At 50.8% G+C, this 61,734-nt stretch overlaps 1 protein-coding gene across 1 annotated transcript; it reads left to right on the top strand.

The window, feature by feature from the left end:
* Positions 1-22,239: 22,239 nt before the first annotated feature.
* Positions 22,240-61,723, top strand: ARHGAP33 (Rho GTPase activating protein 33; the record flags this gene model as incomplete). The annotated part of the gene is made up of 21 exons (XM_056552790.1): positions 22,240-22,358; positions 22,493-22,571; positions 23,651-23,731; positions 29,346-29,483; positions 29,569-29,661; positions 29,861-29,983; positions 31,484-31,561; positions 31,641-31,707; positions 42,115-42,171; positions 42,476-42,625; positions 43,638-43,740; positions 46,061-46,205; positions 48,347-48,429; positions 48,513-48,620; positions 49,393-49,523; positions 51,804-51,981; positions 56,160-56,293; positions 56,365-56,433; positions 58,023-58,568; positions 58,674-59,038; positions 60,568-61,723. Coding segments are annotated over 21 exons (3,858 nt in total), but the record flags the coding sequence as incomplete, so codon positions are not given.
* Positions 61,724-61,734: the final 11 nt, after the last annotated feature.

Below are 61,734 nucleotides of genomic sequence, written 5' to 3'. Positions count from 1 at the left end.
GTATGGTACTGTACTACTGCAGGGGGGACGCCATTCACCTGGTGACTGCACGGAGGGGGGGGGGGAGGGGAGACTACTTGCTCTGTTATCATGTAACTGTATATACTGCAGGGGGGCGCCATTCACCTGGTGACTGCACCGGATGGGGGGGGAGGGGAGACTACGGCTCTGTTTATCATGTACTGTATATACTGCAGGGGGCGCCATTCACCTGGTGACTGCCACCGGAGGGGGGGGGGAGGGGAGACTACTGCTCTGTTATCATGTACTGTATATACTGCAGGGGGCGGCCATTCACCTGGTGACTGCACCGGAGGGGGGGGAGGGGAGACTACTGCTCTGTTATCATGTACTGTATATACTGCAGGGGGCGCCATTCACCTGGTGACTGCACCGGAGGGGGGGGAGGGGAGACTACTGCTCTGTTATCATGTACTGTATATACCTGCAGGGGCGCCATTCACCTGGTGACTGCACCGGAGGGGGGGGAGGGGAGACTACTGCTCTGTATCATGTACTGTATATACTGCAGGGGGCGCCATTCACCTGGTGACTGCACCGGAGGGGGGGGAGGGGGAGGACTAATGCTCTGTTATCATGTACTGTATATACTGCAGGGGGCGCCATTCACCTGGTGACTGCACCGGAGGGGGGGAGGGGGGAGACTACTGCTCTGTTCATCATGTACTGTATATACTGGCAGGGGGCGCCATTCACCTGGTGACTGCACCGGAGGGGGGGGAGGGGAGACTACTGCTCTGTATCATGTACTGTATATACTGCAGGGGGCGCCATTCACCTGGTGACTGCACCGGAGGGGGGGGGAGGGGAGACTACTGCTCTGTTATCATGTACTGTATATACTGCAGGGGGGCGCCATTCACCTGGTGACTGCACCGGAGGGGGGGGGAGGGGAGACTACTGCTCTGTTATCATGTACTGTATATACTGCAGGGGGCGCCATTCACCTGGTGACTGCACGCGGAGGGGGGGGGAGGGGAGACTACTGCTCTGTTATCATGTACTGTATATACTGCAGGGGGCGCCATTCACCTGGTGACTGCACCGGAGGGGGGGGGGGAGGGGAGACTACTGCTCTGTTATCATGTACTGTATATACTGCAGGGGGCGCCATTCACCTGGTGACTGCACCGGAGGGGGGGGGAGGGGAGACTACTGCTCTGTTATCATGTACTGTATATACTGCAGGGGGCGCCATTCACCTGGTGACTGCACCGGAGGGGGGGAGGGGAGACTACTGCTCTGTTATCATGTACTGTATATACTGCAGGGGGCGCCATTCACCTGGTGACTGCACCGGAGGGGGGGAGGGGAGACTACTGCTCTGTTATCATGTACTGTATATACTGCAGGGGGCGCCATTCACCTGGTGACTGCACCGGAGGGGGGGAGGGGGAGACTACTGCTCTGTTATCATGTACTGTATATACTGCAGGGGGCGCCATTCACCTGGTGACTGCACCGGAGGGGGGGGGAGGGGAGACTACTGCTCTGTTATCATGTACTGTATATACTGCAGGGGGCGCCATTCACCTGGTGACTGCACCGGAGGGGGGGGAGGGGAGACTACTGCTCTGTTATCATGTACTGTATATACTGCAGGGGGGCGCCATTCACCTGGTGACTGCACCGGAGGGGGGGGAGGGGAGACTACTGCTCTGTTATCATGTACTGTATATACTGCAGGGGGCGCCATTCACCTGGTGACTGCACCGGAGGGGGGGGAGGGGAGACTACTGCTCTGTTATCATGTACTGTATATACTGCAGGGGGCGCCATTCACCTGGTGACTGCACCGGAGGGGGGGGAGGGGAGACTACTGCTCTGTTATCATGTACTGTATATACTGCAGGGGGCGCCATTCACCTGGTGACTGCACCGGAGGGGGGGGAGGGGAGACTACTGCTCTGTTATCATGTACTGTATATACTGCAGGGGGCGCCATTCACCTGGTGACTGCACCGGAGGGGGGGGAGGGGAGACTACTGCTCTGTTATCATGTACTGTATATACTGCAGGGGGCGCCATTCACCTGGTGACTGCACCGGAGGGGGGGAGGGGGAGACTACTGCTCTGTTATCATGTACTGTATATACTGCAGGGGGCGCCATTCACCTGGTGACTGCACCGGAGGGGGGGGGAGGGGAGACTACTGCTCTGTTATCATGTACTGTATATACTGCAGGGGGCGCCATTCACCTGGTGACTGCACCGGAGGGGGGGGAGGGGAGACTACTGCTCTGTTATCATGTACTGTATATACTGCAGGGGGGCGCCATTCACCTGGTGACTGCACCGGAGGGGGGGGGGAGGGGAGACTACTGCTCTGTTATCATGTACTGTATATACTGCAGGGGGCGCCATTCACCTGGTGACTGCACCTGGAGGGGGGGGGGGAGGGGAGACTACTGCTCTGTTATCATGTACTGTATATACTGCAGGGGGCGCCATTCACCTGGTGACTGCACCGGAGGGGGGGGGAGGGGAGACTACTGCTCTGTTATCATGTACTGTATATACTGCAGGGGGCGCCATTCACCTGGTGACTGCACCGGAGGGGGGGGGAGGGGAGACTACTGCTCTGTTATCATGTACTGTATATACTGCAGGGGGCGCCATTCACCTGGTGACTGCACCGGAGGGGGGGGGAGGGGAGACTACTGCTCTGTTATCATGTACTGTATATACTGCAGGGGGCGCCATTCACCTGGTGACTGCACCTGGAGGGGGGGGGAGGGGAGACTACTGCTCTGTTATCATGTACTGTATATACTGCAGGGGGCGCCATTCACCTGGTGACTGCACCGGAGGGGGGGAGGGGAGACTACTGCTCTGTTATCATGTACTGTATATACTGCAGGGGGCGCCATTCACCTGGTGACTGCACGGAGGGGGGGGAGGGGAGACTACTGCTCTGTTATCATGTACTGTATATACTGCAGGGGGCGCCATTCACCTGGTGACTGCACCGGAGGGGGGGGGGAGGGGAGACTACTGCTCTGTTATCATGTACTGTATATACTGCAGGGGGCGCCATTCACCTGGTGACTGCACGGAGGGGGGGGGGGCCGGCGACCGAGGGGGGGGAGGGGAGACTACTGCTCTGTTATCATGTACTGTATATACTGCAGGGGGCGCCATTCACCTGGTGACTGCACCGGAGGGGGGGGGGAGGGGGAGACTACTGCTCTGTTATCATGTACTGTATATACTGCAGGGGGCGCCATTCACCTGGTGACTGCACCGGAGGGGGGGGGAGGGGAGACTACTGCTCTGTTATCATGTACTGTATATACTGCAGGGGGCGCCATTCACCTGGTGACTGCACCGGAGGGGGGGAGGGGAGACTACTGCTCTGTTATCATGTACTGTATATACTGCAGGGGGCGCCATTCACCTGGTGACTGCACCGGAGGGGGGGAGGGGGGAGACTACTGCTCTGTTATCATGTACTGTATATACTGCAGGGGGCGCCATTCACCTGGTGACTGCACCGGAGGGGGGGAGGGGAGGACTACTGCTCTGTTATCATGTACTGTATATACTGCAGGGGGCGCCATTCACCTGGTGACTGCACCGGAGGGGGGGGAGGGGAGACTACTGCTCTGTTATCATGTACTGTATATACTGCAGGGGGCGCCATTCACCTGGTGACTGCACCGGAGGGGGGGGGGAGGGGGAGACTACTGCTCTGTTATCATGTACTGTATATACTGCAGGGGGCGCCATTCACCTGGTGACTGCACCGGAGGGGGGGGAGGGGGAGACTACTGCTCTGTTATCATGTACTGTATATACTGCAGGGGGCGCCATTCACCTGGTGACTGCACCGGAGGGGGGGGAGGGGAGACTACTGCTCTGTTATCATGTACTGTATATACTGCAGGGGGCGCCATTCACCTGGTGACTGCACCGGAGGGGGGGGGAGGGGAGACTACTGCTCTGTTATCATGTACTGTATATACTGCAGGGGGCGCCATTCACCTGGTGACTGCACCGGAGGGGGGGAGGGGGAGACTACTGCTCTGTTATCATGTACTGTATATACTGCAGGGGGCGCCATTCACCTGGTGACTGCACGGAGGGGGGGAGGGGAGGACTACTGCTCTGTTATCATGTACTGTATATACTGCAGGGGGCGCCATTCACCTGGTGACTGCACCGGAGGGGGGGAGGGGAGACTACTGCTCTGTTATCATGTACTGTATATACTGCAGGGGGCGCCATTCACCTGGTGACTGCACCGGAGGGGGGGAGGGGAGACTACTGCTCTGTTATCATGTACTGTATATACTGCAGGGGGCGCCATTCACCTGGTGACTGCACCGGAGGGGGGGGAGGGGAGACTACTGCTCTGTTATCATGTACTGTATATACTGCAGGGGGCGCCATTCACCTGGTGACTGCACCGGAGGGGGGGAGGGGAGACTACTGCTCTGTTATCATGTACTGTATATACTGCAGGGGGCGCCATTCACCTGGTGACTGCACCGGAGGGGGGGGAGGGGAGACTACTGCTCTGTTATCATGTACTGTATATACTGCAGGGGGCGCCATTCACCTGGTGACTGCACCGGAGGGGGGGGAGGGGAGACTACTGCTCTGTTATCATGTACTGTATATACTGCAGGGGGCGCCATTCACCTGGTGACTGCACCGGAGGGGGGAGGGGAGACTACTGCTCTGTTATCATGTACTGTATATACTGCAGGGGGCGCCATTCACCTGGTGACTGCACGGAGGGGGGGAGGGGGAGACTACTGCTCTGTTATCATGTACTGTATTATACTGCAGGGGGCGCCATTCACCTGGTGACTGCACCGGAGGGGGGGGAGGGGAGACTACTGCTCTGTTATCATGTACTGTATATACTGCAGGGGGGCGCCATTCACCTGGTGACTGCACCGGAGGGGGGGGAGGGGGAGACTACTGCTCTGTTATCATGTACTGTATATACTGCAGGGGGCGCCATTCACCTGGTGACTGCACCGGAGGGGGGGAGGGGAGACTACTGCCTCTGTTATCATGTACTGTATATACTGCAGGGGGCGCCATTCACCTGGTGACTGCACCGGAGGGGGGGGAGGGGAGACTACTGCTCTGTTATCATGTACTGTATATACTGCAGGGGGCGCCATTCACCTGGTGACTGCACCGGAGGGGGGGAGGGGAGACTACTGCTCTGTTATCATGTACTGTATATACTGCAGGGGGCGCCATTCACCTGGTGACTGCACCGGAGGGGGGAGGGGAGACTACTGCTCTGTTATCATGTACTGTATATACTGCAGGGGGCGCCATTCACCTGGTGACTGCACCGGAGGGGGGGGAGGGGGGGAGACTACTGCTCTGTTATCATGTACTGTATATACTGCAGGGGGCGCCATTCACCTGGTGACTGCACCGGAGGGGGGGAGGGGAGACTACTGCTCTGTTATCATGTACTGTATATACTGCAGGGGGCGCCATTCACCTGGTGACTGCACCGGAGGGGGGGGGAGGGGAGACTACTGCTCTGTTATCATGTACTGTATATACTGCAGGGGGCGCCATTCACCTGGTGACTGCACCGGAGGGGGGGGAGGGGAGACTACTGCTCTGTTATCATGTACTGTATATACTGCAGGGGGCGCCATTCACCTGGTGACTGCACCGGAGGGGGGGAGGGGAGACTACTGCTCTGTTATCATGTACTGTATATACTGCAGGGGGCGCCATTCACCTGGTGACTGCACCGGAGGGGGGGGAGGGGGGAGACTACTGCTCTGTTATCATGTACTGTATATACTGCAGGGGGCGCCATTCACCTGGTGACTGCACCGGAGGGGGGGGAGGGGAGACTACTGCTCTGTTATCATGTACTGTATATACTGCAGGGGGCGCCATTCACCTGGTGACTGCACCGGAGGGGGGGGGGAGGGGAGACTACTGCTCTGTTATCATGTACTGTATATACTGCAGGGGGCGCCATTCACCTGGTGACTGCACCGGAGGGGGGGGAGGGGAGACTACTGCTCTGTTATCATGTACTGTATATACTGCAGGGGGCGCCATTCACCTGGTGACTGCACCGGAGGGGGGGGGAGGGGAGACTACTGCTCTGTTATCATGTACTGTATATACTGCAGGGGGGCGCCATTCACCTGGTGACTGCACCGGAGGGGGGGGGAGGGGAGACTACTGCTCTGTTATCATGTACTGTATATACTGCAGGGGGCGCCATTCACCTGGTGACTGCACCGGAGGGGGGGGGAGGGGAGACTACTGCTCTGTTATCATGTACTGTATATACTGCAGGGGGCGCCATTCACCTGGTGACTGCACCGGAGGGGGGGGGGGAGGGGAGACTACTGCTCTGTTATCATGTACTGTATATACTGCAGGGGGCGCCATTCACCTGGTGACTGCACCGGAGGGGGGAGGGGAGACTACTGCTCTGTTATCATGTACTGTATATACTGCAGGGGGCGCCATTCACCTGGTGACTGCACCGGAGGGGGGGAGGGGAGACTACTGCTCTGTTATCATGTACTGTATATACTGCAGGGGGCGCCATTCACCTGGTGACTGCACCGGAGGGGGGGAGGGGAGACTACTGCTCTGTTATCATGTACTGTATATACTGCAGGGGGCGCCATTCACCTGGTGACTGCACCGGAGGGGGGGAGGGGAGACTACTGCTCTGTTATCATGTACTGTATATACTGCAGGGGCGCCATTCACCTGGTGACTGCACCGGAGGGGGGGAGGGGAGGACTACTGCTCTGTTATCATGTACTGTATATACTGCAGGGGGCGCCATTCACCTGGTGACTGCACCGGAGGGGGGGAGGGGAGACTACTGCTCTGTTATCATGTACTGTATATACTGCAGGGGGCGCCATTCACCTGGTGACTGCACCGGAGGGGGGGGAGGGGAGACTACTGCTCTGTTATCATGTACTGTATATACTGCAGGGGGCGCCATTCACCTGGTGACTGCACCGGAGGGGGGGGGAGGGGAGACTACTGCTCTGTTATCATGTACTGTATATACTGCAGGGGGCGCCATTCACCTGGTGACTGCACCGGAGGGGGGGGAGGGGAGACTACTGCTCTGTTATCATGTACTGTATATACTGCAGGGGGCGCCATTCACCTGGTGACTGCACCGGAGGGGGGGGGAGGGGAGACTACTGCTCTGTTATCATGTACTGTATATACTGCAGGGGGCGCCATTCACCTGGTGACTGCACCGGAGGGGGGGAGGGGAGACTACTGCTCTGTTATCATGTACTGTATATACTGCAGGGGGCGCCATTCACCTGGTGACTGCACCGGAGGGGGGAGGGGAGACTACTGCTCTGTTATCATGTACTGTATATACTGCAGGGGGCGCCATTCACCTGGTGACTGCACCGGAGGGGGGGGAGGGGAGACTACTGCTCTGTTATCATGTACTGTATATACTGCAGGGGGCGCCATTCACCTGGCGACTGCACCGGAGGGGGGGGGGAGGGGGAGACTACTGCTCTGTTATCATGTACTGTATATACTGCAGGGGGCGCCATTCACCTGGTGACTGCACCGGAGGGGGGGGAGGGGAGGGGAGACTACTGCTCTGTTATCATGTACTGTATATACTGCAGGGGCGCCATTCACCTGGTGACTGCACCGGAGGGGGGGAGGGGGAGACTACTGCTCTGTTATCATGTACTGTATATACTGCAGGGGGCGCCATTCACCTGGTGACTGCACCGGAGGGGGGGAGGGGAGACTACTGCTCTGTTATCATGTACTGTATATACTGCAGGGGGCGCCATTCACCTGGTGACTGCACGGAGGGGGGAGGGGAGGGGAGACTACTGCTCTGTTATCATGTACTGTATATACTGCAGGGGGCGCCATTCACCTGGTGACTGCACCTGGAGGGGGGGGGGGGGAGGGGAGACTACTGCTCTGTTATCATGTACTGTATATACTGCAGGGGGGCGCCATTCACCTGGTGACTGCACCGGAGGGGGGGGGAGGGGAGACTACTGCTCTGTTATCATGTACTGTATATACTGCAGGGGGCGCCATTCACCTGGTGACTGCACCGGAGGGGGGGGGGAGGGGAGACTACTGCTCTGTTATCATGTACTGTATATACTGCAGGGGGCGCCATTCACCTGGTGACTGCACCGGAGGGGGGAGGGGAGACTACTGCTCTGTTATCATGTACTGTATATACTGCAGGGGGCGCCATTCACCTGGTGACTGCACTGGAGGGGGGGGGGAGGGGAGACTACTGCTCTGTTATCATGTACTGTATATACTGCAGGGGGCGCCATTCACCTGGCGACTGCACCGGAGGGGGGGGGGGGGGAGACTACTGCTCTGTTATCATGTACTGTATATACTGCAGGGGGCGCCATTCACCTGGCGACTGCACCGGAGGGGGGGGGGGGGGAGACTACTGCTCTGTTATCATGTACTGTATATACTGCAGGGGGCGCCATTCACCTGGTGACTGCACCGGAGGGGGGGGAGGGGGAGACTACTGCTCTGTTATCATGTACTGTATATACTGCAGGGGGCGCCATTCACCTGGTGACTGCACCGGAGGGGGGGGAGGGGGAGACTACTGCTCTGTTATCATGTACTGTATATACTGCAGGGGGCGCCATTCACCTGGCGACTGCACCGGAGGGGGGGGGGGGGAGACTACTGCTCTGTTATCATGTACTGTATATACTGCAGGGGCGCCATTCACCTGGTGACTGCACCGGAGGGGGGGGGAGGGGAGACTACTGCTCTGTTATCATGTACTGTATATACTGCAGGGGGCGCCATTCACCTGGTGACTGCACCGGAGGGGGGGGAGGGGAGACTACTGCTCTGTTATCATGTACTGTATATACTGCAGGGGGCGCCATTCACCTGGTGACTGCACCGGAGGGGGGGGAGGGGAGACTACTGCTCTGTTATCATGTACTGTATATACTGCAGGGGGCGCATTCACCTGGTGACTGCACCGGAGGGGGGGGAGGGGAGACTACTGCTCTGTTATCATGTACTGTATATACTGCAGGGGGCGCCATTCACCTGGTGACTGCACCGGAGGGGGGGGGAGGGGAGACTACTGCTCTGTTATCATGTACTGTATATACTGCAGGGGGCGCCATTCACCTGGTGACTGCACCGGAGGGGGGGGGGGGGAGACTACTGCTCTGTTATCATGTACTGTATATACTGCAGGGGGCGCCATTCACCTGGTGACTGCACCGGAGGGGGGGGGGGAGGGGAGACTACTGCTCTGTTATCATGTACTGTATATACTGCAGGGGGCGCCATTCACCTGGTGACTGCACCGGAGGGGGGGGGGAGACTACTGCTCTGTTATCATGTACTGTATATACTGCAGGGGGCGCCATTCACCTGGTGACTGCACCGGAGGGGGGGAGGGGAGACTACTGCTCTGTTATCATGTACTGTATATACTGCAGGGGGCGCCATTCACCTGGTGACTGCACCGGAGGGGGGGAGGGGAGACTACTGCTCTGTTATCATGTACTGTATATACTGCAGGGGGCGCCATTCACCTGGTGACTGCACCGGAGCGAGGGGGGAGGGGAGACTACTGCTCTGTTATCATGTACTGTATATACTGCAGGGGGCGCCATTCACCTGGTGACTGCACCGGAGGAGGGGGGAGGGGAGACTACTGCTCTGTTATCATGTACTGTATATACTGCAGGGGGCGCCATTCACCTGGTGACTGCACCGGAGGGGGGGGAGGGGAGACTACTGCTCTGTTATCATGTACTGTATATACTGCAGGGGGCGCCATTCACCTGGTGACTGCACCGGAGGGGGGGGGGAGGGGAGACTACTGCTCTGTTATCATGTACTGTGTATACTGCAGGGGGCGCCATTCACCTGGTGACTGCACCGGAGGGGGGGGAGGGGGGAGACTACTGCTCTGTTATCATGTACTGTATATACTGCAGGGGGCGCCATTCACCTGGTGACTGCACCGGAGGGGGGGGGGGGAGGGGAGACTACTGCTCTGTTATCATGTACTGTGTATACTGCAGGGGGCGTCATTCAGCTGGTGACTCAGTTTGAGGGGCTCAATGGCGCCATCTACTGCGCTGTTCAGTCCTGATAAAGTCCCTTGTTCAGCCTTCTCCCCTCTGATTCCTTTAGAGGGGGAGAATGTAATCTGTGCCAGGGAGGAGAAGGCTGAACAAGGGCCTCTCTGAATACACTAATCTCTGTGAAATGAGACGTGGAATGTTGTAGAACTTTTATTCTCACTGTGTGGACAGGAACAGGAGCGGTGACTTTGCTGTAGACAGGATTGTACTGAAGTCATGTGACCTAGGTGTAAGTATGTCTGGTAAGAGTATATATAGGAAATATAAAGAACACACAAGTGCAGGGCCTGGCGATGTTATTCTGGTAGAGGCCTAGACCGGTCCTCCTCTTCTCCAGGGACAGGGAGGTTGGACTAGAAACTTCTACAACCTTTGGCTAGAAGTATCATGTGACCAAAGCATCATAATTTGAGTACGGTAAATATTAGCCATTTGCACTATTGTTTCATCAGTGTATGCAATAAATACACTCCTAACCTTTGTAGTGGATGTATAGGGAGAGGCTGTGAGAGTAAGATGGAGGCGGATGAGCTCAGACCGCCCAGGAGCTGTGGTGCCTGTTATGGGGGAGCGGAGGGGCTCTGACCGCCCAGGGAGCTGTGGTGCCTGTTATGGGGGAGCGGAGGGGGCTCTGACCGCCCAGGGAGCTGTGGAGCCTGTTATGGGGGAGCGGAGGGGCTCTGACTGCCCAGGGAGCTGTGGAGCCTGTTATGGGGGAGCGGAGGGGCTCTGACCGCCCAGGGAGCTGTGGTGCCTGTTATGGGGGAGCGGAGGGGCTCTGACCGCCCAGGGAGCTGTGGTGCCTGTTATGGGGGAGCGGAGGGGCTCTGACCGCCCAGGGAGCTGTGGAGCCTGTTATGGGGGAGCGGAGGGGCTCTGACCGCCCAGGGAGCTGTGGAGCCTGTTATGGAGGAGCGGAGGGGCTCTGACCGCCCAGGGAGCTGTGGAGCCTGTTATGGAGGAGCGGAAAGCAATCTGATTGGTTGCTATGGGAAACTCAGCAACTTTTCCTCTGGACAGGTTTTGATAAGTCTCCCCCATGACGGTCATGTTTTAGGTGTTGTTAGGCTCGGTGTTTCATATTGGCAGCATGTTTCCGATATTTTGGCTGTGTTTTTATACCTTTCATAGAATCATTTAGGCAGGAAAAAAAAAAGCGAGAGAGAAATGTTACGTGTAAATATATGTCGGTGTTTTTTCTGGCACCAATTTTTCAGTGGAAAATCCTTGAGTCACATGATGAAGAATCACATGACTTGTAATGAGAAAAACGCAGGAGATAAAACGCCAAATACACGGAGCAGCGGGACAAAATTTGAGGGAAACCCAAAACTGATCGATCCGAAAAGTCTCTTAGGAGGTCGTCACCTCGCCATCACTCCGGGGAAAAAACGTTTTTTTTGGTTTTTTTTTAAATCAACTGGTGCCAGAAAGTTAGAGATTTGTAAATTACTTCTATATAAAAATCTTAATCCTTCCACTACTTATCAGCTGCTGTATACTCCACAGGAAGTTGTTGATTTTATATAAAAGTAATTTACAAATCTGTTTCTTTCTGGCACCAGTTGATTTAAAAGAAATGTATTTCACCAGAGTACCCCTTTAACAAGTAAATGTCCCAAAAACATGTGGACTGTAGGGCCATGAACTGGTCAGTATTATCCCTGTACTGTGACATCACTGTGTATTATCCCTGTACTGTGACATCACTGTGTATATTATGCCTGTACTGTGACATCACTGTGTGTATTATACCTGTACTGTGACATCACTGTGTATTATCCCTGTACTGTGACATCACTGTGTATTATCCCTGTACTGTGACATCACTGTGTATTATCCCTGTACTGTGACATCACTGTGTATATTATCCCTGTACTGTGACATCACTGTGTATTATCCCTGTACTGTGACATCACTGTGTGTATTATCCCTGTACTGTGACATCAGTGTGTATTATCCCTGTACTGTGACATCACTGTGTATTATCCCTGTACTGTGACATCACTGTGTATTATCCCTGTACTGTGACATCACTGTGTGTATTATCCCTGTACTGTGACATCACTGTGTATTATCCCTGTACTGTGACATCACTGTGTATTATCCCTGTACTGTGACATCACTGTGTATTATCCCTGTACTGTGACATCACTGTGTATTATCCCTGTACTGTGACATCACTGTGTGTATTATCCCTGTACTGTGACATCACTGTGTATTATCCCTGTACTGTGATATTACTGTGTGTAGTATCCCTGTACTGTGACATCACTGTGTATTATCCCTGTACTGTGATATTACTGTGTGTATTATCCCTGTACTGTGACATCACTGTGTATTATCCCTGTACTGTGATATTACTGTATTATCCCTGTTCTGTGACATCACTGTGTGTATTATCCCTGTACTGTGACATCACTGTGTATTATCCCTGTACTGTGACATCACTGTGTATTATCCCTGTACTGTGACATCACTGTGTATTATCCCTGTACTGTGACATCACTGTGTATTATCCCTGTACTGTGACATCACTGTGTGTATTATCCCTGTACTGTGACATCACTGTGTGTATTATCCCTGTACTGTGACATCACTGTGTATTATCCCTGTACTGTGACATCACTGTGTGTATTATCCCTGTACTGTGACATCACTGTGTATTATCCCTGTACTGTGACATCACTGTATATTATCCCTGTACTGTGACATCAGTGTATTATCCCTGCACTGTGACATCACTGTGTATTATCCCTGTACTGTGACATCACTGTGTGTATTATCCCTGTACTGTGACATCACTGTGTGTATTATCTCTGTACTGTGACATCACTGTGTATTATCCCTGTACTGTGACATCACTGTGTATTATCCCTGTACTGTGACATCACTGTGTATTATCCCTGTACTGTGACATCACTGTGTGTATTATCCCTGTAATGTGACATCACTGTGTATTATCCTTGTACTGTGACATCACTGTGTGTATTATCCCTGTACTGTGACATCAGTGTGTATTATACCTGTACTGTGACATCACTGTGTGTATTATCCCTGTACTGTGACATCACTGTGTGTATTATCTCTGTACTGTGACATCACTGTGTGTATTATCTCTGTACTGTGACATCACTGTGTGTATTATCTCTGTACTGTGACATCACTGTGTATTATCCCTGTACTGTGACATCACTGTGTATTATCTCTGTACTGTGACATCACTGTGTGTATTATCCCTGTACTGTGACATCACTGTGTATTATCCCTGTACTGTGACATCACTGTGTATTATCCCTGTACTGTGACATCACTGTGTATATTATCCCTGTACTGTGACATCACTGTGTGTATTATCCCTGCACTGTGACATCACTGTGTATTATCCCTGTACTGTGACATCACTGTGTATTATCCCTGTACTGTGACATCATTGTGTATTATCCCTGTACTGTGACATCAGTGTGTATTATCCCTGTACTGTGACATCACTGTGTGTATTATACCTGTACTGTGACATCACTGTGTGTATTATACCTGTACTGTGACATCACTGTGTGTATTATACCTGTACTGTGACATCACTGTGTGCATTATCCCTGTACTGTGACATCAGTGTGTATTATCCCTGTACTGTGACATCACTGTGTGTATTATCCCTGTACTGTGACATCACTGTGTGTGTATTATCCCTGCACTGTGACATCACTGTGTATTATCCCTGTACTGTGACATCACTGTGTATTATCCCTGTACTGTGACATCATTGTGTATTATCCCTGTACTGTGACATCACTGTGTGTATATTATCCCTGTACTGTGACATAACTGTGTGTATATTATCCCTGTACTGTGACATCAGTGTGTATTATCCCTGTACTGTGACATCACTGTGTGTATTATCCCTGTACTGTGACATCACTGTGTATTATCCCTGTACTGTGACATCACTGTGTATTATCCCTGTACTGTGACATCACTGTGTATTATCTCTGTACTGTGACATCACTGTGTATTATCTCTGTACTGTGACATCACTGTGTATTATCTCTGTACTTTGACATCACTGTGTGTATTATCCCTGTACTGTGACATCACTGTGTGTATTATCCCTGTACTGTGACATCACTGTGTATTATCCCTGTACTGTGACATCACTGTGTATTATCCCTGTACTGTGACATCACTGTGTATTATCTCTGTACTGTGACATCACTGTGTGTATTATCCCTGTACTGTGACATCACTGTGTGTATTATCCCTGTACTGTGACATCACTGTGTATTATCCCTGTTCTGTGACATCACTGTGTATTATCCCTGTTCTGTGACATCACTGTGTATTATCCCTGTACTGTGACATCACTGTGTATTATCCCTGTACTGTGACATCACTGTGTATTATCCCTGTTCTGTGACATCACTGTGTATTATCCCTGTACTGTGACATCACTGTGTATTATCCCTGTACTGTGACATCACTGTGTGTATTATCCCTGTACTGTGACATCACTGTGTATTATCCCTGTACTGTGACATCACTGTGTATTATCCCTGTACTGTGACATCACTGTGTATTATCCCTGTACTGTGACATCACTGTGTGTATTATCCCTGTACTGTGACATCACTGTGTATTATCCCTGTACTGTGACATCATGTATTATGATGGATCATGGTGATTTGGGGCCCTATTCCATGTGTTGGTCTGGGGCCCCATGGTTTCTATGTATTATATTTAGAGTAATGGACTCTGGGATGCTGCCCCCTAGTGTCCTGGTTCTATGAGATGTTTTGCGTATTTTCTCGCTGGTCTTGTATTACGGATGACGCGCGTCACTTTTCCTCATATAAATAAAGAATCCGTCTAATGCTCCTCAGGCTTTAAGTAGCTGCAGAAAATAGGTTGGGGACACCGTCCGGGTAAGGAAATCACCGTCCGGGAGCCGTCGCCATAATGCCGCATTTACTCATCAAAAAACCGTATGGTTACTATAGCAACTGAAAATATCACAACCAGCTCTTATATAGTGGATGAGTGGGCGCCGTGCGGGGAAGTGACAGCCGCCCCGGTACCTGACAGTCACAAGAAAACCATCATGGCGGCTGCTCACCTGTAAATTGAAGATTTCTAAGTGAAGTTCACTACATGGAGTGAAAGCCTCAATGCGTTCACCTGGGGGCCGACTACACCTGGGGGCCGACTACACCTGGGGGCCGACTAAACCTGGGGCCACATCCACTTGGAGGCCGACTACACCTGGGGGCCGACTAAACCTGGGGCCACATCCACTTGGATGGAGTCTCGCTCCATTCACCACAGACTGTCCAGGAGTTGGCGGAGGCTTTAGTCCAGGTCTGGGAGGACATCCCTCAGGAGACCATCCTCCACCTCATCAGGAGGATGCCCAGGCGGGGAGGTCATACGGGCACGTGGAGGCCACACACTACTGAGCCTCATTGGGACTTGTATTAAGGACATTACATAAAGTTGGATCAGCCTGTAGTGGGGTTTTCCTCTGTGATTTTGAGGGTGACTCCATATCCAGACCTCCAGGGGTTAGTTCATCCAGATCTAGGACGTGTTGTCTTAGTGTTACCTTTAGTTTTTTTGATCAGTGTAGAATATAATGTGAGATCTAAAAGAGACCGCGACAAAGAATACGACTTAGAGCGCCAATATACAGATTCTATACAGTGGAGGGGAAAGTATCTGCCCCCTGCTGACCTTGCACTGACATGAGATTATCCGTCTATAATATTATTGGTCGGTTTATTTGATCAGTGAGAGAAGAACAAAAAGTCCAGAAAAACTTAATTTCATATAGTTATAAATTGGTTCATATTTTACTCAGTGAGATAATTATGTGACCCCTTTGTAAAACTTGACTACGTCCTTGGTGGCCAAACCTTGTTGGATGTGTCTTGTGCTCTCCTCCGGGATTCCTCACATCTCTCCCGCTCCTCCAGACGGTCCTGTACATGATCTTTCTCCATCAGTCCCGTACATGATCTTTCTCCATCAGACGGGCCCGTACATGATCTTTCTCCATCAGACTGTCCTGTACATGATCTTTCTCCATCAGACTGTCCTGTACATGATCTTTCTCCATCAGACTGTCCTGTACATGATCTCTCTCCATCAGACGGGCCTGTACATGATCTTTCTCCTCCAGACGGTCCTGTACATGATCTTTCTCCATCAGACGGGCCCGTACATGATCTTTCTCCATCAGACTGTCCTGTACATGATCTTTCTCCATCAGACGGTCCTGTACATGATCTTTCTCCATCAGACGGTCCTGTACATGATCTTTCTCCTCCAGACGGTCCTGTACATGATCTTTCTCCATCAGACGGTCCTGTACATGATCTTTCTCCATCAGACGGTCCTGTACATGATCTTTCTCCTCCAGACGGTCCTGTACATGATCTTTCTCGATCAGACGGTCCTGTACATGATCTTTCTCCATCAGACGGTCCTGTACATGATCTTTCTCCTCCAGACGGTCCTGTACATGATCTTTCTCCATCAGACGGTCCCGTACATGATCTTTCTCCATCAGACAGTCCTGTACATGATCTTTCTCCATCAGACGGTCCCGTACATGATCTTTCTCCATCAGACGGTCCTGTACATGATCTTTCTCCTCCAGACGGTCCTGTACATGATCTTTCTCCATCAGACGGTCCTGTACATGATCTTTCTCCATCAGACGGTCCTGTACATGATCTTTCTCCTCCAGACGGTCCTGTACATGATCTTTCTCGATCAGACGGTCCTGTACATGATCTTTCTCCATCAGACGGTCCTGTACATGATCTTTCTCCTCCAGACGGTCCTGTACATGATCTTTCTCCATCAGACGGTCCCGTACATGATCTTTCTCCATCAGACAGTCCTGTACATGATCTTTCTCCATCAGACGGTCCCGTACATGATCTTTCTCCTTCAGTCCTGTACATGATCTTTCTCCATCAGACAGTCCTGTACATGATCTTTCTCCATCAGACGGTCCTGTACATGATCTTTCTCCATCAGACTGTCCTGTACATGATCTTTCTCCATCAGACTGTCCTGTACATGATCTCTCTCCATCAGACGGGCCTGTACATGATCTTTCTCCTCCAGACGGTCCTGTACATGATCTTTCTCCATCAGACGGGCCCGTACATGATCTTTCTCCATCAGACTGTCCTGTACATGATCTTTCTCCATCAGACGGTCCTGTACATGATCTTTCTCCATCAGACGGTCCTGTACATGATCTTTCTCCTCCAGACGGTCCTGTACATGATCTTTCTCCATCAGACGGTCCTGTACATGATCTTTCTCCATCAGACGGTCCTGTACATGATCTTTCTCCTCCAGACGGTCCTGTACATGATCTTTCTCGATCAGACGGTCCTGTACATGATCTTTCTCCATCAGACGGTCCTGTACATGATCTTTCTCCTCCAGACGGTCCTGTACATGATCTTTCTCCATCAGACGGTCCCGTACATGATCTTTCTCCATCAGACAGTCCTGTACATGATCTTTCTCCATCAGACGGTCCCGTACATGATCTTTCTCCATCAGACGGTCCTGTACATGATCTTTCTCCTCCAGACGGTCCTGTACATGATCTTTCTCCATCAGACGGTCCTGTACATGATCTTTCTCCATCAGACGGTCCTGTACATGATCTTTCTCCTCCAGACGGTCCTGTACATGATCTTTCTCGATCAGACGGTCCTGTACATGATCTTTCTCCATCAGACGGTCCTGTACATGATCTTTCTCCTCCAGACGGTCCTGTACATGATCTTTCTCCATCAGACGGTCCCGTACATGATCTTTCTCCATCAGACAGTCCTGTACATGATCTTTCTCCATCAGACGGTCCCGTACATGATCTTTCTCCTTCAGTCCTGTACATGATCTTTCTCCATCAGACGGTCCTGTACATGATCTTTCTCCTCCAGACGGTCCTGTACATGATCTTTCTCCATCAGACGGTCCTGTACATGATCTTTCTCCATCAGACGGTCCTGTACATGATCTTTCTCCTCCAGACGGTCCTGTACATGATCTTTCTCCATCAGACGGTCCCGTACATGATCTTTCTCCATCAGACAGTCCTGTACATGATCTTTCTCCATCAGACGGTCCCGTACATGATCTTTCTCCTTCAGTCCTGTACATGATCTTTCTCCATCAGACAGTCCTGTACATGATCTTTCTCCATCAGACGGTCCTGTACATGATCTTTCTCCTCCAGACGGTCCTGTACATGATCTTTCTCCATCAGACGGTCCTGTACATGATCTTTCTCCATCAGACGGTCCTGTACATGATATTTCTCCATCAGACGGTCCTGTACATGATATTTCTCCATCAGACGGTCCCGTACATGATCTTTCTCCATCAGACGGGTCTGTACATGATCTTTCTCCATCAGACGGGCCCGTACATGATCTTTCTCCATCAGGCGGTCCTGTACATAATCTTTCTCCATCAGAAGGTCCTGTACATAATCTTTCTCCATCAGACGGTCCTGTACATGATCTTTCCCCATCAGACGGTCCTGTACATGATCTTTCTCCATCAGACGGTCCTGTACATGATCTTTCTCCATCAGACGGTCCCGTACATGATCTTTCTCCATCAGACGGTCCTGTACATAATCTTTCTCCATCAGACGGTCCTGTATATGATCTTTCTCTTTCAGATGGTCCTGTACATGATCTTTCTCCATCAGACGGTCCCGTACATGATCTTTCTCCATCAGACGGTCCCGTACATGATCTTTCTCCATCAGACGGTCCTGTACATAATCTTTCTCCATCAGACGGTCCTGTATATGATCTTTCTCTTTCAGATGGTCCTGTACATGATCTTTCTCCATCAGACGGTCCCGTACATGATCTTTCTCCATCAGACGGTCCCGTACATGATCTTTCTCCATCAGACGGTCCTGTACATGATCTTTCTCCATCAGACGGTCCTGTACATGATTTTTCTCCATCAGACGGTCCTGTACAGGATCTTTCTCCATCAGACAGGCCCGTACATGATCTTTCTCCATCAGACTGTCCTGTACATGATCTTTCTCCATCAGACGGTCCTGTACATGATCTTTCTCCATCAGACGGGCCCCTACATGATCTTTCTCCATCAGGCGGTCCCGTGCATGATCCTTCTCCATCAGACGGTCCCGTACATGATCTTTCTCCGTCAGACGGTCCTGTACATGATCCTTCTCCGTCAGATGGTCCTGTACATGATCCTTCTCCATCAGACGGTCCTGTACATGATCTTTCTCCATCAGACGGTCCTGTACATGATCTTTCTCCATCAGACGGTCCTGTACATGATCTTTCTCCATCAGACGGTCCCGTACATGATCTTTGTCCATCAGACGGGCCCGTACATGATCTTTCTCCATCAGACGGTCCTGTACATGATCTTTCTCCATCAGACGGGCCCCTACATGATCTTTCTCCATCAGACGGTCCCGTACATGATCCTTCTCCATCAGACGGTCCCGTACATGATCTTTCTCCGTCAGACGGTCCTGTACATGATCCTTCTCCGTCAGATGGTCCTGTACATGATCCTTCTCCATCAGACGGTCCTGTACATGATCTTTCTCCATCAGTCCTGTACATGATCTTTCTCCATCAGACGGTCCTGTACATGATCTTTCTCCTTCAGTCCCGTACATGATCTTTCTCCATCAGACGGTCCTGTACATGATCTTTCTCCATCAGACGGTCCCGTACATGATCTTTCTCCATCAGACGGTCCTGTACATGATCTTTCTCCATCAGACGGTCCTGTACATGATCTTTCTCCATCAGACGGTCCCGTACATGATCTTTGTCCATCAGACGGGCCCGTACATGATCTTTCTCCATCAGACGGTCCTGTACATGATCTTTCTCCATCAGACGGGCCCGTACATGATCTTTCTCCATCAGACGGGCCCGTACATGATCTTTCTCCAGCAGACGGTCCTGTACATGATCCTTCTCTGTCAGACGGTCCCGTACATGATCTTTCTCCGTCAGACGGTCCTGTACATGATCTTTCCCCGTCAGACGGTCCCGTACATGATCTTTCTCCATCAGTCGGTCCTGTACATGATCTTTCTCCATCAGTCCTGTACATGATCTTTCTCCATCAGAAGGTCCCGTACATGATCTTTCTTCATCAGACGGTCCCGTACATGATCTTTCTCCATCAGACGGTCCTGTACATGATCTTTCTCCATCAGATGGTCCCGTACATGATCTTTCTCCATCAGACAGTCCTGTACATGATCTTTCTCCATCAGACGGTCCTGTACATGATCTTTCTCCATCAGACGGTCCTGTACATGATCTTTCTCCATCAGACGGTCCTGTACATGATCTTTCTCCATCAGACGGTCCTGTACATGATCTTTCTCCAGCAGACGGGCCTGTACATGATCTTTCTCCAGCAGACGGTCCTGTACATGATCTTTCTCCTTCAGTCCCGTACATGATCTTTCTCCTTTAGTCCCGTACATGATCTTTCTCCATCAGATGGTCCTGTACATGATCTTTCTCCATCAGACGGTCCTGTACATGATCTTTCTCCATCAGACGGTCCTGTACATGATCTTTCTCCATCAGACGGTCCTGTACATGATCTTTCTCCATCAGACGGTCCTGTACATGATCTTTCTCCATCAGTCCTGTACATGATCTTTCTCCATCAGACGGTCCCGTACATGATCTTTCTCCATCAGACGGTCCTGTACATGATCTTTCTCCATCAGATGGTCCTGTACATGATCTTTCTCAATAAGACTGTCCTGTACAGGATCTTTCTCCATCAGACGGTCCTGTACATGATCTTTCTCCATCAGACGGTCCCGTACATGATCTTTCTCCATCAGACAGTCCTGTACATGATCTTTCTCCATCAGATGGTCCTGTACATGATCTTTCTCCATCAGGCAGTCCCGTACATGATCTTTCTCCATCAGACGGTCCTGTACATGATCTTTCTCCATCAGACGGTCCCGTACATGATCTTTCTCCATCAGACGGTCCTGTACATGATCTTTCCCCATCAGACGGTCTCGTACATGATCTTTCTCCATCAGACTGTCCCGTACATGATCCTTCTCCATCAGACGGTCCTGTACATGATCTTTCTCCATCAGACTGTCCCGTACATGATCCTTCTCCATCAGACGGTCCTGTACATGATCTTTCTCCATCAGACGTTCCTGTACATGATCCTTCTCCATCAGACGGTCCTGTACATGATCTTTCTCCATCAGACGGTCCTGTACATGATCTTTCTCCATCAGACGGTCCTGTACATGATCTTTCTCCATCAGACGGTCCTGTACATGATCTTTCTCCTCCAGACGGTCCTGTACATGATCTTTCTCCATCAGACGGTCCTGTACATGATATTTCTCCATCAGACGGTCCTGTACATGATCTTTCTCCATCAGATGGTCCTGTACATGATCTTTCTCCATCAGACGGTCCTGTACATGATCTTTCTCCATCAGACGGTCCTGTACATGATCTTTCCCCATCAGACGGTCCTGTACATGATCCTTCTCCATCAGACGGTCCTGTACATGATCTTTCTCCATCAGACGGTCCTGTACATGATCTTTCCCCATCAGACGGTCCCGTACATGATCTTTCTCCATCAGACGGTCCTGTACATGAACAAAAAAAGGGACCTTTAATACGTAACTTTTATTAACTACTTGTTAAAATAACCATTACAAATCTCAGTTTGTTACCTGTATAAAAGACAACTAGTAGCCAGAAATATTGCTGATTGATTGAGGGGGGGGGGGGGGGGGTCAGATACTTATTTCAGTAAAATACAAATCAATTCATAACTTATGTGAAATGTGTTTTTCTGGATATTTTGTTGTTCTTCCGTCTTCTTCTGTTCAGATAAACCAATAATATTATAGCCGGATCATCAGGGGGCAGATGCTTTATGTTGGGTGTCTTCCTCTTCTCGTGCCGTCAGCCATGCGGGATGTGATTGGTGAGGTGGCCGCCGGTTGGCGCTGGTATAAAGTGGTTTTGGATGTTCCTGATGAATTTTGAATGTCTTTGCTTCTCAGGCTCGGGGCTCGGATACACTGGATTCAGGCACGGAGGGCGCCGGACGACTCATCTCTTCTGCGGCTCCGTCCAGCGTCAAGGGGAGACCCAATAAAAGGTAATCTGAGGTTGGGGGTGGGGTCACTTTCACGCCTGAGCTTCTTATATAACGTTGGAGCCGGACGCCAATAATCATCTGGAGACCTCCGGGATTCTCAAGGTTTATTAACCCTTCCCTGTCTATATATTTAGGGTGACACGCGGACCCTTCGTAAAGCTGGCGGACTGTGCTCACTATCACTATGAAAACGTCAACTATGGCCCGATCCAGGTGAGAGACCCCGTATACCATGTGTACAGGTGGAAGCTTGATTCCTAAGAAGAAGTGTACCTCATGTCTTCCCCGTACCCCATATGATGACTGATGCCCACCATGTCTGCCCCATATCCCATGTGATGACTGATGCCCACCATGTCTGCCCCCGTACCCCATGTGGTGACTGATGCCCACCATATCTACCCCGTACCCCATGTGATGACTGATGCCCACCATGTCTGCCCCATATCCCATGAGATGACTGATGCCCACCATGTCTGCCCCCGTACCCCATGTGATGACTGATGCCCACCATGTCTGCCCCGTACCCCGTGTGATGACTGATGCCCACCATGTCTGCCCCCGTACCCCATGTGATGACTGATGCCCACCATGTCTGCCCCGTACCCCGTGTGATGACTGATGCCCACCATGTCTGCCCCATATGACTGATGCCCACCATGTCTGCCCCCTACCCCATATGATGACTGATGCCCACCATGTCTACCCCCTTACCCCGTGTGATGACTGATGCTCACCATGTCTGCCCCATATCCCATGTGATGACTGATGCCCACCATGTCTGCCCCGTACCCCATGTGATGACTGATGCCCACCATGTCTGCCCTGTACCCCATGTGATGACTGCCCACCATTTCTACCCCATATGATGACTGATGCCCATCATGTCTACCCCATATGATGACTGATGCCCACCATGTCTGCCCTATATGATGACTGATGCTCACCATGTCTGCCCTATATGATGACTGATGCTCACCATGTCTGCCCCCATATGATGACTGATGCCCACCATGTCTGCCCCATACCCCGTGTGATTACTGATGCCCACCATGTCTGCCCCATATGACTGATGCCCACCATGTCTGCCCTATATGATGACTGATGCCCACCATGTCTACCCCATATGATGACTGATGCCCACCATGTCTGCCCTATATGATGACTGATGCTCACCATGTCTGCCCCATATGATGACTGATGCCCACCATGTCTGCCCCCATATGATGACTGATGCCCACCATGTCTGCCCCATACCCCGTGTGATTACTGATGCCCACCATGTCTTCCAGCTTTCTCTATCTGACTCTCGTCCGGAGGATTCCAGTGGTAGCGAATCCGAGGCTGTTTACATTGTGCAAGTCACATGTCAGGTGGGTGCAAGATGCGACGGAATCGGCTGTGAGAAAAAAAGTGATGTCCTCGATAGCCCTGGTCTCAAACTGTGGCCCTCCAGATGTTGGCTGTCCTGGCATGCTGGGAGTTGAAGTTTTGCAGCTACTCTATAGCAACCATTCCGTTCTCTCCAGTCATTTCTCTAGGATTAGTAGTGACCCCCCCATGTTCTGGATTCATTAACCCTTTTATATGGACTTCAACATCTGGACTCTGACCCCCCCCCCTAATAACAGGGATCTTAGTTCACTCCATATGCCCGACCTGTAATGTGTAACCCCCCCCCCCCCATCCTAACCCTAATTACTGTAATGATGTGGAGCACAATGGCCGTTCACCCAATTAGAGCTGAATCCTGTGACCCGCCAGGATCTACCCCTGGGGCCGCCGCTTATCTTCTCATCCTCCTATTAATAGCCACGGACTTATTGTATCGTTCATTTCACTTCGGTGATTTTTATAATTCAACTATTATTATATAAAAATAGGACACAAGGTAAAATTAGAGGCTCCGAGACTTCAGAACCTCATGGAGGGAATTCAGGACTACAAGATCTTCATGGTCCTTAAGACTCCATGTACATCCTCCCTTCATCTGCTGCATAGAACCTTGTAGGGTTCATGGTCTTATGACGTCTCCCCAAGGTCTAGGGTCCTAATAGTTCTCCTCATCACATTTCACCCTCCTGTGGGTGCATTGGGTCCATTCTCTGCTCAACCAATCTTATTGATTTTTGGCATTAACACTTGGGTTGACTTTCAGGTCTACCATCTGAGCCCCATCTTTGTCCCCTAGGTCTACCATCTCAGTCCCATCTTTGTCCCCTTGGTCTACCATCTGAGCCTCATCTTTGTCCTCTAGGTCTACCATCTCAGTCCCATCTTTGTCCCCTAGGTCTACCATCTCAGTCCCATCTTTGTCCCCTAGGTCTACCATCTCAGTCCCATCTTTGTCCTCTAGGTCTACCATCTCAGCCCCATCTTTGTCCCCTAGGTCTACCATCTCAGCCCCATCTTTGTCCCCTAGGTCTACCATCTCAGCCCCATCTTTGTCCCCTAGGTCTACCATCTCAGTCCCATCTTTGTCCCCTAGGTCTACCATCTCAGCCCCATCTTTGTCCCCTAGGTCTACCATCTCAGCCCCATCTTTGTCCCCTAGGTCTACCATCTCAGCCCCATCTTTGTCCCCTAGGTCTACCATCTCAGCCTCATCTTTGTCCCCTGGGTCTACCATCTCAGCCCCATCTTTATCCTCTAGGTCTATCATCTCAGCCTCATCTTTGTCCCCTAGGTCTACCATCTCAGTCCCATCTTTGTCCCCTAGGTCTACCATCAGCCTCATCTTTGTCCCCTAGGTCTACCATCTCAGTCCCATCTTTGTCCCCTAGGTCTACCATCTGAGTCCCATCTTTGTCCCCTAGGTCTACCATCTCAGCCTCATCTTTGTCCCCTAGGTCTACCATCTCAGCCTCATCTTTGTCCCCTAGGTCTACCATCTCAGCCTCATCTTTGTCCCCTAGGTCTACCATCTCAGTCCCATCTTTGTCCCCTAGGTCTACCATCTCAGCCTCATCTTTGTCCCCTAGGTCTACCATCTCAGCCCCATCTTTGTCCCCTAGGTCTACCATCTCAGTCCCATCTTTGTCCCCTAGGTCTACCATCTCAGTCCCATCTTTGTCCCCTAGGTCTACCATCTCAGTCCCATTTTTGTCCCCTAGGTCTACTATCTCAGCCTCATCTTTGTCCCCTAGATCTACCATCTCAGTCCCATCTTTGTCCCCTAGGTCTACCATCAGCCTCATCTTTGTCCTGTGGGTCTACCATCTCAGTCCCATCTTTGTCCCCTAGGTCTACCATCTCAGCCTCATCTTTGTCCCCTAGATCTACCATCTCAGTCCCATCTTTGTCCCCTAGGTCTACCATCAGCCTCATCTTTGTCCTGTAGGTCTACCATCTCAACCTCATCTTTGTCCCCTAGGTCTACCATCTCAACCTCATCTTTGTCCTCTAGGTCTACCATCTCAGTCCCATCTTTGTCCTCTAGGTCTACCATCTCAGCCCCATCTTTGTCCTCTAGGTCTACCATCTCAGTCCCATCTTTGTCCCCTAGGTCTACCATCAGCCTCATCTTTGTCCTCTAGGTCTACCATCTCAGCCCCATCTTTGTCCTCTAGGTCTACCATCAGCCTCATCTTTGTCCTCTAGGTCTACCATCTCAGTCCCATCTTTGTCCTGTAGGTCTACCATCTCAGTCCCATCTTTGTCCCCTAGGTCTACCATCTCAGCCCCATCTTTGTCCCCTAGGGCTACCATCTCAGCCCCATCTTTGTCCTCTAGGTCTACCATCTCAGTCCCATCTTTGTCCTGTAGGTCTACCATCAGCCTCATCTTTGTCCTGTAGGTCTACCATCTCAGTCTCATCTTTGTCCCCTAGGTCTACCATCTCAGCCCCATCTTTGTCCCCTAGGTCTACCATCTCAGCCCCATCTTTGTCCTCAAGGTCTACCATCTCAGCCCCATCTTTGTCCTCTAGGTCTACCATCTCAGTCCCATCTTTGTCCCCTAGGTCTACCATCTCAGCCCCATCTTTGTCCTCTAGGTCTACCATCTCAGTCCCATCTTTGTCCCCTAGGTCTACCATCTCAGCCCCATCTTTGTCCCCTAGGTCTACCATCTCAGTCCCATCTTTGTCCCCTAGGTCTACCATCTCAGTCCCATCTTTGTCCTCTAGGTCTACCATCTCAGTCCCATCTTTGTCCTCTAGGTCTACCATCTCAGCCCCATCTTTGTCCCCTAGTTCTACCATCTCAGCCCCATCTATGTCCTCTAGGTCTACCATCTCAGTCCCATCTTTGTCCTCTAGGTCTACCATCTCAGCCCCATCTTTGTCCTCTAGGTCTACCATCTCAGTCCCATCTTTGTCCCCTAGGTCTACCATCTCAGCCCAATCTTTGTCCTCTAGGTCTACCATCTCAGTCCCATCTTTGTCCCCTAGGTCTACCATCTCAGTCCCATCTTTGTCCCCTAGGTCTACCATCTCAGTCCCATCTTTGTCCCGTAGGTTTACCATCTCAGTCCCATCTTTGTCCTCTAGGTCTACCATCTCAGTCCCATCTTTATCCTCTAGGTCTACCATCTCAGCCCCATCTTTTTCCCTAGGTCTACCATCTCAGCCTCATCTTTGTCCCCTAGGTCTACCATCTCAGTCCCATCTTTGTCCTCTAGGTCTACCATCTCAGTCCCATCTTTATCCTCTAGGTCTACCATCTCAGCCCCATCTTTTTCCCTAGGTCTATCATCTCAGCCCCATCTTTGTCCTCTAGGTCTACCATCTCAGCCCCATCTTTGTCCTCTAGGTCTACCATCTGAGTCCCATCTTTGTCCCCTAGGCCTACCATCTCAGTTCCATCTTTATCCGATAGGTCTACCATCTCAGTCCCATCTTTATCCTCTAGGTCTACCATCTCAGTCCCATCTTTGTCCCCTAGGTCTACCATCTCAGCCCCATCTTTGTCCTCTAGGTCTACCATCTCAGTCCCATCTTTATCCTCTAGGTCTACCATCTCAGTCCCATCTATGTCCTCTAGGTCTACCATCTCAGCCCCATCTTTGTCCTCTAGGTCTACCATCTCAGTCCCATCTATGTCCTCTAGGTTTACCATCTCAGCCCCATCTTTGTCCTCTAGGTCTACCATCTCAGCCCCATCTTTGTCCTCTAGGTCTACCATCTCAGTCCCATCTTTGTCCCCTAGGTCTACCATCTCAGCCCCATCTTTGTCCTCTAGGTCTACCATCTCAGTCCCATCTTTATCTTCTAGGTCTACCATCTCAGTCCCATCTTTGTCCCCTAGGTCTACCATCTCAGCCCCATCTTTGTCCCCTAGGTCTACCATCTCAGCCCCATCTTTGTCCTCTAGGTCTACCATCTCAGTCCCATCTATGTCCTCTAGGTTTACCATCTCAGCCCCATCTTTGTCCTCTAGGTCTACCATCTCAGCCTCATCTTTGTCCCCTAGGTCTACCATCTCAGCCCCATCTTTGTCCCCTAGGTCTACCATCTCAGCCCCATCTTTGTCCTCTAGGTCTACCATCTCAGTCCCATCTATGTCCTCTAGGTTTACCATCTCAGCCCCATCTTTGTCCTCTAGGTCTACCATCTCAGTCCCATCTTTGTCCCCTAGGTCTACCATCTCAGTCCCATCTTTGTCCTCTAGGTCTACCATCTCAGCCCCATCTTTGTCCCCTAGGTCTACCATCTCAGTCCCATCTTTGTCCTCTAGGTCTACCATCTCAGCCTCATCTTTGTCCCCTAGGTCTACCATCTCAGCCCCATCTTTGTCCCCTAGGTCTACCATCTCAGCCCCATCTTTGTCCTCTAGGTCTACCATCTATGTCCTCTAGGTTTACCATCTCAGCCCCATCTTTGTCCTCTAGGTCTACCATCTCAGTCCCATCTTTATCCTCTAGGTCTACCATCTCAGTCCCATCTTTGTCCCCTAGGTCTACCATCTCAGCCCCATCTTTGTCCTCTAGGTCTACCATCTCAGCCCCATCTTTGTCCCCTAGGTCTACTATCTCAGCCTCATCTTTGTCCTCTAGGTCTACCATCTCAGCCTCATCTTTGTCCTCTAGGTCTACCATCTCAGTCCCATCTTTATCCTCTAGGTCTACCATCTCAGTCCCATCTTTGTCCCCTAGGTCTACCATCTCAGCCCCATCTTTGTCCTCTAGGTCTACTATCTCAGCCTCATCTTTGTCCTCTAGGTCTACCATCTCAGCCCCATCTTTGTCCTCTAGGTCTACCATCTCAGTCCCATCTTTATCCTCTAGGTCTACCATCTCAGTCCCATCTTTGTCCCCTAGGTCTACCATCTCAGTCCCATCTTTGTCCCCTAGGTCTACCATCTCAGTCCCATCTTTATCCTCTAGGTCTACCATCTCAGTCCCATCTTTGTCCCCTAGGTCTACCATCTCAGTCCCATCTTTATCCTCTAGGTCTACCATCTCAGCCTCATCTTTGTCCTCTAGGTTTACCATCTCAGCCCCATCTTTGTCCTCTAGGTCTACCATCTCAGCCCCATCTTTGTCCTCTAGGTCTACCATCTCAGCCCCATCTTTGTCCCCTAGGTCTACCATCTCAGCCCCATCTTTGTCCCCTAGGTCTACCATCTCAGTCCCATCTTTATCCTCTAGGTCTACCATCTCAGTCCCATCTATGTCCTCTAGATCCTCATTACTTCCTCTTGTCATTCTTCTCTTGTATTATCTTACGAGGCTCCCCCTTCTGTGTCATCACTTGCTCCAGTATTTTCTGTGTCCCTCATTACTTCCTCTGGTCATTCTTCTCTGTATCATCACTTTCTCCAGTATTTTCCGTGTCCCTCATTACTTCCTCCTGTCATTCATCACTTTCTCCAGTATTTTCCATGTCCCTCATTACTTCCTCCTGTCATTCTTCTCTGTATCATCACTTTCTCCAGTATTTTCTGTGTCCCTCATTACTTCCTCCTGTCATTCTTCTCTGTATTATTACTTGCTCACATCTCCCCTCCCCCTTCACCAACTATGACGTTGTGTTTCTTCCATTTTTAGGGCCGCACTTGGTCCGTTTTGCGGAGCTATGAAGATTTCCAGGTCCTGGACTCCAACCTTCACCGCTGTATTTTTGACCGCCGCTTCTCTCAGTTGCTTGAACTCCCCCCTCGCCGTGAACTTCCATCTCAGGGCCAGGTGGGCATCGCAGGGCGGTGCTTGTCATCGGGGGTCTCTTGTGTAATTGTAATACATGATGTCTCCCCCACCTCTGTGTCCTCAGCTCCTGGCCCCTCTACTCTCACGATATTTGAAGGCTCTTTCTGGTATTGTGGACAGTAACATCAACTGTGGCCCCATACTCAACTGGATGGAGGTAAGTCCAGGGCCCTACCAGAGACTTTTTGTGGACTCCTTTTCCCTTTGGGGGGTGTTCAGTGCCTCATATTGGGAGGACCAATGGGCACTACAGAACCTCCTAAACCTTGGTGATGGGATCCATTGGCATGGCGCCATCACTTTACCCATAATTCCTTGGGCACATCATCAGCTGCCCCTTAATTTCCCTACTGTAGATTGATAATCACGGTAATCGGCTTCTCGTCAATGAAGAGGCGTCAATCAATGTTCCTGCTATAGCAGCCGCCCACGTGATCAAACGCTACACCGCTCAGGCGCCAGATGAACTTTCCTTTGAGGTAAGAAACAGTTCTGTCAAATAGCGACCAATCACAGCTCAGCAGCACGGACTATATCAGGAGAGAAATGTGCTGATCATGTGGAGGTCACAGGGTGAGAGTTATATAGTGGAGGAGCAGGGTCCACAGCAGTACAGAGTATACAGGAGAGGAGTGTGCTGATCATGTGGAGGTCACAGGGTGAGAGTTATATAGTAGAGGAGCAGGGTCCACAGCAGTACAGAGTATACAGGAGAGGAGTGTGCTGATCATGTGGAGGTCACAGGGTGAGAGTTATATAGTGGAGGAGCAGGGTCCACAGCGGTACAGAGTATTTCAGGGGAGGAGTGTGTTGATCATGTGGAGGTCACAGGGTGAGAGTTATATAGTGGAGGAGCAGGGTCCACAGCAGTACAGAGTATACAGGAGAGGAGTGTGCTGATCATGTGGAGGTCACAGGGTGAGAGTTATATAGTAGAGGAGCAGGGTCCACAGCAGTACAGAGTATACAGGAGAGGAGTGTGCTGATCATGTGGAGGTCACAGGGTGAGAGTTATATAGTGGAGGAGCAGGGTCCACAGCAGTACAGAGTATACAGGAGAGGAGTGTACTGATCATGTGGAGGTCAAAGGGTGAGAGTTATATAGTGGAGGAGCAGGGTCCACAGCAGTACAGAGTATTTCAGGAGAGGAGTGTACTGATCATGTGGAGGTCACAGGGTGAGAGTTATATAGTGGAGGAGCAGGGTCCACAGCAGTACAGAGTATTTCAGGAGAGGAGTGTGCTGATCATGTGGAGGTCACAGGGGGAGAGTTATATAGTGGAGGAGCAGGGTCCACAGCAGTACAGAGTATACAGGAGAGGAGTGTACTGATCATGTGGAGGTCACAGGGTGAGAGTTATATAGTGGAGGAGCAGGGTCCACAGCAGTACAGAGTATACAGGAGAGGAGTGTACTGATCATGTGGAGGTTACAGGGTGAGAGTTATATAGTGGAGGAGCAGGGTCCACAGCAGTACAGAGTATACAGGAGAGGAGTGTACTGATCATGTGGAGGTCACGGTGAGAGTTATATAGTGGAGGAGCAGGGTCCACAGCAGTACAGAGTATTTCAGGAGAGGAGTGTGCTGATCATGTGGAGGTCACAGGGTGAGAGTTATATAGTGGAGGAGCAGCGTCCACAGCAGTGCAGGGTATACAGGAGAGGAGTGTGCTGATCATGTGGAGGTCACATGGTGAGAGTTATATAGTGGAGGAGCAGGGTCCACAGCAGTACAGAGTATACAGGAGAGGAGTGTGCTGATCATGTGGAGGTCACAGAGTGAGAGTGATATAGTAGAGGAGCAGGATCCACAGCAGTACAGAGTATACAGGAGAGGAGTGTACTGATCATGTGGAGGTCACAGGGTGAGAGTTATATAGTGGAAGAGCAGGGTCCACAGCAGTACAGAGTATTTCAGGGGTGTACTGTATTGAATGCATGAGCTGTGGTCACTGACTATCCCTCTGGCTCACTGACAGGTCGGTGACATAGTGTCGGTCATTGACATGCCCCCGCGGGAGGACACCAGTTGGTGGAGAGGAAAGCACAGCTTCCAGGTGAGACGTCTGGATGGTCGGGTCTCATTCTTCTCTCTGCTCTTCGGCGCCCTCATGAGGTGGCTTCTTTCTTTTTCAGGTTGGCTTCTTCCCCAGCGAGTGCGTCCAGCTGATCACAGACAATAAGAACCCGTCTCCAGCTGCAGGTATCTCATCCTGTATCGCGGTACCCGGGTATCTCATTCCTCATATGCTTCCTGTAGAGCTGTATGTCCTCACCTGTGGCTCAGTGTTGTATGCCCTCAGTCTCTGTATACAACATGGATCAGGATCAGCTGTCCTCTGGATCGGTGACTAACTACATGTCATGTGAACTACGTGTGCGCGCTACCTGGTAGTGTCCATGTACAGATGCAGTGAGGTGTATGGTCACATGGTACGGACTCCATAGAGCTCCTGTGGCTCTACAGCTGTTAGAAAACTACTACTCTCAGATAGGACATGCTGGGAGTTGTGATTTTGGAATAACTGTAGAGCCTCAGGTTGGAGAACACTGCTCTATGTATCCCCCCTATTAACCCTTTTTCCTCTCACACTGTTACTTTTTCCTCTCATACTGTGTGTGCTGCTCTCTCCTGTATGTGTGTGCTGCTCTCTCCTGTATGTGTGTGCTGCTCTCTCCTGTATGTGTGTGTGTGTGCGCTCTCTCCTGTATGTGTGTGTGTGCGCTCTCTCCTGTATGTGTGTGTGCGCGCTCTCTCCTGTATGTGTGTGTGTGTGTTGCTCTCTCCTGTGTGTGTGCGCTCTCTCCTGTGTGTGTGTGTGTGCGCTCTCTCCTGTGTGTGTGCGCTCTCTCCTGTGTGTGTGTTTGCGCTCTCTCCTGTATGTGTGTGTGTGCGCTCTCTCCTGTGTGTGTGTGCGCGCGCTCTCTCCTGTATGTGTGTGTGTGTGCTGCTCTCTCCTGTATGTGTGTGTGTGCTGCTCTCTCCTGTATGTGTGTGTGCTGCTCTCTCCTGTATGTGTGTGTGCTGCTCTCTCCTGTATGTGTGTGTGTGCTGCTCTCTCCTGTATGTGTGTGTGTGTGTGTGCTGCTCTCTCCTGTATGTGTGTGTGTGTGCTGCTCTCTCCTGTATGTGTGTGTGTGTGCTGCTCTCTCCTGTATGTGTGTGTGTGTGCTGCTCTCTCCTGTATGTGTGTGTGTGTGCTGCTCTCTCCTGTATGTGTGTGTGTGCTGCTCTCTCCTGTATGTGTGTGTGTGCTGCTCTCTCCTGTATGTGTGTGTGCGCTCTCTCCTGTATGTGTGTGTGTGCGCTCTCTCCTGTATGTGTGTGTGCGCTCTCTCCTGTATGTGTGTGTGTGTGTGTGTGTGTGTGTGCGCTCTCTCCTGTGTGTGTGCGCTCTCTCCTGTATGTGTGTGTGTGCGCGCTCTCTCCTGTATGTGTGTGTGTGCGCGCGCGCTCTCTCCTGTGTGTGTGTGTGTGTGCGCTCTCTCCTGTGTATGTGTGTGTGTGTGTGTGCGCGCTCTCTCCTGTATGTGTGTGTGTGCGCTCTCTCCTGTGTGTGTGTGTGCGCTCTCTCCTGTGTGTGTGTGTGTGTGTGTGCGCGCGCTCTCTCCTGTATGTGTGCGCTCTCTCCTGTATGTGTGTGTGTGTGCGCTCTCTCCTGTGTGTGTGTGTGCGCTCTCTCCTGTGTGTGTGTGCTCTCACCTGTGTGTGTGTGTGTGCGCTCTCTCCTGTGTGTGTGCGCTCTCTCCTGTATGTGTGTGTGTGTGTGTGCGCTCTCTCCTGTATGTGTGTGTGTGTGTGTGTGCGCTCTCTCCTGTGTGTGTGTGTGTGCGCTCTCTCCTGTGTGTGTGTGTGTGTGTGTGTGCGTGTGCGCTCTCTCCTGTATGTGTGTGTGTGCGCGCGCTCTCTCCTGTGTGTGTGTGCACTCTCTCCTGTGTGTGTGTGCGCTCTCTCCTGTGTGTGTGTGCGCTCTCTCCTGTGTGTGTGTGCGCTCTCTCCTGTATGTGTGTGTGCGCTCTCTCCTGTGTGCGCTCTCTCCTGTGTGTGTGTGTGCTCTCTCCTGTGTGTGTGCGCGCTCTCTCCTGTGTGTGTGTGTGTGCGTGCGCTCTCTCCTGTATGTGTGTGTGCGTGCGCTCTCTCCTGTATGTGTGTGTGTGTGCGCGCGCTCTCTCCTGTGTATGTGTGTGTGTGTGTGCGCGCGCGCTCTCCTGTGTGTGTGTGTGCGCTCTCTCCTGTATGTGTGTGTGTGTGCGCTCTCTCCTGTATGTGTGTGTGTGCGCTCTCTCCTGTATGTGTGTGTGTGCGCTCTCTCCTGTATGTGTGTGTGTGTGCGCTCTCTCCTGTGTGTGTGTGCGCTCTCTCCTGTGTGTGTGTGTGTGCGCTCTCTCCTGTATGTGTGTGTGTGTGTGCGTGCGCTCTCTCCTGTATGTGTGTGTGTGCGCGCTCTCTCCTGTGTGTGTGTGTGTGCGCGCGCTCTCTCCTGTGTGTGTGTGTGTGTGTGTGTGCGCTCTCTCCTGTGTATGTGTGTGTGTGTGTGCGCGCTCTCTCCTGTGTGTGTGTGTGTGTGTGCGCGCTCTCTCCTGTATGTGTGTGTGCTCTCTCCTGTGTGTGTGCGCTCTCTCCTGTATGTGTGTGTGTGCGCTCTCTCCTGTATGTGTGTGTGTGCTCTCTCCTGTGTGTGTGCGCTCTCTCCTGTATGTGTGTGTGTGCGCTCTCTCCTGTGTGTGTGTGTGTGCGCTCTCTACTGTGTGTGTGTGTGCGCTCTCTACTGTGTGTGTGTGTGTGCGCTCTCTACTGTGTGTGTGTGTGCGCGCTCTCTACTGTATGTGTGTGTGTGTGCGCTCTCTCCTGTATGTGTGTGTGTGCGCTCTCTCCTGTATGTGTGTGTGTGCGCTCTCTCCTGTATGTGTGTGTGTGCGCTCTCTCCTGTATGTGTGTGTGCGCTCTCTCCTGTATGTGTGTGCGCTCTCTCCTGTATGTGTGTGTTTGCGCTCTCTCCTGTATGTGTGTGTGTGCGCGCTCTCTCCTGTATGTGTGTGTGTGTGCTCTCACCTGTGTGTGTGTGTGTGCGCTCTCTCCTGTGTGTGTGTGTGTGTGCTCTCACCTGTGTGTGTGTGTGTGCGCTCTCTCCTGTGTGTGTGTGTGTGTGTGTGTGTGCGCGCGCTCTCTCCTGTATGTGTGCGCTCTCTCCTGTATGTGTGTGTGTGCTCTCTCCTGTGTGTGTGTGTGCGCTCTCTCCTGTGTGTGTGTGTGCTCTCACCTGTGTGTGTGTGTGTGCGCTCTCTCCTGTGTGTGTGCGCTCTCTCCTGTATGTGTGTGTGTGTGTGTGTGTGTGTGTGCGCTCTCTCCTGTATGTGTGTGTGCGCTCTCTCCTGTATGTGTGTGTGTGTGTGTGTGTGCGCTCTCTCCTGTGTGTGTGTGTGTGCGCTCTCTCCTGTGTGTGTGTGCGTGTGCGCTCTCTCCTGTATGTGTGTGTGCGCGCGCTCTCTCCTGTGTGTGTGTGCACTCTCTCCTGTGTGTGTGTGTGCGCTCTCTCCTGTGTGTGTGTGTGCGCTCTCTCCTGTGTGTGTGTGCGCTCTCTCCTGTATGTGTGTGTGCACTCTCTCCTGTGTGCGCTCTCTCCTGTGTGTGTGTGTGTGCGCTCTCTCCTGTGTGTGTGCGCGCTCTCTCCTGTGTGTGTGTGTGTGTGCGCTCTCTCCTGTGTGTGTGTGTGCGCTCTCTCCTGTGTGTGTGTGTGTGCGCTCTCTCCTGTGTGTGTGTGTGTGCGCTCTCTCCTGTGTGTGTGTGTGTGCGCTCTCTCCTGTGTGTGTGTGTGTGTGTGCGCGCTCTCTCCTGTGTGTGCGTGTGCGCGCTCTCCTGTATGTGTGTGTGTGCACTGTCTCTCTCTCTCTCTCTCTCTCTCTCTCTCTCTCTCTCTCTCTCGTGTGTGTTCGCACGTTCTCTGCCATGTGTGCTCTCTCGTGTGTGTGTGTGTGTGTGTGTGTGCACGCACTCTCTCCTGTGTGCTCTCTCTGCCATGTGTGTGTATGTGCACGCTCTTTCTCTCTCGTGTGTGCTCTCTCCTGTGTGCGCGCGCTCTCCTGTGTATGCTCTCTCTCTCTCATGTGTATGCTCTTTCCTGTGTATTCTCTCTGTGTGTGTGTGTGTGTGTGTGTGCTCTCTCCTGTGTGTGTGTGTGTGTGTGCGCTCTCTCCTGTGTGTGTGTGCGCTCTCTCTTGTATGTGTGTGTGTGCGCTCTCTCCTGTGTGTGTGTGTGTGTGTGTGTGTGTGTGTGCGCGCGCTCTCTCCTGTGTGTGTGTGTGTGTGTGTGTGTGTGCGCTCTCTCCTGCATGTGTGTGTGCACTGTCTCTCTCTCTCTCGTGTGTGTTCGCACGCTCTCTGCCATGTGTGCTCTCTCGTGTGTGTGTGTGTGCGCACGCACTCTCTCCTGTGTGCTCTCTCTGCCATGTGTGTGTATGTGCACGCTCTTTCTCTCTCGTGTGTGCTCTCTCCTGTGTGCGCGCGCTCTCCTGTGTATGCTCTCTCTCATGTGTATGCTCTTTCCTGTGTATTCTCTCTCTCCTGTGTGTGCGCTCTCTCCTGTGTATGCTCTCTCTCTCGTGTGTGTATGCTCTTTCCTGTGTATTCTCTCTCCTGTGTGCGCGCTCTCTCTCCTGTGTGTGTGTGTGTGCTCTCTCTCTTGTGTGTGCGCGCGCGCTCTCTCTCCTGTGTGTGTATGTGCGCGCTCTCTCTCCTGTGTGTGTATGTGCGCGTGCTCTCTCTCTTGTGTGTGTGTATGCTCTCCTGTGTATGCTCTCTCTCATGTGTATGCTCTTTCCTGTGTATTCTCTCTCCTGTGTGCGCGCTCTCTCTCCTGTGTGTGTGTGTGTGCGTGTGCTCTCTCTCTTGTGTGTGTATGTGCGCGCGCTCTCTCCTGTGTGTGTATGTGCGCGCTCTCTCTCCTGTGTGTGTATGTGCGCGTGCTCTCTCTCTTGTGTGTGTGTATGCTCTCCTGTGTATGCTCTCTCCCGTATGCGCGCTCTCTCCTGTGTATGCTCTCTCACCTGTGGGTGTATGTGAGCGCTCTATCTCTCGTGTGTGCGCGCACGCTCTCCTGTGTGCTCTCTGCTGTGTGTGTGCGCGCGCGCTCTCTCTCTTGTGTATTCTCTCCTGTGTGCGCTCTCTCTCCTGTGTATGTTCTCTCACCTGTGTGTGTATGTGAGCGCTCTTTCTCTCGTGTGTGCGCGCACGCTCTCCTGTGTGCTCTTTGCTTTGTGTGCGCGCGCGCGCGTGCGCTCTCTCTCTTGTGTATTCTCTCCTGTGTGCGCGCTCTCTCCTGTGTATGTTCTCTCTCCTGTGTGTGTATGTGAGCGCTCTCTCTCTCGTGTGTGTATGCTCTTTCCTGTGTATTCTCTCTCTCCTGTGTGCGCGCTCTCTCTCCTGTGTGTGTATGTGCGCGTGCTCACTCTCTTGTGTGTGTATGCTCTCTCACCTGTGTGTGTATGTGAGCGCTCTCTCTCGTTTGTGCGCGCGCGCTCTCTCGTGTGTGTGTGCTTTCTCTCTTGTGTGTGTGTGTGTGTGCGCGCTCTCTCTCCTGTGTGTGTATGTGCGCGCTCTCTCTCGTGTGTGTGCTCTCTCTGCTATGTGTGTTTGTGCGCGTTCTCTCTCTCTCTCGTGTGTGTGCTCTCTCCTGCGTATGCTCTCTCTCCTGTGTATGCTCTCTCTCCTGTGTGTGTGGATGTGCTCGCGCTCTCTCCTGTGTGTGTATGTGTGCGCTCTCTCTCGTGTGTGCTCTCTCCTGTGTATTCTCTCTCGTGTGTGTGCTCTCTCCTGTGTGTGTATGTGCGTGCGCTTTCTCGTGTGTGTGCTCTCTCCTGTGAATGCTCTCTCTCCTCTGTGTGCTCTCTTCTGTGTATACTCTCTCTCCTGTGTGTATGTGCACTCTCTCTCTCTCCTGTGTACTCTCTCCTGTGTGCGCGCGCTCTCTCCTGTGTATGCTCTCACCTGTGTGTGTATGTGAGCGCTCTCTCTCCCGTGTGTGTGCTCTCTCCTGTGTATACTCTCTCTCCTGTGTGTATGTGCGTGCTCTCTCTCCTGTGTACTCTCTCCTGTGTGCGCGCTCTCTCCTGTGTATGCTCTCACCTGTGTGTGTATGTGAGCGCTCTCTCTCCCGTGTGTGTGCTCTCTCCTGTGTATACTCTCTCCTGTGTGTATGTGAGCGCTCTCTCTACCATGTGTGTGCTCTCTCCTGTGTATACTCTCTCCTATGTGTATGTGCGCGCTCTCTCTCGTGTGTATGCTCTCTCTCTCGTGTGTGTGCTCTCTCCTGTGTATACTCTATCTCGTGTGTATGTGCGCGCTCTCCCTCATGTGTGTGCTCTCTCCTGTGAATGCTCTCTCTCTCCCGTGTGTATGTGCGCGCTCTCCCTCATGTGTGTGCTCTCTCTCCTGTGTATGCTCTCTCACCTGTGTGTGTATGCTCTTTTCTGTGTATTCTCTCTCTCCTGTGTGCGCGCTCTCTCTCCTGTGTATGTGCGTGCTCTCCCTCGTGTGTGCTCTCTCTCCCGTGTGTGCTCTCTCCTGTGTATACTCTCTCTCTCCTGTGTGCGTGCTCTCTCTCCTGTGTGTATGTGCGCGCTCTCTCTGTCTTGTGTGTGTGTGCTCTCTATCCTGTGTGTATGTGCGCGCTCTCCCTCATGTGAGCGCTCTCTCACCCGTGTGTACTCTCTCTGCCGTGTGTGCTCTCTCCTGTGTATACTCTTTCTCTCCTGTGTGCGTGCTCTCTCTCCTGTGTGTATGTGCGCGCTCTCTCTGTCTTGTGTGTGTGTGCTCTCTCTCCTGTGTGTATGTGCGCGCTCTCACTCATGTGTGTGCTCTCTACTGTGTATGCTCTCTCTCCCGCGTGTGCTCTCTCCTGTGTATGCTCTCTCACCTGTGTGTTTTTGTGAGCGCTCTCTCTCCCGTGTGTGTGCTCTCTCCTGTGTATACTCTCCTGTGTGTATGTGCACGCTCTCTCTCGTGTGTGTGCTCTCTCCTGTGTATGCTCTCTCTCTCTCGTGTGTGTGCTCTCTCCTGTGAATGCTCTCTCTCTCTCCCGTGTGAGTGCTCTCTCCTGTGTATACTCTCTCTCCTGTGTGTATGTGCACGCTCTCCCTCATGTGTATACTCTCTCTCCTGTGTGTGCTCTCTCTCTCTCTCCTGTGTGCGTGCTCTCTCTCCTGTGTGTATGTACGTGCTCTCTATCCTGTGTGTATGTGCGCGCTCTCCCTCATGTGTGTGCTCTCTCTCCTGTGTACTCTCTCCTGTGAATGCTCTCTCTCCCGTGTGTGCTCTCTCCTGTGTATACTCTCTCTCCTGTGTGTATGTGCGCACTCTCTCTGTCTTGTGTGTGTGTGCTCTCTATCCTGTGTGTATGTGCGCGCTCTCCCTCATGTGAGCGCGCTCTCCCTCATGTGAGCGCTCTCTTCCCCGTGTGTGCTCTCTCCTGTGTGTATGTGTGCGCTCTCCCTCATGTGTGTGCTCTCTCTGCCATGTGTGCTCTCTCCTGTGTATGCTCTCTCTCCCGTGTGTGCTCTCTTCTGTGTGTATATGCACGCTCTCCCTCATGTGTGCGCTCTCTCTCCTGTGTATACTCTCTCTCCTGTGTGTATGTGCGCACTCTCCCTCGTGTGTGCTCTCTCTCCTGTGAATGCTCTCTCTCTCCCGTGTGTGTGCGCTCTCCTGTGTATTCTCTCTCTCCCGTGTGTATGTGCGCGCTCTCCCTCGTGTGTGCTCTCTCCCGTGTGTGTGCTCTCTCCTGTGTATACTCTCTCCTGTGTGTATGTGCGCGCTCTCCCTCGTGTGTGTGCTCTCTCTCCTGTGTATACTCTCTCCTGTGTGTATGTGTGTGCTCTCTCCTGTGTGTGCTCTCTCCTGTGTATACTCTCTCCTGTGTGTGTGCTCTCTCCTGTGTGTGCTCTCTCCTGTGTATACTCTCTCCTGTGTGTATGTGCGCGCTCTCCCTCATGTGTGTGCTCTCTCCTGTGTGTGTGCGCTCTCTCCTGTGTATACTCTCTCCTGTGTATACTCTCTCCTGTGTGTATGTGCGCGCTCTCCCTCGTGTGTGTCCTCTCTCTCCTGTGTATACTCTCTCCTGTGTGTATGTGTGTGCTCTCTCCTGTGTGTGCTCTCTCCTGTGTATACTCTCTCTCCTGTGTGTATGTGTGTGCTCTCTCTCCTGTGTGCTCTCTCCTGTGTATGCTCTCTCTCTTGTGTGTATGTACGCGCTCTCTCTCCCCTGTGTGCTCTCTCCTGTGTATACTCTCTCCTGTGTGTATGTGCGCGCTCTCCCTCGTGTGTGTGCTCTCTCTCCTGTGTATACTCTCTCCTGTGTGTATGTGTGTGCTCTCTCCTGTGTATACTCTCTCTCCTGTGTGTATGTGCGCGCTCTCCCTCATGTGTGTGCTCTCTCTCCTGTGTGCTCTCTCCTGTGTATGCTCTCTCTCTTGTGTGTATGTACACGCTCTCTCTCCCCTGTGTGCTCTCTCCTGTGTATACTCTCTCCTGTGTGTATGTGCGCGCTCTCCCTCGTGTGTGTGCTCTCTCTCCTGTGTATACTCTCTCCTGTGTGTATGTGTGTGCTCTCTCCTGTGTATACTCTCTCCTGTGTGTATGTGCGCGCTCTCCCTCATGTGTGTGCTCTCTCCTGTGTGTGTGCGCTCTCTCCTGTGTGTGCTCTCTCCTGTGTGTGTGCGCTCTCTCCTATGTGTGCTCTCTCCTGTGTGTGTGCTCTCTCCTGTGTATACTCTCTCCTGTGTGTATGTACGCGCTCTCTCTCCCCTGTGTGCTCTCTCCTGTGTATACTCTCTCCTGTGTGTATGTGCGCGCTCTCCCTCGTGTGTGTGCTCTCTCTCCTGTGTATACTCTCTCCTGTGTGTGTGTGTGCTCTCTCCTGTGTATGCTCTCTCCTGTGTGTGCTCTCTCCTGTGTGTGCTCTCTCCTGTGTATACTCTCTCCTGTGTGTATGTGCGCGCTCTCCCTCGTGTGTGTGCTCTCTCTCCTGTGTATACTCTGTCCTGTGTGTGTGTGTGTGCTCTCTCCTGTGTATGCTCTCTCTCTTGTGTGTATGCTCTTTCCTGTGTATTCTCTCTCTCCTGTGTGTATGTACGCGCTCTCTCTCCCCTGTGTGCTCTCTCCTGTGTATACTCTCTCCTGTGTGTGTGTGCGCGCTCTCCCTCGTCTGTGTGCTCTCTCTCCTGTGTATACTCTCTCCTGTGTGTATGTGTGCTCTCTCCTGTGTGCTCTCTCCTGTGTGTGCTCTCTCCTGTGTATACTCTCTCTCCTGTGTGTATGTGCGCGCTCTCCCTCACGTGTGTGCTCTCTCTCCTGTGTGCTCTCTCCTGTGTATGCTCTCTCTCTCTTGTGTGTATGTACGCGCTCTCTCCCCCCTGTGTGCTCTCTCCTGTGTATACTCTCTCCTGTGTGTATGTGCGCGCTCTCCCTCGTGTGTGTGCTCTCTCTCCTGTGTATACTCTCTCCTGTGTGTATGTGTGCTCTCTCCTGTGTGTGCTCTCTCCTGTGTATACTCTCTCTCCTGTGTGTATGTGCGCGCTCTCCCTCATGTGTGTGCTCTCTCTCCTGTGTGCTCTCTCCTGTGTATGCTCTCTCTCTCTCTCTCCTGTGTGTATGTACGCGCTCTCTCTCCCCTGTGTGCTCTCTCCTGTGTATACTCTCTCCTGTGTGTATGTGCGCGCTCTCCCTCGTGTGTGCTCTCTCCTGTGTGTGTGCTCTCTCCTGTGTGTGCTCTCTCCTGTGTGTGCTCTCTCCTGTGTGTGCTCTCTCTCCTGTGTGTATGTGTGTGCTCTCTCCTGTGTGTGCTCTCTCTCCTGTGTGTATGTGTGTGCTCTCTCCTGTGTATGCTCTCTCTCTTGTGTGTGTGCTCTTTCCTGTGTATTCTCTCTCTCCTGTGTGTATGTGCGCGCTCTCTCTCCCGTGTGTGCTCTCTCCTGTGTATACTCTCTCTCCTGTGTGCGTGCTCTCTCTCCTGTGTGTATGTACGCGCTCTCTCTCCCCTGTGTGCTTTCTCCTGTGTATACTCTCTTTCCTGTGTGTATGTGCGTGCTCTCTCCTGTGTGTATGTGTGCGCTCTCTCCTGTGTGTATGTGTGCGCTCTCTCCTGTGTGTATGTACGCGCTCTCTCTCCCCTGTGTGCTTTATCCTGTGTATACTCTCTTTCCTGTGTGCGTGCTCTCTCTCCTGTGTGTATGTACGCGCTCTCTCTCCCCTGTGTGCTTTCTCCTGTGTATACTCTCTTTCCTGTGTGTATGTGCGTGCTCTCTCCTGTGTATGTGCGCGCTCTCTCCTGTGTATGTGTGCGCTCTCTCCTGTGTGTATGTGTGCGCTCTCTCCTGTGTGTATGTACGCGCTCTCTCTCCCCTGTGTGCTTTATCCTGTGTATACTCTCTTTCCTGTGTGTATGTGGGTGCTCTCTCCTGTGTGTGCTCTCTCCTGTGTGTATGTGTGCGCTCTCCCTCATGTGTGTGCTCTCTCCTGTGTATTCTCTCTCTCCCATGTGTGCGGTCTCTGTGGCGCTCTAATTGGGCAGGCTTTTACTGTCTCGTACCTTGTGGTTACCTGTCTGTCTGTTTACAGAAGGTGATATAACGTTGTCCATCACATCTCCGCATGGCTCCAACTGCCCCAGACCAGGTGAGATATCGCCCCCCGCACTCCATACGCCCGTCTGTCACTCCATACGCCCGTCTGTTTGTCGCCCCCCATACGCCCGTCTGTCACTCGCCCCCTGCCCCCCATATGCCCGTCTGTCACTCGCCCCCCGCCCCCCATATGCCCGTCTGTCACTCACGCCCCGCCCCCCATATGCCCGTCTGTCACTCACGCCCCGCCCCCCATATGCCCGTCTGTCACTCACGCCCCGCCCCCCATACGCCCGTCTGTCACGCCCCCCCCCCATCTTGCCAGTTTGGCTCACGATTTCTCTTCCTATGTCTAGTGTGCCGTCGCCATGGGAAGCTGGCGGGATTACTGCGCAGTTTTATGGCGTCCAGGCCAAGCAAACAGCGTCTGCGGCAGCGGGGGATCCTCCGGGAGAGAGTGTTCGGGTCCGACCTGGGGGAACATCTGCTGGATTCTGGGGAGGAAGGTGAGACGTCCATGATGGAGCCCAGTAAGATGTTATGGTGGTGCCCCGAACAGCCACACCCACCGCGACATGATGACTATCCATACTCTAGAGCAGTGGTCTTCAACTGTTTGCTGTTGCAAAACTACAGCTCCCAGCATGCCCGGACACCCGTTGCATCACTGCATTTAATTACTTTAACTGGGTCATGTGATCACCAGTCTTACACAGCGAAAATCACAGTGCGTAATGCAGTGTTATACTAACTGGGGTGCAAAACTACAGCTCCCAGCATGCTCAGAAGACCACTGCTCTAGAGGGATCCTCCCAGCATGCCCGGAAGACCACTGCTCTAGAGGGATTCTCCCAGCATGCCCGGAAGACCACTGCTCTAGAGGGATCCTCCCAGCATGCCCGGAAGACCACTGCTCTAGAGGGATCCTCCCAGCATGCCCGGAAGACCACTGCTCTAGAGGAATCCTCCCACCGTGCCCGGAAGACCACTGCTCTAGAGGGATCCTCCCAGCATGCCCGGAAGACCACTGCTCTAGAGGGATCCTCCCAGCATGCCCGGAAGACCACTGCTCTAGAGGGATCCTCCCAGCATGCCCGGAAGACCACTGCTCTAGAGGGATTCTCCCAGCATGCTCGGAAGACCACTGCTCTAGAGGGATCCTCCCAGCATGCCCGGAAGACCACTGCTCTAGAGGGATCCTCCCAGCATGCCCGGAAGACCACTGCTCTAGAGGGATCCTCCCAGCATGCCCGGAAGACCACTGCTCTAGAGGGATTCTCCCAGCATGCCCGGAAGACCACTGCTCTAGAGGGATTCTCCCAGCATGCTCGGAAGACCACTGCTCTAGAGGGATTCTCCCAGCATGCTCGGAAGACCACTGCTCTAGAGGGATTCTCCCAGCATGTCCTTACAGCTGATATGAAGTTATGATGGATAAAGAAGCAGACGCCTCCTTGTCTGACCGTCCTGAGGAGGAGAGTCCAGCACTGAAGGAGTTAATTCTGCGCCTTCTCTCAGTCCCCAGGGTCCTGGTCTCCTGCGCTCAATTCATAGAAAAATTTGGCATCGTGGACGGGATCTATCGTCTGTCCGGTGTCTCCTCTAACATCCAGAAGCTCCGGTGAGTCCTGTGGATCGATCTGAGCCGGGCCGGGCGTCTGCACATAACTTTTATTATTTTAATATTTTAGTTTGGGGGCACTGGACATATGATAAGGGGTTAAATACATAACATATGGTTGGGCTTACAATCTACAAGGGGTGAGAGAGAAGGATTTGCCCCGAGGGCTTACAATCTACAAGGGCAGAGAGATAAGGATTTGCCCCGAGGGTTTACAATCTACAAGGGCAGAGAGAAGGATTTGCCCCGAGGGCTTACAATCTACAAGGGCAGAGAGAGAAGGATTTGCCCCGAGGGCTTACAATCTACAAGGGGAGGGAGAGAGGGATCTGCTCCCGAGGGTTTACAATCTACAAGGATAGGAAGAGAGGGATCTGCCTCGAGGGTTTACAATCTACAAGGATAGGAAGAGAGGGATCTGCCCCCGAGGGCTTACAATCTACAAGGATAAGAAGAGAGGGATCTGCCCCCGAGGGTTTACAATCTACAAGGATAAGAAGAGAGGGATCTGCCCCCGAGGGTTTACAATCTACAAGGATAAGAAGAGAGGGATCTGCCCCCCGAGGGCTTACAATCTACAAGGGGGAGGGAGAGAGGGATCTGCCCCCCGAGGGCTTACAATCTACAAGGGGGAGGGAGAGAGGGATCTGCCCCCGAGGGTTTACAATCTACAAGGATAAGAAGAGAGGGATCTGCCCCCGAGGGTTTACAATCTACAAGGATAAGAAGAGAGGGATCTGCCCCCGAGGGCTTACAATCTACAAGGGGGAGGGAGAGAGGGATCTGCCCCCGAGGGCTTACAATCTACAAGGGGAGGGAGAGAAGGATCTGCCCCCGAGGGCTTACAATCTACAAGGGTAGGGAGAGAGGAATCTGCCCCCGAGGGCTTACAGTCTACAAGGGTAGGGAGAGAGGGATCTGCCCCCGAGGGTTTACAGTCTACAAGGGGGAGGGAGAGAGGGACCTGCCCCCGAGGGTTTACAGTCTACAAGGGGGAGGGAGAGAGGGACCTGCCCCCGAGGGTTTACAGTCTACAAGGGGGAGGGAGAGAGGGATCTGCCCCCGAGGGTTTACAGTCTACAAGGGGGAGGGAGAGAGGGATCTGCCCCCGAGGGTTTACAGTCTACAAGGGGGAGGGAGAGAGGGATCTGCCCCCGAGGGTTTACAGTCTACAAGGGGGAGGGAGAGAGGGATCTGCCCCCGAGGGTTTACAGTCTACAAGGGGGAGGGAGAGAGGGATCTGCCCCCGAGGGTTTACAGTCTACAAGGGGGAGGGAGAGAGGGATCTGCCCCCGAGGGTTTACAGTCTACAAGGGGGAGGGAGAGAGGGATCGGCCCCCGAGGGTTTACAGTCTACAAGGGGGAGGGAGAGAGGGATCGGCCCCCGAGGGTTTACAGTCTACAAGGGGGAGGGAGAGAGGGATCGGCCCCCGAGGGTTTACAGTCTACAAGGGGGAGGGAGAGAGGGATCGGCCCCCGAGGGTTTACAGTCTACAAGGGGGAGGGAGAGAGGGATCGGCCCCCGAGGGTTTACAGTCTACAAGGGGGAGGGAGAGAGGGATCGGCCCCCGAGGGTTTACAGTCTACAAGGGGGAGGGAGAGAGGGATCGGCCCCCGAGGGTTTACAGTCTACAAGGGGGAGGGAGAGAGGGATCGGCCCCCGAGGGTTTACAGTCTACAAGGGGGAGGGAGAGAGGGATCGGCCCCCGAGGGTTTACAGTCTACAAGGGGGAGGGAGAGAGGGATCGGCCCCCGAGGGTTTACAGTCTACAAGGGGGAGGGAGAGAGGGATCGGCCCCCGAGGGTTTACAGTCTACAAGGGGGAGGGAGAGAGGGATCGGCCCCCGAGGGTTTACAGTCTACAAGGGGGAGGGAGAGAGGGATCGGCCCCCGAGGGTTTACAGTCTACAAGGGGGAGGGAGAGAGGGATCGGCCCCCGAGGGTTTACAGTCTACAAGGGGGAGGGAGAGAGGGATCGGCCCCCGAGGGTTTACAGTCTACAAGGGGGAGGGAGAGAGGGATCGGCCCCCGAGGGTTTACAGTCTACAAGGGGGAGGGAGAGAGGGATCGGCCCCCGAGGGTTTACAGTCTACAAGGGGGAGGGAGAGAGGGATCGGCCCCCGAGGGTTTACAGTCTACAAGGGGGAGGGAGAGAGGGATCGGCCCCCGAGGGTTTACAGTCTACAAGGGGGAGGGAGAGAGGGATCGGCCCCCGAGGGTTTACAGTCTACAAGGGGGAGGGAGAGAGGGATCGGCCCCCGAGGGCTTACATTCTACGATTGGTCGCAGTAATTGATCTCTGTGGTTTCTTCCTCTCCAGACATGAGTTTGACAGTGAGCGGGTTCCGGATCTTTCTCGGGACACATATCTGCAGGACGTTCACTGCGTCAGTTCTCTTTGTAAACTTTACTTCCGTGAGCTGCCGAACCCTCTGCTGACGTATCGTCTGTATCATCCCTTCACGGTGAGTGGACTGTGTGATCTGGGGGTCCCGGACCCTCTCCTGACGTATCGTCTGTATCATCACTGTGAGTGGACTGTGTGATCTGGGGGTCCCGGACCCTCTCCTGACATATCCTCTGTATCATCACGGTGAGTGGACTGTGTGATCTGGGGGTCCCGGACCCTCTCCTGACATATCCTCTGTATCATCACGGTGAGTGGACTGTGTGATCTGGGGGTCCCGGACCCTCTCCTGACGTATCGTCTGTATCATCACGGTGAGTGGACTGTGTGATCTGGGGGTCCCGGACCCTCTCCTGACATATCCTCTGTATCATCACGGTGAGTGGACTGTGTGATCTGGGGGTCCCGGACCCTCTGCTGACGTATCGTCTGTATCATCCCTTCACGGTGAGTGGACTGTGTGATCTGGGGGTCCCGGACCCTCTCCTGACGTATCGTCTGTATCATCACTGTGAGTGGACTGTGTGATCTGGGGGTCCCGGACCCTCTCCTGACATATCCTCTGTATCATCACGGTGAGTGGACTGTGTGATCTGGGGGTCCCGGACCCTCTCCTGACATATCCTCTGTATCATCACGGTGAGTGGACTGTGTGATCTGGGGGTCCCGGACCCTCTCCTGACGTATCGTCTGTATCATCACGGTGAGTGGACTGTGTGATCTGGGGGTCCCGGACCCTCTGCTGACGTATCCTCTGTATCATCACGGTGAGTGGACTGTGTGATCTGGGGGTCCCGGACCCTCTCCTGACGTATCCTCTGTATCATCAAGATGAGTGGACTGTGTGATCTGGGGGTCCCGGACCCTCTCCTGACGTATCGTCTGTATCATCACGGTGAGTGGACTGTGTGATCTGGGGGTCCCGGACCCTCTCCTGACGTATCGTCTGTATCATCACGTTGAGTGCACTGTGTGATCTGGGGGTCCCGGACCCTCTCCTGACGTATCATATGTATCGTCACAGTGAGTGGACAGTGTGATCTGGGGGTCCCGGACCCTCTCCTGACGTATCCTCTGTATCGTCACGATGAGTGGACTGTGTGATCTGGGGGTCCCGGACCCTCTGCTGACGTATCCTCTGTATCGTCACGGTGAGTCGACTGTGTGATCTGGGGGTCCCGGACCCTCTGCTGACGTATCGTCTGTATCATCACTGTGAGTGGACTGTGTGATCTGGGGGTCCCGGACCCTCTCCTGACGTATCGTCTGTATCATCACGGTGAGTGGACTGTGTGATCTGGGGGTCCCGGACCCTCTCCTGACGTATCCTATGTATCATCACGGTGAGTGGACTGTGTGATCTGGGGGTCCCGGACCCTCTCCTGACGTATCATCAGTATCATCACTGTGAGTGGACTGTGTGATCTGGGGGTCCCGGACCCTCTCCTGACGTATCATCAGTATCATCACGGTGAGTGGACTGTGTGATCTGGGGGTCCCGGACCCTCTCCTGACGTATCATCAGTATCATCACGGTGAGTGGACTGTGTGATCTGGGGGTCCCGGACCCTCTCCTGACGTATCATCTGTATCATCCCTTCACTGTGAGTGGACTGTGGGATCTGGGGGTTCCGGACCCTCTCCTGACGTATCGTCTGTATCATCACTGTGAGTGGACAGTGTGATCTGGGGGTCCCGGACCCTCTCCTGACGTATCGTCTGTATCATCACGGTGAGTGGACTGTGTGATCTGGGGGTCCCGGACCCTCTCCTGACGTATCGTCTGTATCATCACGGTGAGTGGACTGTGTGATCTGGGGGTCCCGGACCCTCTCCTGACGTATCGTCTGTATCATCACGGTGAGTGGACTGTGTGATCTGGGGGTCCCGGACCCTCTCCTGACGTATCCTATGTATCATCACGGTGAGTGGACTGTGTGATCTGGGGGTCCCGGACCCTCTCCTGACGTATCATCTGTATCATCACGGTGAGTGGACTGTGTGATCTGGGGGTCCCGGACCCTCTGCTGACATATCGTCTGTATCATCACTGTGAGTGGACTGTGTGATCTGGGGGTCCCGGACCCTCTCCTGATGTATCGTCTGTATCATCACGGTGAGTGGACTGTGTGATCTGGGGGTCCCGGACCCTCACTCTCTATTACTTTCGTGACTCTTGGCTCTTTGTGGCCCCATCAGGAAGCGATGTCGGCCCCCGCTGAAGATGAGAAGCTGATCCGTGTCCACGACCTGATCCAGCAGTTGCCCCCTCCTCACTACAGGTGACCTTTGACCCTGCGCCCACCTCATGGAAGGAAGGGGTTAAATGTGCAACATCTAATATTAACCCCCCATCTCCCTGCAGGACCCTTGAATATCTGATGAGGCACCTGTCGCGGCTCAGCGCCCACAGCGATCGCACCGGAATGCACGCACGGAACCTGGCCATAATCTGGGCTCCCAACCTTCTGCGGTGAGACATGATGAGGGATGAGTGCTTAGATACACCTGCTTATTAGTGCTGTATCACATTGTAGGCTTAGATACACCTGCTTATTAGTGCTGTATCACATTGTAGTCTTAGATACACCTGCTTATTAGTGCGGTATCACATTGTAGGCTTAGATACACCTGCTTATTAGTGCTGTATCACATTGTAGGCTTAGATACACCTGCTTATTAGTGCTGTGTCACATTGCAGGTTTAGATACACTAGCTCATTAGTGCTTTATCACGTTGTAGGTTTAGATAAACTAGCTTATTAGTGCTGTATCACATTGTAGGCTTAGATACACTAGCTTATTAGTGCTGTATCACATTGTAGGCTTAGATACACTAGCTCATTAGTGCTGTATCACATTGTAGGCTTAGATACACTAGCTTATTATTGCTTTATCACATTGTAGGTTTAGATACACTAGCTGATTAGTCCTGTATCACATTGTAGGCTTAGATACACTAGCTCATTAGCACTATATAACACATATTATGATTTGATACTGCAGCACAGAAAACAGTATCACACATGATCAGGTTAGATACAGTGACTCAGCAGATAGTATCATATAATAGACTTAGATACACAGCTCAGTATACAGTATCACACATGATAGGATTAGATACACAGCTCAGAATACAGTATCACAGATGATAGAATTAGATACACAGCTCAGAATACAGTATCACACTCTACCTGGTGATACACATGTGACCGCCTGCTCCTGTTCAATCATTTTTCTCCTCAGGTCCCGGGACATGGAGTCTGTGGGGGCCCCAGGAGCAGACGCCTTCCGGGAGGTCCGGGTCCAGTCGGTGCTGGTGGAGTTCCTCCTGTGTCATGTGGAGACCCTCTTTAGTGATACATTCACTTCAATAGGTAAGAAATTTATCTTTCTTGCACTGCGCCTCAGCTGCTGCGCTTTTCTTCTCCTGCATGTGACTTCAGTCTGGTCTCCTGACCGCTCCCTCTCTGACGCTTACCGATCTGCAGGACCTGTTAGTATATATCTATGAATACAATTGTTAACAGTTAACTTCTTCTATTTAATTAGAAAACTTTGGGAACAGTAATGGGTACAACCCACACCCCACCCAGGTATATATATAGGAGTCATTGACCCCCACCCAGGTATATATGAATCATTGACCCCCACCCAGGTATATATATGAGCCATTGACCCCCACCCAGGTATATATGAGTCATTGACCCCCACCAAGTGATATATAAGTCATCGACCCCCACCCAGTTATATATAGGAGTCTGTGACCCCCGCCCAGGTATATATGAGTCATTGACCCCCACCCAGGTATATATAGGAGTCTGTGACCCCCCTCCCAGGTATATATGAGTCTGTGACCCCCACCCAGGTATATATATATATAGGAGTCTGTGACCCCCGCCATGGTGTATATATAGGAGTCTGTGGCCCCCGCCCCTCCCTGGTGTATATAGGAGTCTGTGGCCCCCGCCCCTCCTGCTGAGATCCTTCTATGCCGCTCACTTTCCTCTCTGGATGCCACAGCCTTAAATCCTCTGCACTAATTGCTTTTTGCTTCTGAACAAGTTGCCTTCATTGTTTTCGGAGACGCGGCCCCGGCTCTCGCCAGCGCCCTCCTCGGCTGATCTTCTCTTCCTGCACCGTTCTTTGCCTTGGCATCGCTTCACTTAGTAAATTACAATTGGCCACCGAGGTTTCCTACCTAAACCCATTTCTGTCTGCTTTGTATTTTCCCTTTTATCACCTTCTTACTACCAGCGAAGCAGACCGGTCTCCGCCGAGCCTCTGTCATGTCCGTAAAGATTCGCCTCTTAACTTTACCCGAAGCCCGGTGCCAGGCCCTGAAGAAGACGTCTGAAACGCCTCCAGAAGACATTAGCGCCAAGACTAGCCCGTCCGAAACCCCTCCAGAGGACAATAGCACCAAGACTTGTCCGTCCAGAACCCCTCCAGGAGACAATAGCGCCAAGACTGGCCCGTCCGAAACCCCTCCAGGAGACAATAGCGCCAAGGCTGGCCCGTCCGAAACCCCTCCAGGAGACAATAGCGCCAAGGCTGGCCCGTCCGAAACCCCTCCAGGAGACAATAGCGCCAAGACTGGCCCGTCTGAGACCCCCCCAGAAGACAATAGCGCCAAGACTGGCCCGTCCAAAACCCCCCCAGAAGACAATAGCGCCAAGACTGGCCCGTCTGAGACCCCCCTAGAAGACAATAGCGCCAAGGCTGACCCCTAGTGGTAGACCTCAGAACTTAATTTATTGAGGCAGAAAGAGGCCGAAGCCTTGATGCCCTTCTGAAGTATCACTTTATGGCTGTTCCTTTTCATACAGGACATTTTTTCTATATACAAGAGTCTAACACAGGAAGTCAAATGTTTTATTTATTTTTGCTTAAAAAGAAAAAGAAAACGCTCTGTTACAGACGATTGTTCTATGTATCTATGAACAATGGCGGACACAGCTGTGTTATTAAACATCCGACCGGTATCTGATCATTTTATTCTATTATGTTCTGATCTGTAATTTGCTTAATTGTTTTTTTGTCTTGTTTACGCAATTTTTATTTTTTTATCGTTTGTACAATTTCCCCTCCATGTAGGAAATTTGTGCACCTTGTAGATCTGTACACATAAACATAATACCAGACGATAGGTGTCTCCATAGATGGCGCCAGTGTGCGCCTGTAGATTCTGACATTGTACAGAATAAATAAAAAGCTGTGCAGACAATACAGCGCTCCGCACGAATGCAGCTTTTTTTCCGAAATTAGTAGAAATACGTAAAACCAAACCTGCGTAAGGCACCGGTTCAGATCTTGATGCGTTTCGGGCGCATGCGCCTCAAACACCTGAAGATGTGAACCGGTGTCTTGTGCAGGTTTGATTTTATATTTCTGAAATTTTGGAATAAAGCTGCATTTGTGCGGAGTGCTGTATTGTCCGCATTTTCTAGGAACAATAAAACGGCACACCTGACCGGTCGTGAATCCGTGCACTACAAAGGGAGGAGGTGAGCCAAGACACAATCGGCGATAACACAGGCAAGATGGCCGCCAGGCATCAAAATAAAGGGGAAATCCAGCAAAACCTCTTCCTACCCCATTATACCCCTTGTATGTGTCGTCCTAATAACGTATAATTTGTCGTTCCGTCCATGCAGGTCGCTGTGGACCAATCCGGCCGCGCTCTCTGATGGGCGGCTGTCCCTCGGGTCGTCTCGTGAGTCTGCAGGAGGCTCAAGCGCGGAGTCAGAGCCAAAGGGAGGCGGCGGAGAAACTGGGGGCCGACAAAACCTCCCCCAACAAGCCTGAGAGGGCGCTAGAGAGCAGCGATGAAAGGTATTGTATGGGCAGCCTAAGGGCCTGTGCACACAGCAGAAGAACCTTCCATTCCAGAGGAAATTCTGCTGTATGAACGGGCCCCAAGACAGAAGGCTGCACCTCATAAAAACACTGGGCCCCAAAACCCACCCGTCCACTACTCACACGCAATTTATATTATTTTATGGTTTGTTTAGCTTTAAAAAAAAATCAATACTACTCTTATAGAAGAAACAAAGTTCGTCAGCTCACCCCTATGGATAGCCAGTAGTCTGCACTCAGATAGGTGTACCCAAAACACCTGACCATATAGTGAAGAAGAAAGGAAATCCAGCACGGTCCTCCTGCAGTAGAAAAACTTTTATTCAGACACCAACAGAGACAGGATGAAAAAGTGACGCGTTTCGGCCAGTTCACCTAGCCTTATTCATACTAAAGAACGTCCAGATCCACTGGTTCTTAAAGGGGTTATCCAGGAAAAAAAAAAATTATATTGCAACTGGCTCCAGAAAGTTAAAGAGATTTGTAAAATATTTCTATAAAAAAATCTTAATCCTTCCAGTACTTATGAGCTGCTGAAGTTGAGTTGTTCTTTTCTGTCTAAGTGCTCTCTGATGACACCTGTCTCGGTAACCGCCCAGTTTAGAAACAAATCCCCATAGCAAACCTCTTCTACTCTGTGCAGTTCCCGAGACAAGCAGAGATGTCAGCAGAGAGCACTGTTGCCAGACAGAAAAAGAACAACGCAACTTCAGCAGCTGATAATTATTGAAAGGATTTAGATTTTTTTTAATAGAAGTAATTTACAAATCTGTTTAACTTTCTGGAGCCAGTTGAAATAAACAAAATAAAAATAATTTTTTTTTCCTGGAATACCCCCTTTAAGTAGGCGGAAGGGCTGAGTAAATGGCGAGCAGCTGCTTGCAAATAACTTAGTTTGTTCAGCCATATATCATGTGCGTATTATGGAAAAATATGGATAGAAATATAAAATAATTTATTATCTAAGATAATCTACCTTATTCATGCAAATAAAAGTCACATGTAATTGTATATACCTTATTGCAGTGTTTCCCAACCAGTGTGCCTCCAGCTGTTGCAAAACTACAACTCCCAGCATGCCCGGACAGCCGAAGGCTGTCCGGGCATGCTGGGAGTTGTAGTTTTGCAACAGCTGGAGGCACACTGGTTGGGAAACACTGCCTTATTGCAACAAAGCAACCTTAGATGCAAACCATATAAGGAGGGGAATTCAAACATAGATGAAAAAAGTTTCATAATGTTATAGTATATATATATATAAAGGAGAATTACATCAATAGTGAATTCTCCCGAAAATATGGACGGAAAATGCAGAACTTTACGCACAAAGAATTATGATGCATGAAATAGATAACCAACTAAATGGAAATGCAATCCTGAAAGTGGACAAGTGGTAAAAATAATTGAAAGGGGTATGCAGGAAAAAACTTTTATATATATATATATATATATATATATATATATATATATATATATATATCTCAACTGGCTCCAGAAAGTTAAACAGATTTGTAAATTACTTCTATTAAAAAATCTTAATCCTTTCTGTACTTATGAGCTTCTGAAGTTGAGTTGCTCTTTTCTGTCTGGCAACAGTGCTCTCTGCTGACATCTCTGGTTGTCTCGGGAACTGCACAGAGTAGAAGAGGTTTGCTATGGGGATTTGCTTCTAAACTGGGCGGTTCCCGAGACAGGTGTCATCAGAGAGCAATTAGACAGAAAAGAACAACTCAACTTCAGAAGCTCATAAGTACTGAAAGGATTAAGTTTTTTTAATAGAAGTAATTTACAAATCTGTTTAACTTTCTGGAGCCAGTTGATATATAAAGTTTCTTCCTGGATAACCCCTTTAATAATGAAGGATGACATCTAGTCTTCTGTTAAAGGGGTACTCCAAAGGATAGGGGATAAGATGCCTGATCGCAGGGGTCCCGCCGCTGAGAACTCCCGCAATATAGCATGCAGCATCCACCGTATCTGCTTCCGGAAGCGCTGGAGGTTCTGGCTCCCGACCACGGGGGCGGAAGATCGTGACATCACGACTCCGCCCCCGTGTGACGTCAGGTCCCGCCCCCTCAATGCAAGTCTATGGGAGGGGGCGTGACAGCCTCCTGATGAAAGCCATGATCATTGGAACAATTCCGTCTAGCCCTTATCATCTCCCCCACTGGAAGGTTGGCAATAACGTGGGGGGGGGGGATGACAAGAGGAAGCGTGCAATATAGAATTTGTAGCCGTGTTTTTCCGATAGGTGGATGTTATGATGGGACCTATCGAAGGGTCCCCACATAAAAGGAGATCCAAAAATGAAATACAGAAAGGTGCATGATGTATGGTAAAAAGTAATCCTAAAAAATTATTGTTGAGAAAAAAAATCTAAATTTGGTACAGCCGCCACATTAGACCCCCAGATAAACAAGAGGTCATCTATGTAGCGGCCGTACCATCTAATACAACCAATCTGTTGGTGTCTAAATAGACGTTTTTCTACTGCACGAGGACCGCGCTGGATTTCCTTTCTTCTTCAATACTACTCTTATTTACAGGAATATAACTACTATAATACTGCTCCTATATACAAGAATATATCTACTATAATACTGCTCCTATATACAAGAATATAACTACTATAATACCGCCCCCTATATACAAGAATATAACTACTATAATACTGCCTCCTATATACAAGAATATAACTACTATAATACTGCCTCCTATATACAAGAATATAACTACTATAATACTGCCCCTATATACAAGAATATAACTACTATAATACTGCCTCCTATATACAGGAATATAACTACTATAATACTGCTCCTATATACAAGAATATAACTACTATAATACTGCCTCCTATATACAAGAATATAACTACTATAATACTGCCTCCTATATACAAGAATATAACTACTATAATACTGCTCCTATATACAAGAATATAACTACTATAATACTGCTCCTATATACAAGAATATAACTACTATAATACTGCTCCTATATACAAGAATATAACTACTATAATACTGCCTCCTATATACAAGAATATAACTACTATAATACTGCTCCTATATACAAGAATATAACTACTATAATACTGCTCCTATATACAAGAATATAACTACTATAATACTGCTCCTATATACAAGAATATAACTACTATAATACTGCTCCTATATACAAGAATATAACTACTATAATACTGCCTCCTATATACAAGAATATAACTACTATAATACTGCTCCTATATACAAGAATATAACTACTATAATACTGCTCCTATATACAAGACTATAACTACTATAATACTGCTCCTATATACAAGAATATAACTCCTATAATACTGCCCCTATATACAAGAATATAACTACTATAATACTGCTCCTATATACAAGAATATAACTACTATAATACTGCTCCTATATACAAGAATATATCTACTATAATACTGCTCCTATATACAAGAATATAACTACTATAATACTGCCCCTATATACAAGAATATAACTACTATAATACTGCCTCCTATATACAAGAATATAACTACTTTAATACTGCTCCTATATACAAGAATATAACTACTATAATACTGCTCCTATATACAAGAATATAACTACTATAATACTGCTCCTATATACAAGAATATAACTACTATAATACTGCTCCTATATACAAGAATATAACTACTATAATACTGCTCCTATATACAAGAATATAACTACTATAATACTGTCTCCTATATACAAGAATATAACTACTATAATACTGCTCCTATATACAGGAATATAACTACTATAATACTGCTCCTATATACAGGAATATAACTACTATAATACTGCTCCTATATACAAGAATATAACTACTATAATACTGCTCCTATATACAAGAATATAACTACTATAATACTGCTCCTATATACAGGAATATAACTACTATAATACTGCTCCTATATACAAGAATATAACTACTATAATACTGCTCCTATATACAAGAATATAACTACTATAATACCGCTCCTATATACAGTAATATAACTACTATAATACTGCTCCTATATACAAGAATATAACTACTATAATACTGCTCCTATATACAGTAATATAACTACTATAATACTGCTCCTATGTATATTAATGCTTTTGCACTGTTTTTAGGAAAGTTCCCCGTGGCAGGAAGAAGTCCGGTGGGGGTAGTAGTTGGAGAACATTCTTTGCTATAGGGAAAAATTCATCTCAGCAGAAGAAGTCTCGGTCCGGGGGTCTTCGGGAGTCGGCGGCCCACCAGAGAGGTGACATATAATGGTCTCTTCTCTCCTTCTTGCTGACTGTCTCTTTACTCCTCTGTGTCGTCTCTTTACAGTGTTGGACTCGGTGACGTTGCGGTCTGCTAAGAGTGAGGAGTCCTTGTGCTCTCACACCAGTGTGACCGGTAAGTCGTTTCTGAGGTCACAGGTCTCGGAGTTTTACCGCCTCACTATACTTGGTGTCTGTTCTGCACCCATGTGATGTCCTGATACCTGAGGAGTCCAGCAGGGGGAGCCGTTCACTCAAGGAAATGTTATTATTGAGCTTTATCGGTCGTGTTGAACAGATATTGGCGCAATTTCCAATATTCCCCCACAATACAGGTCTGAGTTGTTCTCTGTTGGTTATTATGACAGGTCTGAGTTGTTCTCTGTTGGTTATTATGACAGGTCTGAGTTGTTCTCTGTTGGTTATTACGACAGGTCTGAGTTGTTCTCTGTTATTATGACAGGTCTGAGTTGTTCTCTGTTGGTTATTATGACAGGTCTGAGTTGTTCTCTGTTGGTTATTACGACAGGTCTGAGTTGTTCTCTGTTATTATGACAGGTCTGAGTTGTTCTCTGTTATTATGACAGGTCTGAGTTGTTCTCTGTTGGTTATTACGACAGGTCTGAGTTGTTCTCTGTTATTATGACAGGTCTGAGTTGTTCTCTGTTATTATGACAGGTCTGAGTTGTTCTCTGTTATTATGACAGGTCTGAGTTGTTCTCTGTTATTATGACAGGTCTGAGTTGTTCTCTGTTGGTTATTACGACAGGTCTGAGTTGTTCTCTGTTATTATGACAGGTCTGAGTTGTTCTCTGTTATTATGACAGGTCTGAGTTGTTCTCTGTTATTATGACAGGTCTGAGTTGTTCTCTGTTATTATGACAGGTCTGAGTTGTTCTCTGTTATTATGACAGGTCTGAGTTGTTCTCTGTTGGTTATTACGACAGGTCTGAGTTGTTCTCTGTTATTATGACAGGTCTGAGTTGTTCTCTGTTATTATGACAGGTCTGAGTTGTTCTCTGTTATTATGACAGGTCTGAGTTGTTCTCTGTTATTATGACAGGTCTGAGTTGTTCTCTGTTATTATGACAGGTCTGAGTTGTTCTCTGTTGGTTATTATGACAGGTCTGAGTTGTTCTCTGTTGGTTATTATGACAGGTCTGAGTTGTTCTCTGTTGGTTATTATGACAGGTCTGAGTTGTTCTCTGTTGGTTATTACGACAGGTCTGAGTTGTTCTCTGTTATTATGACAGGTCTGAGTTGTTCTCTGTTATTATGACAGGTCTGAGTTGTTCTCTGTTGGTTATTATGACAGGTCTGAGTTGTTCTCTGTTATTATGACAGGTCTGAGTTGTTCTCTGTTGGTTATTATGACAGGTCTGAGTTGTTCTCTGTTGGTTATTATGACAGGTCTGAGTTGTTCTCTGTTGGTTATTATGACAGGTCTGAGTTGTTCTCTGTTATTATGACAGGTCTGAGTTGTTCTCTGTTGGTTATTATGACAGGTCTGAGTTGTTCTCTGTTATTATGACAGGTCTGAGTTGTTCTCTGTTATTATGACAGGTCTTAGTTGTTCTCTGTTATTATGACAGGTCTGAGTTGTTCTCTGTTATTATGACAGGTCTGAGTTGTTCTCTGTTATTATGACAGGTCTGAGTTGTTCTCTGTTGGTTATTACGACAGGTCCCCCAGTCCCCCTGTTCACTGACTCTCCTTCCATTCCAGGGTTTCACCGGACCTCCCGCCTCCGCCGGCCTCGCTCTACAAGTGACGGTCTGACCTCGCGGCTGCCTCACTGTAGGTCCGCAGAGAGCCTGACGCAGTCCTCCCCTTCTCCGCCCTGTGTGCCGTCCCCTCCCCCAACATCTGGACGTCCCCAATCGGCGTGGATTGAGGAGGATCTGGACCTGTCGCCGCCGCTCCCGGATATGGACGGTCTCGGATTCGACCCCTTATCTTTCCGCCTCTCATTCTCGGACCATGAAGAAGTGAAGTCTCCTACAATAGTCAGAGCAGACGTGAGCAGCAGCCAGGGCCATTCCCTACCGCGCAGGCTGAGCCTGTCTCCTACCGGCGGCTGCTCCCCCTCCCCCTCTCACAGCCCTCCGGAGCGCTTGGTCACAGACATGGAGAACCAGGGGCCCCGTAGTCTGTCTCCTCCTCCGCAGATGCTGAACCTGCTGCTTCAATCCTGTCAACTGCGTCTTAGTGAGACCTGTGTGAAGGAAGGGAAAGGAATCGGGCCCCCGAAACAAGAAGAGCCCTCGAAGGGTTAGTAATCCTCTTAATCCATGAATGTTGACCCACCTATCAGTCATGATGTATACAGGTGTGGTCACCCCACTGAACATGTACGTTTTAACCCTTTCCTCACAGGAGTGACGCTCTCTCCACAGCAAACAGCTCATCCTCCTCCTATGTCTGTCACACGACAACTTCCTCCTCCTCCGCCACCAAAGGATCCTGCCCGGCTGATGGCTTTAAAATTGGCAGAGAGCGCCCAGAGAGCCCTTCAGTCCTCCATATCTACCGGGACCGTCCCTGCAAAGTCCTCACAGAGATCAGCCCCGCCACACCCATCCACCTCAGTATTCAGACGGTCCCTGTCCATGGAGTGCAGTGAGAGCTCGGTGCCAAAGGAGGGGCCCCTGTACTCTGAGCTTCGACCACACTTAACCAGCCTCAATGAGAGTACAACCAACCAGCATCGACCTCCGAGACCCGAGATACACAGTACAATGGTGAGGGTGCGTTACTATGCACATCACAGACCAGTATAGGGTGACTCAGGACTTCATAGACCAGTATAGGGTGACTCAGGACTTCATAGACCAGTATAGGGTGACTCAGGACTTCATAGACCAGTAAAGGGTGACTCAGGACTTCATAGACCACTATAGGGTGACTCAGGACTTCATAGACCAGTATAGGGTGACTCAGGACTTCATAGACCAGTATAGGGTGACTCAAGACTTCATAGACCAGTATAGGGTGACTTAGGCCTTCATAGTCCAGTAAAGGGTGACCTAGGCCTTCATAGACCAGATTAGGGTGACTTAGGCCTTCATAGACCAGTATAGGGTCACTAAGGTCTTAATAGACCAGTATAGGGTGACTCAGGACTTCATAGACCAGTATAGTGTAACTTAGGACTTCATAGACCAGTATAGGGGGACTTAGGCTTTTATAGACCAGTATAGGGTCACTTAGGTCTTCATAGACCCAGTATATGGTGACACAGGACTTCATAGACCAGTATAGACTGACACAGGACTTCGTAGACTAGTATTGGGTGACTTAGGCCTTCATAGACCAGTATAGAGTCACTAAGGTCTTCATAGACCAGTATAGGGTGACTCAGGACTTCGTAGACCAGTATAGGGTGACTTAGGACTTCATAGACCTGTATAGGGGGACTTAGGCTTTTATAGACCAGTATAGGGTCACTTAGGTCTTCATAGACCAGTATATGGTTTCACAGGACTTCATAGACTAGTATAAAGTGACACAGGACTTCATAGACTAGTATAGAGTGACACAGGACTTCATAGACCAGTATAGGGTGACACAGGACTTCATAGACCAGTGTAGGGTCACTAAGGTCTTCATAGACCAGTATAGGGTGCCACAGGACTTCATAGATCAGTAAAGGGTGACTTAGGCCTTCATAGACCAGTATAGGGTCACTTAGGTCTTCATAGATCAGTATAGGGTGACACAGGACTTCACAAATCAGTATAGGGTGACTTAGGCTTTTATAGACCAGTATAGGGTCACTAAGGTCTTCGTAGACCAGTATATGGGGACTGAGGCCTTCATAGACCAGTATAGGGTGACTTAGGTCTTCATAGACCAGTTTAGGGTGACACAGGTCATCATAGACCAGTATAGGGTGACTTAGGCCTTTTTAGACCAGTATAGGGTCACTTAGGCCTTCATAGACCAGTTTAGGGTGACACAGGTCATCAAAGACCAGTATAGGGTGACATAGGCCTTCATAGACCAGTATAGGGTGACTTAGGCCTTAATAGACCTTTATAGGGTGACTTAGACCTTTATAGACCAGTATAGGGTGACACCCGTCTGGGGAAGGATACGGTGACACCAGTCTGGGGCAGGATACGGTGACACCTGTCTTGGGCAGGATACGGTGACACCTGTCTTGGGCAGGATACGGTGACACCTGTCTTGGGCAGGATACGGTGACACCCGTCTGGGGCAGGATATAGTGCAGATTGCAGTTCCTTATTTCTGTTCTTTTCTTTTGCAGGCTCCAGGTTCCACTCCGGCTGACCTCCGAAAAATGGCCCTAGCAGGCACTCCTCCTTCGCGAGCTCCTCGCCTGCACACCAGGTCTGGCAGCCTTCCTGCTCCTCCGAGCCTCTTTCCTCCGCGCACTCGTCCTCCCCCGTACAGGTTCCCAGAGGAGGGTCCTCGGATGCCCCCTCACCGCTCTGCTCCTCCCTGGCCAGAAGCAGAGGGGCTTTACTATGAGATATTGGGGGACCCTCCTCACATGACACCAATCAATGCTTCATATGGATTAATCCAGACACCGTGGCCCTATATGGCATCACCGCCCTCTCACCCTCACTCTGTACCGGCTCCGGGCTGGTACGGCCGACCTCCTCCACCTGAGCCAGAGTTCCTGAGTTATCAGCGCTGGGACAGGACGCCTCCCGCACATTTGCGCCAGTATATTATGGGGGGAAGCGTCCCCTATCCGTATATGGGAACCGCGGAAGGTAGAGGTCAACCGGTCACTTCCCGACCTAACCAACAAGGGAGAAGGGAGGAACCAATTTATGTCAACCTCCCCCCAAGAGCAGATGTAGGGGGTCCATTCCAGGGCAATAGAGACCCTGCAGATCCCAAACCAGACCTGCCGCACAAACAGCGTCCTGGCCGACCCCCCAGTATTGGACGGCATGAAAGTCTTGGAGACCCTCAACCCACAAAGCAGCACAACCCCCAACTTTCAAGAAGGGAGGGGTCTCTAAGCTTTTTTCGCCCACCTTCACTCGCCCACTCAGCGATGTGGGGCACACAACCTAAATACCAAGAGGGTCGAGAACCTCCACTTATCACCTACGAGAGTCCTGGAGGAGGAGTAGCCCAGAGAATGCGCTATGTGGCCCCACACTGTATGCTCTCGGAGGGCGGGACTCTGTATGGAAATCTAGAGCAAAGAGGACCCCCACACAGGTCTGCCACCCCCGCGGGATTCATGGGGTCGCCTTGGACAGTTCACACGGAGGGGCAAACAAGAAGTTACTGCTGAGGGGGCAACTTGTAGATTTTCTCTAATGTAAACCCACCCATCAGTACTTGGCTCCTCCCAAGACACGCCCACAAGGTGCCAGCAATCAAGCAGCAGATCATCTGTGCTGAAGCACTTATCCTGTTTTGTGTTGGGGATGGGGGGTCCTGTGGGGGG

The sequence above is a fragment of the Hyla sarda genome, unplaced genomic scaffold (assembly GCF_029499605.1).
Source record: "Hyla sarda isolate aHylSar1 unplaced genomic scaffold, aHylSar1.hap1 scaffold_1934, whole genome shotgun sequence".
Taxonomy (NCBI): Eukaryota; Metazoa; Chordata; class Amphibia; order Anura; family Hylidae; genus Hyla; species Hyla sarda.
The sequence above is the reverse complement of the archived record's forward strand: the minus strand, read 5'-3'. Positions and strand labels throughout refer to the sequence as shown.